General features: G+C 49.4%; 2 protein-coding genes across 3 annotated transcripts; one reads left to right on the plus strand and one right to left on the minus strand.

Annotated features, from left to right (window-relative positions):
- The first annotated feature begins 987 nt into the window (after positions 1–987).
- Positions 988–26,426, plus strand: USP16 (ubiquitin specific peptidase 16). Its single transcript, XM_066599039.1, has 18 exons — positions 988–1,181; positions 6,069–6,139; positions 7,195–7,367; positions 8,160–8,263; positions 9,681–9,790; positions 11,097–11,287; positions 11,991–12,083; positions 12,548–12,681; positions 13,473–13,560; positions 14,683–14,764; positions 15,042–15,133; positions 16,874–16,930; positions 17,295–17,453; positions 20,219–20,951; positions 22,612–22,706; positions 24,899–24,985; positions 25,690–25,846; positions 26,044–26,426. The coding sequence occupies exons 2-18, from the start codon at positions 6,088–6,090 to the stop codon at positions 26,166–26,168; spliced, it is 2,532 nt and encodes an 843-aa protein (XP_066455136.1). The 5' UTR covers positions 988–1,181; positions 6,069–6,087; the 3' UTR covers positions 26,169–26,426.
- Positions 26,427–30,201: 3,775 nt separating this feature from the next.
- On the minus strand, positions 30,202–46,537 carry CCT8 (chaperonin containing TCP1 subunit 8). 2 transcript variants are annotated; one of them, XM_066599040.1, is made up of 16 exons: positions 46,380–46,537; positions 44,143–44,233; positions 43,991–44,070; positions 42,292–42,441; positions 40,746–40,926; positions 40,606–40,667; positions 40,360–40,497; positions 39,877–40,055; positions 37,976–38,042; positions 36,123–36,210; positions 35,858–35,973; positions 35,050–35,121; positions 34,812–34,976; positions 34,602–34,721; positions 32,781–32,876; positions 30,202–30,390 (listed from the first exon to the last, which is right to left on the minus strand). In XM_066599040.1, exons 1-15 carry the CDS (start codon positions 46,437–46,439, stop codon positions 32,781–32,783), a joined length of 1,665 nt encoding a protein of 554 aa, XP_066455137.1. In that variant the 5' UTR covers positions 46,440–46,537; the 3' UTR covers positions 30,202–30,390. The 2 variants fall into 2 exon arrangements, with proteins under 2 accessions (XP_066455137.1, XP_066455138.1); XM_066599041.1 differs by lacking the exon at positions 32,781–32,876.
- Positions 46,538–71,261: the final 24,724 nt, after the last annotated feature.

The raw sequence follows: 71,261 nt of genomic DNA on the forward strand, positions 1-71,261 counted from the left end.
TCAGTGTTTAGCTAAAAATGTTTGTGTGTCTCTTGTAGCAATTCAAGCCTGATGACCTCCCCCCCTCCAACAGTAATTTAGGGACCATAAAACTTTCACTCCGCTATCAGTGCCTAGACAAAAAAAGTTTGTTTTCTGGTTTGCAGAATTCCTTTTATGTGCGAACCAATCACATCCATATCTGTGCCTTGTCATAAGTATGTATGTTATAAGTGTGTATAAATATCCATGCCTCTTCAGATCCAATCCATAAGCCAGAAGAAGTACCCTGCGTTGGTTCGGAAGCTCGCTATTATTACATCATGTATTTTTGTTAGCCATTAAAAGGCATCATATCTACAAGATTACGTCGTTTCTCTTGCTGAGAACAATCACCTTTAGCAATTATGACACTCGGCACTAATAAAGTTATTCAAAGAAGCATTTCCTGTACGTATATTACGCTCGAAGACGACACAGCGGCCATTTTTATTATGGGCAAGTCACCCACTGACTCCATAAGACCTAACAAGTCAAGCAGGCAAACCTGCCTTCATCCAAAATGGCGTTTTGGGGTTCAGTAAGAAATTTACGTCCCTTATGTGTTCATAGAAGAATGTCAGCGAGATGTCCGCAGCGGGTGAACATTTGCCAGCGGTACTTTGACTCCTTGTCGGAGGCCTACGTGACAATAATGAGGACACGGCGCTCTGACACTTGAGAGGACTCGGCTTCAGCTGGTTTACTGCAATTGGTGGGTTTAGTTGTCTGTCCAATTTCTACCCAATCAGTAAGCAGTTCAATGTTACGTCATTGGACACGTCTACCAGTTTGAGCCCTAGAGAGCGAAGTATCAACGAAACCGCGTGCCGCCATTTTGCTGTAGAGACCTTCCTAGACGGCCCATCAATGATGGTCTTCGAGTTAATGGCCGATGCTCTTATTTCTCAGCCTCAAATGGAGACAACAGTTTTATCTCAAAGTACAAGGGATTTCCTCTGGATTCCACGCTTTGCTGCTAAGCCAGACTGGGAGAGAAAGCCGGTAACGTGTAGGAACGGCGACAACCTACCGGGGACACGTGGGGAGCGGCGACAGGGTGTCCTGCACTGCGCATGCGCCGCCCGTGATCCTGCAGTAATTCATACTGGAGCTGTGTGCGAGTTGCTGGGACTGCCATATGCTGGGACATACCTGCTGAGGTAGGTGGGCGCAGTGGAATCAGAATGGCTGCAGCAGAGGGGGTGAGGGTTTCTGCACCTACTAGATCCCTATGCATGCTGGCGTTGAGGCTCCGTCTGCACGTGGCGGCGGCTGCGATTGACGCAAGCCCTTGTGGTGCTTTTTCTGAAAAACCAGCGCAAGGCTTTATAAATCGGGCGTCCGGCGCGAACGCCGCGCTCTACTTAACCCCTTCACTGCCGGTTGTTCTTTTGATGTTGTTTTTTTTATGTCCGCCGTGTGACGCCGCGTCTTGCGGGATGAGGGACGTATGCTTTATTGGCGTCATTTAATGCACTGTATGGGCAAAAAATTTACATGGGGGAAGAAAACCGCAATGGCGCCATTTTCAGAGATTTCTGCTGCACGTTGCTGTGAAAACGACATTAATTTAATTCTGCGGATCGGAGCGAACTTTATAACTTTAACACCCTTCAATGTGCCGCGCGTTTAACACCCGCTCTGCGGCCGGTCCGGTTAGGGATCTCTGCGGCGTGCGGATGAGGCTTGTCGGACGGCCGCGCCCTCCGCGACTGATCGCATTCCAGTAAACGGATGTATTCGCACGTGTGGACCGTCTGCGGACCGATGTCACAAGACCCCGCAGCGCGTTCTGTTGTGGTTCGTGTTTACGGATTAGGGTTGTCTGCGGCAGCGTCGCGTGAAAGCCGCGAACACGGAGGGGACACACCTGTGCGTTTTAGGGCGGTCTCACATCTGTGTTGGGGAAGTTCCACTTTCAGGGAATCCCCGCGGCCGAAGGGCTCCATCTCTGGGTGGAACTGGACGGCGCCGGGCGGACCCCAGTGACTATAATGGCGTCCGCCCGGCTTTTGGATGCGACTCATTCTCTTACGATTGTTCTCAGCAAGAGAAACGACGTAATCTTGTAGATATGATACCTTTTAATGGCTAACAAAAATACATGATGTAATAATAGCGAGCTTTCGTACCAACGCAGGGTACTTCTTCCGGCTTAAATGGATTGGATCTGAAGAGGCATGCATATTTATACATACTTATAACATACATACTTATGACAAGGCACAGATATGGATGTGATTGATTCGCACTTAAAAGGAGTTCTGCAAAACAGAAAACAAACTTTTTTTGTCTAGGCACTGATAGCGGAGTGAAAGTTTTATGATCCCTAAATTACTGTTGGAGGGGGGGAGGTCATCAGGCTTGAATTGCTACAAGAGACACACAAACATTTTTAGCTAAACACTGATAAGGGAGTGAAAGTTTATGGTCCCTGAATTACTGTTGATGGGGGTCTTATCTGTATAATAAATGTCTCACACCTCCCAGTCACGCATAAATCCTAGGGAATAATTTAACCCCATATCCAGCGGGTCAAAGGTTGTTATCAATTTATATTCCCAAATTCTTCTGTGGTTTTGTGACTTGAAACCACCCTTCAATATCAGAACTCTCATATCTCCTATGTCATGTCCGTGGTTAGAGAAGTGCTCGGCCACAGGTAATTCTCTTCTTCTGTGTTCAATCGTGTGGCGATGAGATCTCATCCTGGCTTTGAGTTTCTGTCCTGTTTCTCCAACATAAAGACCCCCAACAGGACATTTACTGCACATGATCAGGTACACAACATTGGACGAGGAACATGTGAATGTCCCCGGGATCTTATAGTCCTGCTGTGTGTTGGGGATCCGTATCCTGTCCGCAGTCAGTACATGTGAGCAGGTCTTACAGCTCCTTACATTACAGGGATAAGTTCCTTTTTGTGTGTCAGAGGGTAATGCACTCCTGATTATAAAGTTCCTCAAGTTAGGAGGTTGCCTGTAACACAGAAGCGGAGGGTCCGGGAATATGGTTTTCAGACGGTCACCCTTGTGTAGGTATGGTGGAGTTTTCTTGCGGTTTTCCTTAGTACCTCTAGTTGCGGATTGTAGGTCACTACTAGAGGCACACGATTGTTTCTTTCCTTCTCCTTGTATTGGAGTAGTACAATACAAGGAGAAGGAAAGAAACAATCGTGTGCCTCCAGTAGTGACCTACAATCCGCAACTAGAGGTACTAAGGAAAACCGCAAGAAAACTCCACCATACCTACACAAGGGTGACCGTCTGAAAACCATATTCCCGGACCCTCCGCTTCTGTGTTACAGGCAACCTCCTAACTTGAGGAACTTTATAATCAGGAGTGCATTACCCTCTGACACACAAAAAGGAACTTATCCCTGTAATGTAAGGAGCTGTAAGACCTGCTCACATGTACTGACTGCGGACAGGATACGGATCCCCAACACACAGCAGGACTATAAGATCCCGGGGACATTCACATGTTCCTCGTCCAATGTTGTGTACCTGATCATGTGCAGTAAATGTCCTGTTGGGGGTCTTTATGTTGGAGAAACAGGACAGAAACTGAAAGCCAGGATGAGATCTCATCGCCACACGATTGAACACAGAAAAAGAGAATTCCCTGTGGCCGAGCACTTCTCTAACCACGGACATGACATAGGAGATATGAGGGTTTTGATATTGAAGGGTGGTTTCAAGTCACAAAACCACAGAAGAATTTGGGAGTATAAATTGATAACAACCTTTGACCCGCTGGATATGGGGTTAAATTATTCCCCAGGATTTATGCGTAAATGGGAAGTGTGAGACTTGATTGCACAGATAAGACCCCCATCAACAGTAATTCAGGGGCCATTAACTTTCACTCCCTTATCAGTGTTTAGCTAAAAATGTTTGTGTATCTCTTGTAGAAAGTCAAGCCTGCTGACCTCCCCCCTCCAACAGTAATTTAGGGATCATAAAACTTTCACTCCGCTATCAGTGCCTAGACAAAAAAAGTTTGTTTGCTGTTGCAGAATTCCTTTTAAGTGCGAACCAATCACATCCATATCTGTGCCTTGTCATAAGTATGTATGTTATAAGTGTGTATAAATATGCATGCCTCTTCAGATCCCATCCATAAGCCTGAAGAAGTACCCTGCGTTGGTACGAAAGCTCGCTATTATAACATCATGTATTTTTGTTAGCCATTAAAAGGCATCATATCTACAAGATTACGTCGTTTCTCTTGCTGAGAACAATCACATTTTGCTCTACTGGCTAACACGGTACCAGATCTTTGTTTTCATTCTCTTACGGTATGTTGAGCCGGCCGGATGTAACGGCGCAGTTGTGAGACCGCCCCCCGCGCTGTCAGGAGACGCTGAAAACAAAAGGGACACCAATTGCACCAACTTGCGTTTTTTCTGTTACGCGGGTGAGCTGCTGCCCCCCAACACCAGAGGGGTCGTACCAAGATTGTCACCCCCTCCACAGCATAGCGGGTAACCTGCTGATTTGAGACCCCCCCACCCAATAATCTCCAGAACGGAGCCCCCCCCCCCCACTGCGGGGAGGAGACTGAATGGAGCGCCGGTCACATAGGCGCACTGATACTCCAGCCGGACCCCGGAGATGGTCCTCTTGGTTATTCCTGGTGGTCCTGTTAAAGGGACCGGAGTGGGGGTGCCCGCCTGCTGTGAGACTTCCCCTTTAAGTTCATGTGGATCAACTCAACCAGCAATTTTTATTTTTATTTTTTACAAAGCCGTGCTTGGGGCTCCTCCCACCGGGCGGGACTGTCCGCAGGACGCAGCGCAGAAGCAAAGTTTGCCCATTAGTGCAAATTTTGGGTTTTTGAAGCTGCGGAGCGCCATGTGACGTTTATTGCGTCGTTTCCCCCAGACGTTAACTGCAGAAATCCGTCTCCTGGATGTTAGAAATCCGCAATAATTCCGTAAGACGTCCGTGATTCTGCTGCGGAATTTATTCTTGCGGTCTTGAAGTAAAGATGCGCCGATTTTATCAGCTACGGAATGTAAGCCCCATAGAGGTAACATTGTGGCGCAGGAATGTCTGCGCCGACTGATTCCGGCTCGTATGAAAGGCCCATTGGCGCTCGTTTCATGGATGCGAAAACCATATCTGAAACAATGGAGTAACCTTGCGTGCGTTCTAAGCGGATGTTTACGTCTGGGCGCGGGATACGCGGTCGGTACAGTTTGATCGGTTTTTGGTGTGAAAACCGTAAATGTTTCAATCTTTATTAAATGTTCGGGTTGGAATTCGATGCAAGAAAAGCCGGAAATTCTGGGTCTTTTCTGCGGACAGCTCAGAAAAACGTATGCGAACGCGACCCGTGCGCCTCCATACATTTACCACTGACTGCAATGCGGAAAGAAGTCCACGTTTTTATACGCATTTTTTGTGGGACAGAACGGTGTAATGAGCGGCACTCAGATCCCGCAGAAAGGAAAAGCGCGGAACCCTTCGCTTGGCTGAGCGCCGTCACACGTGTTTGAATAATATTGTGCGGCGCTCCCTGAGCACAATGAAGGGTTGCAGTACGACACGGCGCCGCCATCAGTGTATACACAGTGACTCCTCCGTACGTACGCCTGCACCGGGGTCTGGACTGCCGTTCTGGGCGCAGCTGCTGTATGGACCAGAGACTGAATAGGAAAAAAAACAACTAAAGTTTGTCAAATGTGCTTCCAGAATAAAGGAAACGGATGGAAATCTATGCCTTATGATTGTCTTCAGTGTGTTGCTCATATTTGAGGTATTACAGTTGAAAATGTGACAATGACAAATTACAATTTTTTTTTTTTTTTAAATTTTTCCCAATTTTGGCACTTTTAATAAATATACACCAATTCTATCGGTCTATTTTTACCGAAAAAACAATGTCAGAATCACTGGGATCTGCAAAACCTTTACGGAGTTATTCTGTGTTAAAGTGACAGGTCAGATTTCCAAAATTTGGCTCCATCATTAGGTCGCAAGCAGGCGCGGTCACTAAGGGGTTAAGAAGATGATTTATTTAATTTGACTTTGTTTTTCTAGGAAGTAACAAAGCGGAGAAATGGCGAAGAAGAAAGGAAGAAACCTGCTGGTGCCGGAGTCTGCGGAGACGGGTGGGTCACATGGTCCTCAGCCAATAGAAAAGAGCCGTCAATATCGTCTCCGGATCCGGTGACCGGTCAGATTGTTGGCAACCAATCCCAGTTCAGCTTTAACCACTTAAAGGGGTTGTCTGAAGCCGATTCCATGCTTTCAGCTGAAGGGGTGGAGTCCGCTGCAGACCTGCGTCAATATATGCGCCAGCGGGACGGATTGGGATGCAGATTCTGACATGTGTTTTCCGCCGCACCGATTCCACTACATGTGAACGTACCCAGTAATGCCACGTGTCCTCAGGAAGCAGCGCAGGGTGCGTAGACCGTGGCGCGCGTCCTACGGATTTTCTGCCTTCGGTAATCTGCAGTGCATTACCAATAATAGTCATGTGATTAAGGATTTAAAGCGATCGCATCGATGCGGCGCACAGATCCGCACTGTAGGAGTGGCCAGCGGTGCGGATCATAAGTCTGCGGCATGTTGGTGGTGGAGGCTGCGGGTTTCACTGCAAACTTTGACTTTTTGCAAAATACATGCATTTTCCACAGCAGAAAGTAAATCCTGTGAGGACGACCCCTAAAGGGGTTGTAAGCAGAAGCAACTTACCACCTAACCATAGGACTGATTAGTGGGGTCTGCTGCTGAGGTGCCTGCTCACTGTAGGGTCGAAGCACGCACGAGCAGTGTTGTGGAGATTAAGTGGAGCTGCAGTTGAGCGTGCGCAGTGCGGCTCCATTGGTTTAAGTATATGATGGAAATAGAGGAGTACACGCTCTTCGCCATCTCCGGCAGTCCCATTGTAGATGGAAGGACGTCACACGTGTGAACGCCACTACAAGTGCCATGTTGGTGAGGGTGCAGTGAGCCCACCTCGAGGAGAGCGGTCCCCTGTTCTCGGGATCAGCGGTGGTCCTAGTGATGAGACCCCACCAGTCAGACCTTTGTCTCCTCCTCCATGGATAGATAAGTCCCCTTTGAAGTGGCAGCAGGATATTTTCCGGTTATTTTACCACCCGCTGGCGGGTGAATAAATGCCCAGGCGGGCGGTACTTATTAATGGTTTATCTTTCAGAACCGATGTGTAAACACGTCCGAAAAGGCGTGGAGGACGGAGCGGTGAAGAGGGCGCTGGTCAATGTGGAGTGGGACGTCTGCCAGGACTGCCACACGGATGGCAAGGAGAAGGCGAGCTGCGAGGAGGAGGAGGCCGACGCCGTCTGGATCTGCCTGAAGTGCGGCCACAGGGTGAGTCTGCTCCTTACGGGGTCTCCAGCTGCAGGGTGGGCTTCACTTGCATGTCTGTGAATTGGTGAGTGCTGTTAGTCGGTGACTGTTTAACCCCTTGATCATCATCTGACAGGAATCTGTGCGGGTGGGGGGGGGGGGGGGGGTTCACAAACGGCCGAGTCTTTTAGCACATACTGCCGTCTTTAGAAGACATTTTGTCTGAAGATGGCCGCCCCAGCGATCAGCTGCCACCAGCGACCAGTTTTGTTCTACAGCTTATTATGTTGCAGTGCTGCGTACAACCGTTTCTGTGGACGGGACGCCACGTAAGACACAGACAGCCACATCTGCTTTTAGTGTTTTGCTTTGGCGTATAAAGGAGGGTCTTGTATAGGTGACCCCCCCCACCCCCTCCTTCCATCCCTATGGCGTCTATCCGCCCTCTTGGTGCACCTTGACGTACTGATATATGGAGCGACGGTGTGTGATCTGCCACGGCGGACTCTCTCACGCTGTCACGGTGGTTGTGTCTGTCATGTGCAGCACCTACTTAATACTGGTGCAATTTTTTTTTTCTTCTGCACGAACAATCCCGTCTGTGTCTTTGCGTAACCGGTCGCGCCAGCGGTGTGCCATGTGGGGTATATGCCGGATCTGCCAGAATAGAGGACATGTATAGAGAACAAATGCCCTATTCTGGCAGCGCCTTGATTGGCCGCTATGAGCGCTCCTGGGTTTGCGCTCGGGTGACTTGTGACCGATGTAACACTGATCAGTAAGGTGTTCAGTAACCACATCTCTGTCTTGCAGGGCTGCGGCCGATACTCGGAGCAGAAGCATGCGCTAAACCATTATAACACCCCGCGATCAGAACCGCACTGCCTGGTGCTCAGCGTTGGAGACTGGAACGTATGGTAGGAACTCCACACCGAGGGCATCCTGCAGAGCTGCTGTTTAACCCCTTAATGACAGGATTTCCCCCCCCATATTTTTTTTCTCCCCACCTTCAAAAGAATCATAACTTTATTTTTCCTTCGCTGTCTGCGGGTGATTGTTGTTTTTTTGCGGGACGAATTGTATTTTTCAGCGATACTATTAAAGGGGTTTTGTCATAAATACTTGCCTATTCCCTCCCCGTCAGTCTCCTTAGCACATCTTCTCCAGTGCTCCGGGTCAGCTCACCGCACACGGGCCGGCTTGTTATGAAGGCTGCATTCCTTGCATTCTTCTTCCGGCCGGACAGTGAGGGTCAGGTCCCTGTGACATAGCGGTCACTGGCTAGGAAGGAATGCTGATCTATTGCAGAGACCGCACACATGGACAGTCTCTGCAGTAGATCGGCACTCCCCCTGCTGGCTTGTGAACTGTGAGGTAACGTACATTGGCTGGCAGGAAGAAGACTGCTAGCAATGGTACGTAATGTCACAGGAAGGAGAGGAATCGGCCAGCTGGAGGTGAGGGGACAGCGGGCTTGGCGAATGGCTAATTGGAGGGATCCTGGGCAGCGAAAACCCAGTGGTCAACTATTCCTGAAAATAGGTTACCAATAGTTAAGGTCCCAGAGTCCCGGGTTAGGAAGGGCAGTGAGTGTTGGGGAGGCCACCTGATGGCACGATTACCATATGAGTTGTGCTGATGTTAGAGTATGTGTGGAACCTCGCTGACCGCAGTAATCAATGGGAACAAGCAGAGTTGCAGTGTAAAGCACAGCGGAGGGATAGAGCAGCAGCCTGAGCCTCTGATGTGACAGTCAACTTAGAACAACTCGGAACTAAAAAAGCAACATAATCAGTGAATTCCATGTTTTTAAAAGGGGTTGTCCTTGGCTTTACTATTGAGGACCTGTCCTTGGGTTAGGCCCATTAATGGGTGATCAACGGGAGTGCGCCGCACAGGAACCCCATTGATCAGCTGATATTGGGCCAGTGTCTTTATGGACAGTGACAGAAGCATATAGCGCTGTCAGTATTGCAGAGGCCGGGATTGGTATTGCATTGAATTCAATAGGAGCTGTCCCTGCAGTACCAAACCTGGCCACTGCACTACAGACGGCGCTGTCTGCTTTTGGCTCTGTCTACAGTGGCAACTGGCCCGATATCTGATCGGCAGGGATCTCGAGCGAAGAAACTCCAACGATCCACTAGTGTTGACCCTTCCCCGTGGGCGCTCAGGAGTAGTAATGTCTGATGGGCCCTTTAAACCTCTGGACATGGACTTGAAGTAATCTACGGTGCCGGACGGCTCGCGCCTGTGTGTCAGATCTGTTACAATCTGATTGGCTTGTATGGCTTTATTTTTGGACTTATTCCATTGTGTTCCCTTCTGCTGAAGGTGCTACCTGTGTGACAACCAGGTCGACTACAGCGGCTCCGGGCGGCTGCGGCAGCTGGTGGAGTACATCCAGAAGAAGGCCAAGTGTAACGTCCGAGCGGGCGACAAAGGTGCGTAGATCCCTCAGGATTGTAATTGTAAGACCGCACAGTGAGTGCTCGTTCGCAGCGGTTTAAGCACGCCATTTTTGCGTGCGTCGTACGCAGTGAATAGAACGCATTGATTTCAGTGGGTTCAGTGAATGGTCTGGCGTGAATACGCAATAAACCTGTGTATTTGCGCAAAAAAAAAGAAAACCCAACGGGGCAGCTGAAAGACACGGGCAGAAGCGATGTCTGGTCCTGCTAATCTGCAGCACTTGCACCCATGTGAATAAGCACTAATGGTGACCCCCTCTACCCCTAATGGCACAGCGGCAGGGCGGCATCCTTACATTACTCGCCCAGCCTGCAGCTCTGATGCCGCTGCTGTGTCTGAGACTGCAGCGTACAGGATGGCACATGCAGACGCTGGGGGGTGTTGAGAGATCAGCGGTCACAGACTGCACTACTGCCGCCGCCGCATCAGAGCTGCAAACGGGGTGAATAGAATGCTTGTTCGATTTGCGGCACGGCCGGCGGGGCTATGTTTGACGTGCGTTGTGGGACCTCCGTTATCTCTGGATGATGTATAATCGTTATTGTATTACAGCTGTTTAATGGCAGAGCATGCTGGGAGTTGTAGTTTTGAACTAGACTCACAGATTAGTGATAACTGTCTGACCGATGAGGGTCTGACCACCGAGGACGAGACCAGGGGTCTAATGTGCCCTTAGATTAGTGGAGGGGCGCTTGAACGTTCGCTGACACTCCAGTCATTTGAGAAGGACCGATGGAATTCAAGAGCTCAAATATTCGTTTCCAGCCGTCCCACCGAGATGACTGAGCGCAGGACTTGTGCTCGACCGCCGCTGTATTCGTTCAGGGTCTGGCGGTCAGTGGCGGTTTCTGCATGGAGACCCCCATCCATCAGGCAGTTGCTGCCTATCCTGCAGATTGGAGCAAAACTCTCCTTATTGGGAAAATCCCCTGAAAGTCCAGTAATAAGTAACATTTGTGCTTCGTGTCAGCAGGAGGTGCAGCGCAGTGTAGCAGCGATCAGTGAGGTTGTCACATCTGGGTGCACCGATGTAATTCATGTGATTTCCATATTGAATTCCGCAAGAGATGCGGACAGAGAACTCGCCATGTGAGGATGAGCCCCCGGGGTTCACAGCAGGGAATCTGATCTATTCTGTGATACTAACGTCTCTCTCTCTGCGTCCCGCTCGTCTCAGCAGGTTTTTTGGGGTTCTTTCTGCTCAGTTCCTCTCTGTTCCATCAGGTTTTTTTTTTTCTGTGTTTTTCAGAAATATATATATTTTTTGTTGTATTGCAGGTGAAGCGGACGAAGTAATGAGCAACACTGAAAACGCGCAGGAGAAGAAAACGCCGGAAATGGGAGACGACGACGCGAGGTCCACAACGAGAATGGACAAAACCGTCAACACGCCTAATGATGGCAAGGAAGTCGCCGTGAAGGGGCTCAGTAACTTGGGGAACACCTGCTTCTTCAATGCTGTCATGCAGGTGGGAATCCACTGAAGTATTGTCCGAGGCGGCCGCCATTACAGAAGCAGCAGAGTGGGCGGGTCTACGCGGTTTCCGTAAATTCCATAGACATGAATGGGAGTTACCTGTTTCCATCGTCCCGCCACCTCTGGCTGCCGCATACAGATGGGTATTCCCAACTCGGCCGTGATTGACTGGGGGTGACCTCTTAACCCCTTCATGACTCGGGCCGTACATTGACATCCTGGACATGCAGGGTTTGTATGGAGCAGAATCGAGAGCCGATCCCATACCAGGCTGGCGTATATCGAAAGATAGTTGTTTTTTAGAAGCCGTACAGCAAGAAAAAAAACTATATAAATGTCATTGTAGTAATCGCACCGACCCCCCCGAATACATTTATGGTACACACCGTAAAGACCCCACAAGAAGGCAGAATTGTGTTTTTTGGGGTTTTTTTTCCCCTCTATTTCGCTCCACTTAGAAATCTTTACGTTTTTCGGTACATTATCTAGTATCATTGACAGATACAACTCGTCCCACAAACGCCAACAACCCTCCGACCGCGACATTGGGGAATCAATACAAGGGCTATAATTTTTTTAAAAAGTGGGGAGGAAATCTGAAAATGAAGAAAAGGGGGAAAAAAGGGGGGGGGGAAGGGGCATCATTAAGTGGTTAATTGCAGAAAGAATAAGAACACTCTCCCCTCTTACTGCAGAACCTGTCCCAGACGCCGGCGTTACGAGAGCTGCTCGATGAAGTGAAGCATCCCGGAAGAACCGTAACGGTACAAGTGCCTGATCATCCACCGGTGAGGCTTTCAGCTCATAGTTTCTAAATCTGCGTCCTTCCCCCTCCGAGCTGGGACTTGTGGTGTTAGGCGCCCATTGCTGTTGACCTGCCCCCTCCCCCCCCTCCACCTTCCATGCCTGACACCGTGCTCAGGCCATTCGGAGGTCCCGTGTCACAGACTGCAAGTTGTGCTGACCCACTAGGTTTGGGCACGGTGGCCCCTTGTAATCCTTGGAGTCCATCTTATAGGCACCAAGTGGATTATTTGGGGTCCATTATGCTTTAGCAAGTCTCCTCCTCACTGCTGGGAAGACGGGGGACATCTTCCTATACTTTAAATACCCTAAATGATGGCACTGTCTCCAGTACTATGGATAGGGGTCACAGGGGTCCCATTAGTTCCACCCTTGGACATAGTTGCATACAGAAGTCTATATAAGGTTTTGTATTTGAGTCTCTGATGTGATAATCTTGTCTCCTCAGTCGCACCGAGAAGTGAAGCCGGAGCCGCAGCCGGGACCCCTGACGTCGGCCATGTGGCAGTTTCTAACTGAGATGCAGGAGTCTAAAAAAGGGGTTGTGACCCCTAAAGAGCTCTTCACTCAGGTCTGTAAAAAGTGAGTATGTGCCAGGAATGAGATTTAAAGGGCCGGTCCCGCTAAAGTATAAAGTGACCTGAAGACACAAATATCTTAGAGAGTTTGTCCAGCACTGATGGACTCCTCAGGATAGATCATCAGTAGGCGATAGGTGGGGGTCTGCTGCCCGGGACCCCGACTGTTGGCACTGGGAGCTCTGTACTTTGTGCGGTAGCCCGGCATGGTATTGGGGGCATATCTTCCATTGAAGTGAATGGAGCTGTGCCTGCAGTACCAGCTATGAAGCTCCCTGCTTTATGCACTAAAACGGCGTCCTTGTGAAGAGCTGATTGGCCGCTCGGCTGTTTGTTTTGTCCTGAGGTCATCCTATAATGTATTGACAAACCCTTTTAAGTTTAGTCGTCTATTCAGCTGTTTTGAGAGATTTGGGATTAAAAGTTGCTGATTGGGAACCTGTTATCGCAGCGCGGCTTCCAGAGACCCGGAGGGGCTAAAGGACTGTTGGGCCCCGTTCACATCTGCAGTTTGATGCTTCACCCACATTCTGTTCTGCTGTTTACACCTGTAGCTCCTCTTTGGTGTCACATTAGTTCTCGAATATTCATGTTTCAGCAAGTGCAGAATTAAGTGAGAGCGCAGCTGGGAATCGCGATAATGGTACCCGCAGTGAAGAAGGTGGGGTGGGGGGGTTAGGGGGGGTCGGCAGAGATTTTCTTTTGTGTTGAATATGCCTTTAAGAAAAATAAGGCTAACCTAAAGCCAGACTGCTGGACGTTTCTTGTAGCTCCCCTCCTTCTCTCTACTTCCAGGGCCGTGCGGTTCAGGGGCTACCAGCAGCAGGACAGCCAGGAGCTGCTCCGATATCTCCTGGACGGGATGAGAGGCGAGGAGATCCAGGTATTTATCAGCAGGAAGCTAATGGAGTCACATGGGGGCAGAGAAAGCCTGTCAGTAAGACCGGGGAAAGGCTTCCTCCATTGTAGTAACTGTATACGCTGAATGACCCTTTATTAGAGCCCCCAACTCTCCCATGATTGGCGCCCCCTGTATGGTGATTCACTCCGTGACCCCGAAGTGCGGCATAAAATCAGGTAACAAGTTTTCCGTGGATCAGTTTCTGTGAATCCACATTAGATGGGAAAATCCAGCGATCGGAGCGACTTCCAAGGAGGCCGGTCATCGGTGCTGGACTAGCCGGGGTCTCGCCACCAACCGCGCGGGGGTTTTCTCGTGTAACAATGTGGAGAGTATACAGAAAATGGCGCGATCGGGGAAAGAATCCAGCGAAAGGGGATCCTGTGGACGGAAACAACTCCTCACTGAAAGGGGTCGGAGGAGGATGTCAGGAATCGTTCTGACCAACAGGCTGCACAGTCAGCTGAATACAACGCTGGAGCTCCAACTAACGTGTCCGAACGCACAACTCGCCGTTCCTCCGCAGGGATGGTAGAGCAGCAGACAACCAGTTTTGAAGCCATTGTGTCAAACAGAAAGACTCCAGCGGGGAAAAGGGCGCAAAACTTGTATCATTGAGCAGCGGAAAAACATCCCCTGGTCAGATGGAGCCAGATTTCTGTTGCTGATGGGAGGTCAGAATTTGGCACAAGCAGCATGAATCGCTGAGCCCTTCCTGTCAGCTGGTGGAAATGGAGTAACTGTGTGGGACCGCTGTTCTTGTCACGCCTGGGGTCCTCTGATAGCCGTGGTCGGATGCCATGATGAATTACTGTGGCCCTGAAAGTCAAAGGATGCCCAATGTGTTACCAGATGGGGGTCTGTAATAAAGTGGCCGCTCGGTGTAGTAGTGCACACTTAGTGGACGGACAGCCGGTTCTCTTCTCTCCCGGTCACCATCCGAGAAGGGTTTGTATTTGCCTCCTTGTTTTGGGGTCTTCCCAGGCCGGTGGTATGAGGCACCGGAGAGTGCAAGCGGATGGGCTGCAGGTATAAGGTACGGGATCTGCTATGTGAATGGTTTGGAGGAGTCTTTTATATCTGGCGGTTTCTTTGTATCTACAGAGAGTCACTTTGGCGCTTTCCAAGACGTTACAAGAGGCCTCCGATAAGATGGATGAGGAGCAAGTTAAAAAGCTTGTTAAAGGTACATCCAGGCACTGGCGTAACTATGGGGGCTGCGGCTGCACCCGGGAGCCTTCAGCTACGCCCCTACAACCAGCGGTTTGTGTCCGCTAAAGAACACCTGATATGGCGGACAGCGGAGCGGGGAGTGCAGGCAGGAAGCTAAAATAATGACAGGAACACTTTAAGGGGTTGTCTGGGACTTGTAGTGCTGCTGATCGCCCGGGGCCTCCGCTCCGCCTCGCTCCTCGTCTGTAGCTCCACTCATACGAACATTTCTCTCCTCTCTTTGGTTTCAGAATGTGAGAAGAGAAGATCCGTCCCCAACTTTGTGGATCGCTTGTTTGGCGGCCAGTTAACGAGTACAATAATGTGTGAGACGTGCTGCACGGTAGGTCCCTCGCGCCGCCGTACAGACATCTCTTCCAAACGGAATGAAAGCCGACATCAGCGGAGCGATTACCGTATTCTCTGCGTCTTATAAAAGTGAATGGGCCGAAATTTGTCGCATCGCCATTTGTTTGCACAATGCAACTGCTGTTGCGGAAACTAACTCGCGATCGCACAAACAAATTGTTTGTGCGATCGGTTACCAGTTCTCTCTCCTCCCCACTGCCACCAATACGTGCCGCTGATTGCAGGTGAGTGCCAGCGGGAACTGTCTGACTATTGGGTCGGCCATCTGACCTGAGCTGCAGTTAGAAGTATTTAGTCAGATATTTTCCAGCAGGCTAATGGGTCATAGACACAATGGAGAGGAGGGGTGGCATGGACTTATATGGAGTGTTGTGGGCATGCTCTGTGGCCTGTGCAGGGAGGGAAGGAGGTGAGCTGTGACATCACCTATTGTGAATGGTGGATCCTATGTTATCTATATATAGGTGTCTCCTCTCAGTGTAATCCTGCCTGTACAGGGAGGGGAGGAGGTGAGCTGTGACTATTATGAATGGTGGATCCTATGTTCTCTATATATAGGTGTCTCCTCTCAGTGTAATCCTGCCTGTACAGGGAGGGGAGGAGGTGAGCTGTGACATCACCTATTGTGAATGGTGGATCCCATGTTATCTATATATAGGTGTCTCCTCTCAGTGTAATCCTGCCTGTACAGGGAGGGGAGGAGGTGAGCTGTGACTATTGTGAATGGTGGGTCCTGTGTTATCTATATATAGGTGTCCCCTCTCAGTGTAATCCTGTCTGTACAGGGAGGTGAGGAGGTGAGCTGTGACTATTGTGAATGGTGGATCCTGTGTTATCTACATATAGGTGTCTCCTCTCAGTGTAATCCTGCCTGTACAGGGAGGGGAGGAGGTGAGCTGTGACATCACCTATTGTGAATGGTGGATCCTGTGTTATCTACATATAGGTGTCTCCTCTCGGTGTAATCGTGCCTGTAATAAGATGACGGCTAGGAAGCTTCCTCTACAGAACAGGAAGTGTCAGACTATTATTAAGCTTAGTGCTCAGTGTGCAGGGAGGGGAGGAGGTGAGCTGATTTTAGAATTTTATTTATATATATATATATTAAAAGAAAACAAACAACCAAGAATTCTTAAATATGTTTAAAGCAGCATTCCAGGTTTTCTCTATTTTGAAGAGAGGGGAGCAGTCGGCCTCTGGACCGGCTGTACTGTGAGTTACGGAGACACTTGTGCCGCTGACTGAACGCTTGGGCATCGCCTGGTGAGTCAGCGGTGGGAAAGGAGGCCATTCCTTCTTGGACCCCCTTGTCTCATGGACTCTGCAGCGGTCGCATGGTCGGCCTACATTGCAGCACACCGCTGGTTACAAGGGGAACTAGCCGGCCCTCTGGGTGATGAGATGACAACCCTGTAATAAAGGAGTAGCTGCACTGTATGCCCGCTCTGTGCATCCTGTGGGGTCCGCCCCGACGCTGCGCTTCCACCCAGCAGAGATGGTAACTGTTAAAGTGATGGGATTTAACAGAATCCTCACAAGTCGAGGAAAAACCCGCTGCAGATTTTCTGCAGTTTTGCTGCGGAACCGCTGAGGAAATTCTGCAACGAATCTGCAGCGTTCCCGCAACGTATAAACAACCCAGAATGTTTTCTGGTCCGAAGTTGATGACCGGCGCTCCGTAAATGTACTAATATGAAGGCTTCTTGTCATCCAGGTCTCCCTGGTCCACGAGCCGTTCCTTGACCTCTCGCTTCCGGTACTGGACGATATGGTGAGAAAAGCTTTTGCTTTGCAATGAAGCAGCGAGGGATAGCATGCGGGTCTGATGACGGGCGGTGCGCTCAAGCTGCATTGTGATTGGGCAATCAGGAAGCGGGGAGGTAGTGATGTTCTGCAGTGTTTCGGTCCCCGGGGATGGAGGGTGACCTGTATACTGGGAGAGCCATGGGAATACCCAGGTCATAGACATGACGCGCAGAGCACCATGGGCCACTATTACTAGTATGGGCCACCAGTGGGAGGGGCCACATAAAAGGGGAAGGGGGGGGGGAGGCGAATCTTCTGGGTGTTGCTTTATGGAGACTTTTACACTTTGCTTGGAATTCGACTTCCGTTATTTTCTTTGTGCATTTCAGCCGGTAAAGAAAAACAACGCAAAAACCTTCAAGAACGTCTGCGAACAGAAGAACGAGGAGGACGACGACAGCTACGTCAAAGAGCGGGATGACGCGGCTTCAGGAACAAGCAAACACCTTCAGAAGAAAGCGAAGAAGCAAGCGAAAAAACAAGCAAAGGCGAGTGATGTCATCAATGGATGTGCGATAAACATTTCTATCGCCCGACTCCAGCTGTTCGCTCCAATGTAGAGTCGGGATTGGAACACCTTTACACGGGGCGACTGCTGGGTGCCGTCACACATGAGCAGTGGTCACTCAGTGGATGGAGGTGGAGCGTCGGAGGAGGTCTCTTCCAGCCGCCGCCTCCATTCACTGTGAACAGGCAGCCGTTCAAAGATGGATGACTGCCTGTTTATACTGAAAGAGAACTAAGCAGTTTCCCGCTCCGCATCCAGTCGGTTCCCATTTTACATGGAGCAACTATTGCTGAAAATTGCTCTTTTGGGCAATTTCCTTTATTTTTGGCTCATAGTTGTCCATATAAAGTCACTTGTAGCCATGCCGGTAAATTCTCTTGTGTCTGTCCTCGATTGTCCCCTCCAGTGATACACGTGGGTGGCGGAGGAAGAAGGATCAGCCATATTTGGATTTCAACATCTCAAGTGTATTGGAAGACTTAGTGGTTCTCCGAGGCTACAAAACAGATGATTGGTCTGTAGGACCGGCCAATAATGGGGTATTGCCAGCGGAGACTTCCATGGCATAGAAGGTCCCACCTCTGGAACCTGTACCCCTCTCTAGTTCCGGCTCCCACCACCTCCGGGTGATTGCACTGGTAGGGACTTACGGTAACAGCCGAGCGGGCATTGCTACACTTTTTCCATAATTTTCATAGAAGTGCATGTAATTGACACAAACGTCGTATCACAGCGAGCTACTTGGGTTCCATAAGTGAAACATTTGCTGTACTGCACTGTCTGACTGACATTTCTTTCTATTGGAGTTATGAGGAGATGGAACATTGCCTCTACACTGCCACCTGGTGGAGTTATGGAAACTACCTAACAATGTCCAGCCAATGCTTTCAGCTATCTGGGGGCAGTGGGGTCAAAACTAGAGAGATGTGTGGATCTCATAAGTGCAACCCACATCTACACCATCCTACCAAAAGTGATTGGACCCCTGAGTAGTAGTTATATCCATATGATAATACTTAGTGGGGCTCCTTTGATCCTAATGATATTGAATTCTCTTTGTATACTTTCTACTAACGTTTAATGCACTTCAGCTGGTATTTCCCTCCATTCATCCTGCAAACATTTGGTGAGTTCTCTCAAAGAAGCAGCACGCTGTTCATATTTCCTGACGCAATGTTCCAGTTCATCCCATAGATGTTCCCTAGGTTCAGGTGGGATCTCTGCAGCCGGTCCAATCGTGGAACATCCATATCCTCAAACCAGCATAAAACGTTATTGAATTTGTGACCAGGTGCGTTGCCTTGCTGGAAGTATGGCCGACCATTCCCAGAGTATTGCCACCTTGTCAGCAGCACATTAATGTCTAGAATCTCAGGGTCACCTCCGTGTTCATGGTTCTTGTCACTACAACCAACGGACCAAGACCAGCCATGTAACGCATCCCCAGACCATAAGGGAACCTCCGCCGTACTTAACTGTTGGCATAACGCACTTAGGTGAAAGGGTTTCCCCAGGAGCCAGGTACCTCCATCCGATCTGAAGATGGACTAGTGTGATTCATCACTCCATAGGTTGTTCTTCCATTGTTCAACTGTCCAAAATTAATGCTCCTTGTAGCATTGTAGACGGGACAATGCATCTTCTTTGAGAGAACTTGCCAGATGTTTGCAGGCTGAATGGAGGGAAATACCAGCTGTAGTGTATCAGAAGTTAGTAGAAAGTATACCAAGGAGAGTGTCCGATGTCATGAGGGCCAAAGGAGCCCCACTAACTATTAATATGGGGAAATAATGACTACTTTTCACTCTAGCTCAGGGGTCCAAGTACTTGAGGCAGGATAGCGTATCATGAAAGCCTGACCTGGGAGTACCGGTTTTATATTAACTGGTGGGGAGATGACTTTCGGCACACTTGCAGATCAGCTGATTGAAGGGGTTGCAGCAATACTACGGTGAGTGCTGCATCCCCTTTTACATGGACCGACAATCGTTCGGATTCCTGCGATCCAGCGAGAATCTGAATTATTAGGTAAATGTGCGCAGACTGAACGACTAACGGGAATTCCTTTGTCCAGTTTTTCTGCATGCATGACCCGGACGATCGAGCCTTGTTAAATACGCAGCCGTTCATCTATCAACGACTGACTGCTTCTTGTGAATGGAGGCATGCAAGCTGGAACGATTCCCGGCCGCCGCACCTCCATTCCCTCAGCAATGACCGCTCCTGTGTAAGAGCATAGGGACAATCATCGCTAGGACGGCATGTCGGGTATCTGCGCAGGGCAGGTCGCCCCGTGTAACGCGACCCCTACTTATCAGCACTGTATGTTTGGTAGTGGCTGTTCCTGGTATTGCAGCTCAGCCCTGTTCACTTGATTAGGACTGCGCTTGTCTTAGTTGTGGTATTGCGCAGCCGTTACTTAATGTACAGAGTGGTGCTGGAAAAAAACGAAGCGATGCATCAAGCGCAAAAATGCGGGAACCCCTTCAATCAGCTGATCTGCAGTCGCGCCAAGTTGGACCCTTGTCGAAATTACGTTAACTTTGTAGACTTGGAAGGGCCATTATATTATGTCTATGGCCACCACTGACCCCATACAGGCCGTGCAGCGTCCCTCTAGTGAGTGATGTCACACTGGTGCTTCATCACCGCCGCCTGCACATACAGTCCGCTCCTCGCACCCGTTTACCGCGTGGTGTTGCTATTTTCTGTAGTTGACCATAGAATTGTATTACAATCCCGCAGAATCAACGGCGACAACAGAAACTGCAGGGGAAGACGGTGCAGCTTAGTGACCTCCACGCCGGCCAGCAGGAGGAGGAGCCCGTCTCCGATAATAACACGTTGGACAATAACGCCGGACAACCGGGAGAGCGCACGGGTGAAGATGGCGCAGACGTGAAGGATGATACAGATGTGGAAAAGCCCAAGGAACCTTCAGAAGGCAACCATGAAAAATCCGAGAACCTGGAGGACCGCGTGGAGGACCAGAAGGACGGCCACGATTGTAGGTCGCAAAACGCAGAGGACACCCGGTCAAACTCCAGGAGTCCGGAAGATAATGGTGACTCCAGCAGTGAAACCACCGAGGTCCAGGAGAATGGAGAGGTTGCTCAAGTGATCGTAGACAACACTAAGAATCTAGATGTGACCCCGAGCCCCCAACATGAAGAAGACCCCGACCAACTAACAGAAAGCATAAACAGGCTTAATCTGAACTCGGGCCTGGAGCCCAACGACATAGAGATTGAAATAATAGATGACTCTCCGAGCCCACAAGTCTACGAAGTGGTGAACAAGGACCCTAAAGCGGCGTTTTCCACCCTCTCGGACAGAAAGGAGCTGCAGCTGGACGACTGGTCTGTCCTCGGGTGCCTCGACCAGTTCACACGCAAGGAGAGCTTGGTGGGCAGCAACCAGCTGCTGTGTCACACTTGTACGCAGCGACAGGTCAAGGCGGTGAAGAATAATAGTAAAGGTGAGAAAAGTAGCGCGGCCTCACTTCAGTGATCGTCTTACATGGTACGGGTTTCAGATTGTGATGCACCCCATGTTGCAGGTTACACCTTTATTTAAGTACGTAGGTTACGGAGTACATCTTGAAATTCCTTTAATCCCACACTGAAGGGGTTTTCCCACTTCCAGTTGTGGTGGTGCAGGAAGCAGACAGCTCCATACATTGCACAGTGGCCCGGATTGGTACTGTAGGCGGACTTCTATTCACTTCAATACGCCTCAGCCTGCAGTACCAATATGGTCCACTACGCAATGTATGATGCTGTTTGTTTCTTGCAGCAAAACAGAAGTGAGACAATTCCTTTAGGCCGCCTGCGCACGGGCGGGTCGGACCCTGCATGCGGGATTTCCACAGCGGAGTTCGACCCGCTGCCTGGCCGGTGACCCCAGATTACCTGTTCGGCATCTTCTCTGCGAATCATGCTGCGCCTTCGCTATGGCGATAATGCGGCCTACTCTGCTGCAAATGTGCCAGCTGGAGCGCTGGCCAGCACATGCGCAGTTGAGAGGACGCCGTCGCTATGTAATGACGCGGCCATTCTACAATGATGATTGCATAATGGCCGCGGGATGGACGGCTGTGCGTAGCCTGCACAAAATCGCAGCATGCTGCGATTTCTTCTCCGTGAGTGGAAAATCGCTATCTATTTTCCCTCGTGGGCGGGAAATCGTGTTTTCTCATTGCATGCTATGGGATGGATTTGCTGCAAAATCTGGAGGCGGAATCCTGCTCCGGATTTTGCAATGCAAATCCGCCCGTGTGCAGGAGGCCGTAATCATGAAAGTCTGATACTCCATTTTAAAGGTATTTTCAAATGGGGTGGATCTAGTCCTGAAATCCTGCAGTTTTCACAATGACCACTGAGCCTCATAATGATCAGCTGAGAAGTTTTCTCTACAAAACAGGAAGTGTCAGTCATCTTATCATCACAGGCAGGATTACACAGAGAGGAGACACCTATATATAGAGAACACAGGGTCCATCATTCACAGTAGGTCATGTCACAGCTCACCTCCTCCCCTCCCCGCACAGACAGGATTACACAGAGAGGAGACACCTATATATAGATAACACAGGGTCCATCATTCACAGTAGTCACAGCTCACCTCCTCCCCTTCCTGCACAGGTGGCAGCATGCCCATAGAAGTCAATGAACATTTTTTTTGTCTTCTATGAGCATCTATTGCTTCTATGGTCCACGTGGCTGCAGTAAAGCAAATCTCTAGATGCTGTTAACTTCCGCTCTGGCAATATGGCCGCCCCCCCCCATAGTAATGTACAACCAGAAAATAAAAGCAGATTACAAAAACGGAAGATGTTTCTCTCTGGTTTTAATTGGTGAACAATATAGTTGACGCGTCCCTTTAAGGGAATTTCACTGTTAATACTCTGCAATGAGCGACGGATGTGTGATAAGTTTCCATCGCGGTCCTGTTGTACTGTTCATCCATCGTGTCAGCAGCATTAACCCTTGCAGTGGAGTGTCTGTACGGAGCGCTCTGCTGTCTGGCGTTGTTGGAGATGTAGTGTTCAGGCCGGCCGCTCACACAATGCAGACTTCCTCTCGGTGATTCTTACTGTTTTGCGGAGTTCACAGCAGTTTGTGGATTGTCATTTTCAGGTGATAAGAGGTTTGTGTACACGGATGCCAAGAAGCAGATGCTGGTGTCGGCGCCGCCGCCCATCCTGACGCTGCACCTAAAGAGATTCCAGCAGGTACAAACGTCCTTTCACGGCTTCTTCTAACAGCGATGGATTGAAAATAACCCAGCCGATAAGAGCCCTCCTGGGCCAACTTAAGGGAAGCGTGTCGCCGGCAGTGCAGTTGTGCCACACGGGCGACGGCGCATGATGCCAGTCCGCCCCCAAAAGGAGTCGCAGCGCATGCGTCTAATTGCTCGGTGCGGCAAAAGTGCATTATCGCAGAATGCATGAGGTCTCCAGCCGACGAAACCGGAAACCTCACTAAACACGGGAGTGGGTGGTTCTTACAACAATCGGCAGGGCGAGCGCAGACCGCAGGCGGAGGCGGACCACCCATTGTTGCAAATGGCAAACTTTAAAGGGGTTGTTGTGGAATTTCATGTTATCCCCTATTCACAGGATAGGAAATGACTTGCTGATTTGGGGGATCTCACTGTTGAGACCCTCGCTGATCTTGAGAATGGGGTCCTGTGTCCCCTCTTGTCGTCGCTGGGGGCTTACTGCACCAACCGCAGTGAAGAGGAGACTGAATGAAGCGCTAGTCGTGCAGGAACACTAGCGCTCCACTTACTTGCAATGGAACTGCCAGGATACGGGAGCGGCGCCCACTCGGATGTTTCCTTCACTCCCATTGATATGAATGCAGCGCTGACCGCACATGATGCTCGACCGGACATCCATCCGGAGCGACGTCACTGTGGAGGGAGAACGGGACAAGGGAGTGCATGGGGTCTCGGGTTATAGCACAACTGACCTGTCTATAGGATAGGTGATAGAATCAGTGGGTGGTCTCACCACTAAGGACCCTACTAATGCCAAGAGCAGGGGTGCCCTGTCCCCCTCTTCTCATCACTGCAGGCCTGCAGCACCCACCCGCAGTGTTGTGGAGATTGTCCCCGACACCGCTGCGCAATTCATTTCAGAAGGGCTGATGGAAATAATTGAATACCAGCGCTCTATCTCCGGCAGTCCCACTGAAGATGAATGGATCGGTGTTGTGCGGGCCTGACTGCCACTCCTTCAGTCTCTTCCTCACTGGGGGGGGGTGCAGTGAGGAGAACAAGGGGAAAAATACGATAATGGTGATCAAAAAAGCCGTATGTACGCCAAAATGGTAGCAGTAAAACGTCCCGCCCTCGCAGAACCGCGGCCACGGAGAATGTTCATGTTACGGGACTTAGAATGCAACGATGTAAAAAAAGAAAACAATTTCAAAATTGTGCAAAAGTGGAAAAACCTAAAAATATATATAATTTTGGTATTGTCTTAATCGTACCGACCCGCAGAAAAAATGCATCCTGTCGGTTATAGTGCATGGTTAACGCTGGAAACAAACAATGACAGAACTGACTGATGCCGGCTTTATCCTCCCTGCCCTCCTTTAAAAAAAAAAAGTATGCAATACATTATATGTAACCCATAAAAACTACAACTCAAAAAGCAATCCCTCGCACGGCCGCGTCAACGGAAAAATAAAGTGGCGGCTTTTGAAAAGTGGAGATGAAAATTCCCCCCCAAAAATGTCATCGTGTCCTCATGACCAAAATAGGCCGCGTCACCAAGGGGTTAAAGGGGTTGTCTTGCGCCGAAACTTTTTTTTTTTTTCCCATAGGCCCCCCGTTCGGCGCAGGACAACCACAAGGGATGTGTTAAAAAAAAATACATATTACTTACCCGAATCCCCCCTCTGCGACGTCTTCCTTCTTCTTCCTTCACCAAGATGGCCGCCGGGATCTTCACCCACGATGCACTGCGGGTCTTCTCCCATGGTGCACCGTGGGCTCTGTGCGGTCCATTGCCGATTCCAGCCTCCTGATTGGCTGGAATCGGCACACGTGACAGGGCGGAGCTACGATGACCAGCTCTCCGGCACGAGCGGCCCCATTCAGAAGGGAGAAGACCGGACTGCGCAAGCGCGTCTAAAAAAGCAAGAAGACATCAGAATTAGACGGCACCATGGAGACGAGGACGCCAGCAACGGAGCAGGTAAGTGAATAACTTCTGTATGGCTCATAATTAATGCACAATGTACATTACAAAGTGCATTAATATGGCCATACAGAAGTGCTGAACCCCACTTGCTGCCGCGGGACAACCCCTTTAAGATAATGGCGGTGTGCGGAGGGGAGCTGGTCTATTTTGGGCTATAAATCGATTTGTTGGCCTTTATTGGTAAAGTGTAAACTTTGTATTTTCTTCCCCAGAACGGCTTTAATCTCCATAAGCTGAATAAACACATCAAGTTTCCGGAGGTGATTGATTTGGCGCCATTCTGTACCGTCAATTGTAAGGTAAGGGATTCGGGCTGCGGCAGTACTACACAGCACATTAATCCTGTAGGAACCATTATGGACGCTGCAATAGCCTGATGCCCAATACTTTTTCTTACCCCCCCCCCCCCCCCCTCTTCAACAATAAAACCTCTAATTTGGAATTTTTAGTTGCTCTTTTATGTCAAGTAGGAGACTTGAGCATTCAGTTATTCATATAATACACTGCAGTACTCCTGTATTGCAGTGTATGCCTTTTATTGTATATGTTGCAGTCATGGCAGACCTGAAGCCATTGTTGGGCCTCCAGCTGTCATGGAAACCCATCAGCCCCTGACTATCACCTTGTGGGGGAAGATGGGGTCTGATGGACTGACAAAGGGAGCTCCCTTCTTCTAAGGGGTGTACTGGACGGGATTAGAGTTGCCTTCCCATTGCCATCACTGTGTGGTTATAATACAGCGGTTCGCCGCTGGGCAGGAAGGAGGTTAAATGCGTTTTAAACCATTTATTACGTCCGGTGTCCACAGTCTGTACGGCGCTGTGGTTGAGCACACTGCTGCTCCATAAAGTCTATGGGGGATTCAGAAGCGGCCGGCCCTTGGACCCCATTTAGCAGAGCCACAGCACAAACCGAAGAAATGGCGCATTTTACCGTGTTGCAGCTCGCTAATCCTGGTCCGTGCCGATAGGAGGCGCTAACGGACGTTCATTTTCCCTTCTAGAACATTCGTGATGACGACTGCAGGGTCCTGTACTCGCTCTACGGGGTGATTGAGCACAGCGGCACCATGCGCTCCGGACACTACACCGCTTACGTGAAATGGCGAACCCCAAATCCTAACCTGTCCGAGCTGGTACTCCGTGGGGTACTTCCTGAGGGTAAGAGGGATGATGGGACCCCCTTTATAAATGAGGTGATAGCAGGACCGGCCGCTCCTCAAACTGTGGCATTAATGGATTTGTTTCTGTTTTGCTGTTTTCGGTAGTTAGACTTCTCCCCTCGTGTCACATTGGCGCCACGGATGTCCGGCTAAGTATTTTTACTAATCAAAAAAATTTTTTTTTTGCATTTGCAGCATGTAACGCAGAACCCAGTAAAGGCCGCTGGTACCATGTCAGCGACAGCCACGTGCAAGCGGTGCCACTCGCCAAAGTGCTGACCTCCCAGGCCTACCTCCTGTTCTACGAGCGGATACTGTGACCGGAGCCGCCGACTCGTCTCTCATGTTGCCAAGGAATATTTATTTTAATGAACACTTGAGGTGATGCTGAGTGGGGAGCGCCAACCGTCTGCTGCGCCCGCTGCCGCGGGCGACTGCTGCTTTCTGCTATGAAATACGGTTTTTCATAACGTGTTAAATATGTATATAAGAGCATAACTATATAGCGGTTTTATTTTGACATGGAGGCAGTAGGGGCGCCAGTACTTATGCAATAAATATACGGTTGCTACTATAAACTGAGTGACGGTGGCGTCTCCGATCCGCCCTGTATACGATTGTATGTGGTTACATCAAGGAAAAGCCCCGGAGAACTTTTCTCTGGGCATCTTGGCTGCAGCGCTGGGTGGGGAGCCGCTGGATTAGGGGAGCCGCTGGATTAGGGGAGCGTCTTTGTTTACCTTTAATTTCACACAATTTTAATTTCTTTTTATATCCTGGAATCCCCCTTTTACTCCTGGCACAACGCTTTTAGCTGTAAGTCAACCAAACCCACCAATTTGCAGTGGTGTTATGCCATTCTGGACGGGGGGCGCTCTGACTTGGCGGTCAACGCTCCATTCAGTTTAGTGGGACTGATGGGAACGGCCAGGCGCTTCCAACTCGGCTATCTCCACAGTTCTATTGAACATGAAGAATGGCGCCGCACTTGTATGACCTGCACTCCATTCAATCTCCTCCCTGTGGAGGTGCAATAATCCTGCAGAAGGGAGGCGGGGCGGCATGGGACTGCTAATTCTCAGAAGCAATGGGGGTCTTGAGAGTGAGACCCCCTACAATCAGAAAGGGGAGTAACTTGTGATCCTGGTACAACCCCTTCACGAGAGCTGTGCCTACACCCTCCAGGAGCCTAGGAAAGCATGCATGCGGCCCTTCATCCTGTTCAGCGCCCCCTAGCCTGTGGGGCACCGTGTATTTCTTTTCCGGAGGCTCTACTGATAGAGGTGCTGGATGACGGCTCACGGGCCCAAGTTGAGGTTGTCTTCTCCCTTTTATTTCCAAGGTCAAACAATGTGCATTAAGATTTGTTAGACTAGTACATGGGAATACAAGATACCGTGTTTTCCCAAAAATAGGCCCTTCCTTTTTTTTTTTTATTAGCTCTAGCCCAAAAGTAAGGCCTAGCTACACCACATTAAAAAAAAAAAGCGCATTACCTAGCAGGCATGTTCTAGGTCCCTCACGCCGCTCTAGCTACTCGTATATCACCACTTCCCGGTGAGGAGATTCATAAATCCCGCCTCCAGGAAGCGATGGCTGAAATTGGCTGAGTGCAATGCTTGAGAACCAATCACAGCCATTGCTTCCTGGAGGCGGGATTTATAAACCCAGTCAGCAGGAAGTGATATGAGCGGCTAGGACTGAAGAACAGCACAGACCTCCAGAGCGCGGCGTGAGGGACATGGATCACACCGGCTAGGAAAGGGAAATAAGACATTCCTGAAGATCAGACCTGGCGCCTCTTTTGGGGCAAAAATTTAATATAAGACAGGGTCTTATTTCAAAGAAACATGGTAGTAAGCCCTAAATATGACTTTCAAGGCAAATAGCGGTAGAGTAAGGGTGCTATTACACAAGTGTTCGCACTGGCCAGCCTGAATGGACACCAGACTCCTTCTGCCGGTGCTTGGGTTATGGCGCATTAAGGCTCATGTACATGGGTTTCCTGTGTGCATTATGTCCAATTACAGCCTGGACAGAACTCCCACGGATTAAAATGGGTTAATTTACATCAATAGTGTGAGATTGAAGAGTCAACCTGTCCTATTTTGGGGTGATAGTCCATTATTTTTATAGGTGCAAAAAATATAACTAGAGATGAGCGAACGTACTCGGATAAGCACTACTCGTCCTGAAAGATTCGGGGCGCTCCGCTGCTGACAGGTGAGTCGCAGCGGGGAGCGGGGCAGAGCGGGCGGGAGAGAAGGAGAGAAAGATCTCCGTTCCTCCCCGCTCTCCCCTGCAGCTCCCCGCTCCGCGGCGCTCCCCGAATCTTTCAGGACGAGCGGGGAGGTACTCGGATAAAGCACATTACTCGGACGAGTAGTGCTTTACTGAGTACGTTCGCTCATCTCTAATAATTACCCTTCACGCCCTGAAGATGCATTTTTCCCATTGACATGGGACTTTTGCCATACAATCTCATCTTGGGTATCGGGAGACACAGCTTTGAGCAAGGTATAACTATTGCCACTTCAAGGCGGACACCAAGCCGAAGCAGCTTTAGCTCCTCCCACAGGCACCAAGCTAACCAGTTTGTATGCAAGTAGGAGCAGCCGGAGGCGCACAAATATACAACTATAAAACGTAGGAGGGCACCGTGTGCGGCAGCAAAGGGAACAACTAGGAGCAAGAAATGCAAAGAAAACTAGATGGGTGCCCTCACCCCCCTCACACACATTCTGAAAATGTGTGCTATGAAGACCGTGTAGCTGAGACCCCACTCTGTACTGCCCACAAGGCACCCAGTGCCTGAGTAAGATGTGCCGTGACACTATGCCCTTAGCATATGCTTATACCACTGTGGGATGTATCCAGTGGGAAACGACCACCTTGGAAGACGTAAGGCCACGTCTCGGGCCGTCCGGGATTATATATAGGGAATCGGCGTGCCTAAAGGGGGCCATTTGTGATAGATCCATAAAGCTCACACCAGGTCCGGTGTTATGAAGGGCACGTTCTCTCGGATGAACGGCGTTGGGACAGAAGGAAGCAGAACGGTGCCCTCCTTCATTCAAGCGCTATTGTGCAGGTTTTTACACGCAGAAACACCAACCACTGAAACTCATTGGTTTCAATGGGTTCACTAACAGCAAAATATGCAACATGCTCACATTTGCGCACCCGAGGCCCCATAGTCTATGGTGTGTGCGCAAATGCGCCCTTGCCCCAAATGAAATTGCGCTATTCACAGTGCAGTTTTGCTGTGTTAACCGATAACACCGGGGACTGGTTAGGCTGGCCTGCCTGTTCCAAGATGGTGTCTCCTGCGCTGATGTGAACAGGGCCGGCCGTGAGCAAAGATCAGGAAGGAGCGTCGATCCACTCACCTAAGGACGGGATTGGACTCCATTCAGAGCAGAATCACATCCTCCACTGACAAGCATGATTACGCCTATACTCGTGTGAAGGACTTAAGATAGTGTCAGCTTTTCACCTTAAGAAGAAAACAAGATGCAACACCACCTTATCTTGGTGGAGAGGTTGGGCTGATAAGGCTGCGAGCAGAGAAGCGCTCCAGGCAGCAAAAACTATTCCTGGGCTGCCACTAAGAACAGGAGGAGTCTGGGCACGGCAGCGGCAAATGCCTCTAGGGAAGATACCCATTTAGGGAGACTCCCTAAATTCAGCATCCATGGTGGCAAGGTCACTAACTCCAGCAGCATCTTTCCCCGGCGCCTGCCTACCTTACAAGGAAGGGAATGCTCCAATGCCGATAAATGAAATAGAAGACGCTTGCTGGTGGGCAGCATAATGGTTAAAATACCAGAACACGCCACCTTTACATCTGAGGTCAGGTCAGCAAACTGTACGGTTACATCTGTTCGCCCCCCCCCTCCTCAATGAGGGCTGCCTCCCCGTAACACCCAGAGTCCGAATGGTAGCAAACAAAGAGAGGTCTGCCTCCTACAGATACTAAGCTAAAACTGATTAGCTTGGTGCCTGCAGGAGGGGTAGAGCTGCGGAGGAGCAGCAGCTATGTGCCATCATCAATGCTGTGTTCCCCAATGACATGGACCAACTGAAACCTGCATGTGCAACAAAAATGCAATGTGAGAAAAGCGTATTTCACTTGCAAGCAAAGTTTGTCAGTGCGACATCAGTCCGAGCTTCTTCTCTATCGCACTCTGTAAATACGGCCGAACGCCTAGACCTCTATGGGTAACACACAGCATGGGGCCCAGTATTTTAGGAGATCACATATGTTCCGCGCAGGCGGCCGACTACTTTCAGGTCGGTTTGTGCCTCGGATACAGAAGTTCCATCACTTGTACAGAAAGACAAATCTAGACGTTTTAGGAACTCAAGATTTTATTTTACAGTAATAAGTGAACAAAAATCTGCAGGGGGCGACCGGCGGGATGTGACGGAGCGTCCGCAGGGCGAAGAGATAAATAATGCCGGCGCTCAGTCTTGGTCTTCGTCCCAGTCCTTCTTCCCGCTTGGTGCTTTGGGGCCACCTGATGGTTTTGCCATAATTATCTGATGAGGGAAAGAACATTCAGTCAATTTTTTTTCCCCCATGTGACCCTTCCTAAAACTTCCTCATAACCTACTGACCATCCAACCATCCCGGGACCGGTGGTCAGAGGAGGACCTACTGAGATCAGACATCCTGAATCTACGAGGGGCAGCAACCACATGGGAATATACAAAGTGATGGCCAGCGGCTGCATTCATTGTACAATCAGCTCTCCATCATCATCGCCACACGAGACTGCGACCAGGACTGTCCATTCTCCAAAAACAAAGGCCAGGCCACAAAAGTTTTGGAAAAGGTTTTCATTCCTTCCGAGGCTGGTAAAGGGGCAGCTGGAGCCTCTTCCAACACTTTTCTGTCCCTCACTGACTGCTATAAGTAGCGGTGACACTAAGACAGTGTTGTACCCCTTTAGCTCTTCTCAGGAGGCCACATGGTCAACGGGCAGCAAAGGAGGAACGATCTGGGGCTAGAAAGACATTCTGCCAATCTGTGGAGTCACAGCTCAGACCTCAATGATAAAGTATGGCTGACATCCAATGTCTTTGAAGGGAACCCGTCACCAGGTTTGTGCTGCCTAAACCCAGGACAGGAATGCCCACCGCCCGTGTATACGGGTTATTCTCACACTTTGGAGTTTGACTCTGGAACGGAGCTCTGAGTCGCGGAGGAGGCTGCACCGGTTTCTCCCCGGCCACAGCATTTTGTTTCAGAAAACAAAATTAGACCAACCTGTCCGGGTTTGGGCAAATGTCATACTTGGTGACAAGAAGAGAATAAGCCTTAACGGAGTTCTCCCACAAAAACAAGTTATCCTCTATCCACAGGAGATAAAACTGGCGGGGACCCCACAGATCGTAAGACCGGGGGTCTCCCAGACGCAGTAATGAGCGGCGGTCACACATTTACTCCAATAGGATTGCTAAGGGCCCGGACTGCGGCCTCGGCTGCCCCACTGCACATGTGCGACTGCTGCTCTGTTCATTCCCGGACACAGAGGATCCCTCTTCTCAGGATTTGGGGAAGAAGGGGGGAAATAAGCTACTTTTGTGGGATGAGGAGGTTGTCACAGGACCTACACGAAAGAACTGAACCTGCCCGAGGGGTGATGTGCCCCACCGTACCACAGCTGACCAGAGTCTCATACAGCGTGCGGTCAGGACTACAACTCCCAGCTACAGAACGCGATCATTGGCAACAGTGAAACAGAACTTCTCATCAGATACCAATATTATACATTTACAGAACAATCACGATGCCAAACCAGGCGGGACTCACAACATGATCATCAATGGTTAATATCTACACTGGACCATCAGGGCTTCATAGGGTAACGATCGCATTGTGATTGTTTTGTTGCTGTTCTTACACTTCTACACTTTACCGTTAATCACCAGTTCCGCACACGGTTGGACCCGGCTGGTGGGTTATTGTGGAGAGACGACTGAACCGACTTCTCTCCATTTGGTGCTACAGCTCTCAGCAAAGGTGCAGGAGTACAAGAAAGACGAACTTCAATGGGTTAAAACCCACGGTAGCCATCTTCCAGAAACAGCGCTACTTCGCCCACAGGCTGAGCTGCAGTACCAGATGGTGCCCGTGGATAAGAGCGGCGCTGTTCCTGGAAGAAAGCAGCCATGTTTCTTTCCACACAACCCCTTTCCAGGTTCTTGCAGTGACCCGTCACCATTCGTACACCTATTAGATCTTTTATACGTGATAACGGACATTTATAGAGGTAGTTTTCCAAGCAGGCGGGGCTGAAAATACCTGCAAAAAAAATCAGATATTTGAATGTTTTCATACCACATACAAAAGATGAGCAGTTAGTCCAGCGGTCGTGCAGGACAGTCATCAGCGAGCGGCCCTGACCGGCTCGGGGGCCTGCGCGATTCCCCAAACATCACCCCACTCTGCTAGCGACGCCAGACATTCATATCATCACCGCAACAAGCTACATTTTGTGGATAGACAGCGAGCAACGTCATCGGCGTATGTGCGGTTCGTGTCTGTTCTGGGCAGCTGCATGCGCCGATGATGTTGCTCGCGGAACTTGCACAATATTTAGACGGCGGCAGCAATGACGTGCACAGAGTGGGGCGGTGTTTGGGGAGACACAAAGGCCTTCTGATTTGGTCAGGATCGCCCACCGCTAACGGTCTGAGACACCCATTGGACCGATCACCCACCATTTGCATGATTTTCCAGGTCCGCTCGGCCCTGCAGGGTTAGAGAACTACCTGAGTAACTGCCCATTTTATCACTTTACCGTCAATAGGTCTACAACAGGTGAGGGTTAACGATCATGTTGGTGGTTAGGTTAGGCGGCACACCAGGCGGTTAGTAACGTGACGTCATGCAGCGTGTAGTCCATGCGTTGCACACAGGGCACCTAGCATTGCTCCGGCTCGTCCTGCCAGTCATCTTTGTCCCAGTGTCCTTGCTGCTTCGGGGCTCTCGGTCCGCCCGCTGCTTTGGCCATAATAATCTATAAGGTTTTACACAGATCAGTATGAAATAGACGGCACAACGCCTGCGTGCGAAAACCGGAGAAAGGGTCAGGCAGGAGCTGCAGCGCCTTACACCACAAGGAAGCGACGGAATGCGGAAAACGTCTGGAGGGCTTCGCGCACATCAGCGGGCGGGGGCGGGCAGGGGTTATGCTCTCCTGCTCTGTTCAGGAAGCAGCAGGACGACACCCCGCGGGCGAACGGTTCAGTCTTACGATAGACGCCGTTCGCTTCCAACAGGCAGTCATTGACTATAATGGGGTCTGTTGGATTTCTGGTCAGCAGTCTGGTATTCTGCTGGAATAGCGCAGATGTGAACAAGCCCCTCCACAACCGCTGCGGGATCGCCTCTTACTCCAGGACAAAACGAAGAGTGTAAACCACAAGAGAAGGAAGGAATAAAGGACAGCGCCACCCTGGCTCATGGACAGAGTCTGGCACTGCAACGCGTGTTGTCTGATGCGAGCTGCGCCTAAGTCTCTCAGGCACAACTCGTAGCTGTAGCTAGTCTGCACCTCGCTCACGTTCCTCTTTTAACATGTTCTATACTGGCGCCCTCACCAGACAACTCACTCAAGGGAACCCGTCACCTCAGAAAGGCAACATAACACTAAATTATTGTGATGTTCCAGGTGGTGACGGGGAAGCGGGGGGGGGGGGGGGGGAGATGCTTTATTTAATACTCACTCGCTCCCCCGCGTCACCCGTTGACAATTGAGTCTAAACATCGGACTCTTCTCAGACCGCTGTCCGCACACTCTCCTATAGAAGTCTATGGAAGTGCCTGCACACAACAGCCTGATAAAGAATCTGATTTTTGCATGCGACCCAACCTTCACAAGGGAAATGCCACGAAAACCAGGGAGCAGGTAACTAATATCAGACAACATGCCCCCTATAGCTGTAGCCACTGGAAGTCAGGTGACCGCTGCAGCCAATCAGAGGCTGCAATGTCAGCATTCAAAAGTTTGGCATCATGGCGCCCAGGATGAGAACCCAGTGCGCACTATAGGAGAGATGAAGTCTGACAACTGGTCACCCCCTTTAAACTTATCCCCTATCCAGGGTGTGACTGGTGGTGGTCCAACCATTGATCACAAAAATGGAGGTGCCATGTCTCTCCTGAGTGATTAAAGTGACAGTCAACCAGACGCGGCTCCGCTCATCTCTGGGGAACTGCTGAAGATAGCGAATTACAGCGCTCCACCATCTCCAGCCGTGCCACAGAAGTGAATGGAACAGTCATTGGGAGGAAATGGGGACCCACCATACCCATGACTGGTGGGAATCTGACCACTGGGACCGCCAATCATGTTGATAGGGTCCAAGTTTAAAACGTGGCAAAACCCCTTTAATCAGCACTTCCCCACCGGTCTTACTCCAAAGCCTGCTGCTGGAAGATGCATCAAATGTAAAGGAGCTCTGAATGAATTGGGCACATTCTGGGTCATCCATGCGACTCGGAGCAGGCGTAGATGTCTGCTATAGTTTACACCAGCGTCTGGCTAAAATGATAGTACATTGATGGGCTGCGGGCGGCTCGGCACAATTTAAAAAAAGTAGCAGGGACAGCATTTAAAAGGAGAAAAAAAACAAAAACAAACAAACAAACAAAAAAACAACAACTTTTGAGACTTTTTTCCCACCATTAATCTGGCAGAAAGCTTATATTATTTCCTGAGGTCCCTCCTGGCTCCACTTACTTGATCCACCCGCAGGACGGTCACGGCAGCATTTGTGGCCAGCTTGACTCCCCAGTATTTCACGAGGTAGGTGTCCATGACGTTACTCTCCAGCATGTCCTTCACTGCAGCGCTCTCAGCCTTCGGGGACGATCAGATAGTAATTGGTAAAGCGCATCGTAGGTCCGGACTTGTGCGGTCATTACTAGACGCTCTGCAATGTTCACTCACCTCTAGGTCGAAGCCCACGTTCTTGTTCCCCTCTTGATGCATCGCATACAGCTTAGAGATCACTTCATTTGCCTTCACTCCAGAGTTTTCGGCAAGAGCTCTTGGAATGGCCTCGAAAGCCTCTGCAAACTTCTTAATTGCATATTGGTCGAGTCCCGGACACGTCTAGAAGCAAAGAGCACGTCAGTCAGTATGTAGATGCAAAGAACAGGCCTGCTGAAGAGCAGCGGCGCCTTACCTCTCCAAAGGAAGTAATCTGCTTCGCCAATTCAATTTCAGTGGCTCCACCGCCCGGGACGAGCCGCTTATCCTTCATTAGGAAAGAGACAAGTAATTACATCTGAGAGGGTCAGAGAGGTGTACAATCAATCACTAATGTATTACAGGAATCACTCCCAATATATGTCAGGGGCTTCCAGTTTCTAGTGGCACCCAGTCCAGCCCTCAGGCTACTGACCACTGTAAACCCCCAGCAATCCCCAAATCTGCGCACCCTGACTGCCCCACGTGAATGGAGCAATGGGTGTGCATGCCACTTCTAGGGGATGGAAGAGGATTGCCAAGCACATCGATCTCTACCTGTCCCATAGAAGCGACTAGAGAGGTGGTCACACATGTACACCGACCACCTGGGGCATTCAAGATGGATAAATCTTAAGATCACTGGGGACCCCAGCGACCAGACATTTGTGCCCCATCGTGTGGATAGGGGAATGTCATTAGTGGGCATAACTCCTTTAAAGGGTTTGTCTGGTTACTGGACAGTTTCCCTTTAATAGGCCTGCCTTTATTAAAATAGTAAACAGACCAATACTTGGCTTCCCGCTGGGATCCAGCACTGCAGCCCCACTGTGGTCCCGTCATTCGTTGTCACATGTGATGTCACCAGAAGTCAGGTGATCACGCAGCCGAACACCAGGACGGCAGCGCTGGATCCCGACAGAGAGGTAAGATTAGGTCTGTTTAGTATTTTAATACAGACAGGTCTATTAAACCAAAAGTTCTTAGAATGTTTGTTTCTACTCGTCTATTTTGTTCCAATTCACCCTTGAGAGAACTTTGAAGGTGTTGACGGCGTCGTCCACGGCACGCTCCACGTCATCCATCAGGTTGTCTGTGGAGCCGCGGATCAGGATGGTTGCAATGGCCCCATCTTCTTTTTCTGCAAAAGAACAGACAGTCCTATAATTACTACAGAAAGTCCCAAGACGTAAACAATGCGGTTTCGTTTATTGGGTTGTTAACCCCCTTTATAGAGTAGTCAGGCCTGCAGTATGTGCAGACCCCAGAAGGCACGCGTGTAATACATACCGTGTTTAAATACAACGACCTGCGTGTCCCCAACCTCAGAGAGGTAGACGCTGTCACAGTGCCCCAGTTCCTCCGGTGTGGGCGCCGTCTAGAGGGAGAAACACATAAGACGACTCGTTACAGCCGGTTGTACAAGCAGCACGGTCCCACCAGACAGAACGGGGTATAATATGCAAACAATGTAGTCATAGAAAGACGTCACACATCATCTTCACAACAGGTCAGTCGTTACCGGTGGGTCGGCCTCTCAGCATCCCTGCCAGTCAGCTGACTGAAGTGATGGTGGCCCTCCGGTGAGCTGTCACTTCAGTCCATACTAGGCACAGCATCATACAGCAGCTGGCACCACAGACCAGCCCCATTCACTTTAGCCACTTTCAAGCCATGTGATGATGAACATGATGTCACACGGCTGAGAAGATGCCACAGAGCCCATCCAAGCACCATGGCCTCTTCAATCAGCTGATTAGCTATTGATCAGCTATTGATGAGCTAGCCTATCAGCAGTTCCACCTCTGGGAACTCCCAGCGCCCAGCTGATAGGGGGCCAGTTGTCAGTGTTGACAGCGCCGTCCACATTGCAGTGGCCGGGTCAGTAATTGCAGACACGGCCCCCATTGAATTCACTAACCGATGGCACTTCGTTTTATGATCAATGAGATGATATCTGGGACCCCCATGAAAGGGACTTTGTGAACAGGACTGCCACTGTGCATGAAACACACTGAAGCAAATGTGGCACTATGGGAGCATCAGCGGGGGTCCCAAGGATACCCACCCTAGTGATACGCCGGCACTTTACAAGATGGGAACACTTTAAAAAGTTTAAAGGCAATAACTATGACAGAAAAACATCCATGCAGCTGTGAGTTCCTTCTAATTCCTGCTCTCTGGACTGCCTTACGGTTCTTCACATACTATATAATATACACCATCCTACCAGAAGTCATTGGGCCCCCGAGCAAGAGTCAGCAGTAGTAATTATTTCCATATGTTAGTACTTTGTGGGGCTCCTTTTGCCCTCATGACATCGGATACTCTGTGGCATACCTTCTACCAACATCTGATGCACTTCAGCTGGAATTTCCCTCCATTCATCCTGCAAAGGTCTGCGAGTTCTCTCAAAGAAGATGGATGCTGTTCATATTTCCTGACCCGAAGCTCCAGTTCGTTCCAAAGATGTTCAGGTCGCACTCTGTGCAGCCGGTCCAATCATGGAACGTTCATATCCTCAAACCAGTGTAAAACAGCGTTGGATTTGTTTGACACCCCTAGTCTAGGATGTCAGGGTACACTTCCATGTTCATGGTTCTTGTCACTACAACCAACGGACCAAGACCAGCCATGTAACACATCCTCATACCATAATGGATCCTCTGCTACGTATAAGCGTTGACAACACACTCAGGCGTTCCCCAGGATCCTCCACACCCGGGTACAGACATCTGATGTGAAGATGGAGTAACGCGATTTGTAACTCTATAGAACGTTCTTCAATTGCTCTACTGTCCAATGACGACGCTCCCTGCACCATTGTAGATGCACCGATGCATGTACTTTGAGAGATCTCGCCAGACGTTTGCAGGATGAATGGAGGGAAATACCAGCTGAAGTGCATCAGATGATAGTAGAAAGTATACAACGGAGAGTCTGCAATGTCATTAGGGCCAAAGGAGCCCCACTAAGTATTAACTTACGGAAATAAATACAACTTGTGATTCTTGCTCAGGGGTTCACATACTTTTGGTAGGATAGTGCAAATAATAATGACAGTCTCTGTATTCCTGCAAAGCAATCACCAACGTAGGGGACAGAAAGCAGATGTAGTGTGTAACATATAGCAGTAGTCTCACCAGCCTGGGCAGAGCAGTCGCACACACCGTCTTGCACAGCCTCCTCAGATCCCACTTAGAATTTAACCTAAGAACACATGAGAAGAAGAAGTGCATCAGCTGCATGAAAGTTAAAAGAAAAAAGTATCCAAAGTAGCGCTTCACGGGATGAAGTTTGTTATTCTACACCTGGAAGGTGTAGGTTTTATTGCAACGCGTTTCAACCCACTCACGGGTCTTTTTCAAGCATATATAAATACAGTATACAGTGTTATAAATAGTCTAAAAGAAATGACTCACATTTGGCAGTCACAGCAATGCTCACGGCCCCCGCCATCCTGTGGGCGGAGTCACCACGTCAGCACGGTAACGTCATCATTCAGAGCCATATGATGTTCTGAAGTTGCACAATAACAAATCAATATTAAAAATAGCTGTAGAACCGGGTTGGTAGAGAAGCCAACCCTTGTTAAAACCTTAGGTTCTTTCTAAATCTCATTCGTGGCATGCCGGTGGATATCCCGGTCATGTGAGGGATGCGTGATGACGTCATTCCGTCATGCGGGCGTTACCTTGGTAACGAGGAACGCCGAGGTTCCCCGGGATCGCAGCTAACCATGCGAAGGGTACGTAGTGACGTCATTACGTCATACGTCCGTTGCCTTGGCAACGAGGAACACCGTGGTTCCCTGATATCGCAATTAACCTCCAGACCGTATGTATTCTGATGTGTTTGTACTATGACATCTCTGCATGATACATTAGCTGCCAAATCTTGCCCTATGGTTTATGTGGGCTATATGGCACTATCATGAGGTGCAAAAATAACATACAAATTTAAAAATGATAAAAAATGAAAGGTACCTTTCATTTTTTATCATTTTTATCATTTTTATCATTTTTAAATTTGTATGTTATTTTTGCACCTCATGATAGTGCCATATAGCCCACATAAACCATAGGGCAAGATTTGGCAGCTAATGTATCATGCAGAGATGTCATAGTACAAACACATCAGAATACATACGGTCTGGAGGTTAATTGCGATATCAGGGAACCACGGTGTTCCTCGTTGCCAAGGCAACGGACGTATGACGTAATGACGTCACTACGTACCCTTCGCATGGTTAGCTGCGATCCCGGGGAACCTCGGCGTTCCTCGTTACCAAGGTAACGCCCGCATGACGGAATGACGTCATCACGCATCCCTCACATGACCGGGATATCCACCGGCATGCCACGAATGAGATTTAGAAAGAACCTAAGGTTTTAACAAGGGTTGGCTTCTCTACCAACCCGGTTCTACAGCTATTTTTAATATTGATTTGTTATTGTGCAACTTCAGAACATCATATGGCTCTGAATGATGACGTTACCGTGCTGACGTGGTGACTCCGCCCACAGGATGGCGGGGGCCGTGAGCATTGCTGTGACTGCCAAATGTGAGTCATTTCTTTTAGACTATTTATAACACTGTATACTGTATTTATATATGCTTGAAAAAGACCCGTGAGTGGGTTGAAACGCGTTGCAATAAAACCTACACCTTCCAGGTGTAGAATAACAAACTTCATCCCGTGAAGCGCTACTTTGGATACTTTTTTCTTTTAACTTCTGTGTACACTGGGCTCCCTGTAATTGGGGACCCCAGACATCCAAGCGGCTCTCCGGACAGGATAGGGAAGGAAGTTTTTCTACAGGCTATCCCGGATATGGAGGCACTAGTGAGTTAACCCTTCACAGGGTTACTCACACAGTGCCGGGTAAGTCCTTTTTTCCTTATAACTTCATACAATCATATATTGATAAAGTCATTTGGTACTGTTGGAGCGCTCCCACTGATCCCGATACTATTGTTATTCTTATCAGCTGCATGAAGCAGGAGGACCTCCTCCCGGCCGGACCCCGGCCCCAGGGCTCACCTCACCACCATCAGGTTGTATTTGTTTGCATAATGTAGCGCCATGTCTGCCACTTTACCACCAGTGACTATAATGTTGGCCCCGGTGGCGGCGATCGCCTTCACTTGATCTTCCATGAGGTTCTCTTCTCCTTTGCTGAAGTTCATCAGTTCCTGCGCGTTATTTATGAGCACCGTACCCTGGAAACGGAACAAATATGGGTAGAGTTACAGGACTGTCCAATCTCAACTGTTTAACCCTTGGATAGCTGCGGTAAAGAGTGACGGTGCCGTGAGCAAAGGAGGCTTCATGCTCTGATTCTGCTTCCTGGTGATGCAGTTGGAAGCTGTGGATCGCCTCTACAGGCAGCCGTGGGGACCTAGAAAGGACTTCAGGACTGTCTGCAAACTAAGCCTGCTGCCTGGACACTCAGTTTGGTGCCTAAGAGCAGCCCGAGTCATATCACCCCCCCCAATCCTCGCACCAGACGCTCACACCACATACCTTTGTTTCGGGGACCATGCCATCAAACGGGCAGGAATAAACTGCAATTTTGGCATCCTTCACAGATGTGATGTCGCCTTCGGTCTCCTTCTTGAACACCATCCCGTGCAAAACGGACGACGCACCGACACCAGATCCCTGGAAGGAAGACACCGGCTTACTGCACAGTATATAGTATATACACCGGGAGGTCACTGAACGTTCTCTACACATCAGCCTATAGGGGGACGACTAGGAGAGACTCACCAGGATTTTGCAGACTCGGATGTTATCAACATTGAAATGTCCGGATTTGGGGAGGATGGAGACTAGAAATGGAGGAAGCAATGAGTTATAAGACGCTCTTACAGCGGCGATCAGCTGAAGACATCGGTGTGTCGTCTTACCGCAGGCCTGGGCTATAAGCTTAGACAGGAAGACTTCGTTGCCGTACTGCTTGCTCATGATGGAGGTCTGCAGGAGGGCGGCCGCTTCATCCAGGTCACGCAGGTTCTTGGCGGAGCTGCACACCAGATCAGGGAGGATCTCCAGAGCTTTCTTACAGGCCTTCTCATAACCCTCAATAACCTGGAGATACACAAGACTGAGGAAGACTGCGGGGGGCAAAACAGGCAGGAAGAAGGCTAGCTGGCGCAAACATTTTGGGACTGTCACATATGCCAATTTCCTGAAAAAAAGGGCAATGGCGGTACGGAGGGGCCTCTGTCACCCCTGCCGGACACATGTATAATTTACCCCAGAAGTCTACTCTGGCTCACGCTGGCGTAGCTTTCTGCGTAGCCGAATGGAGGCCATTACATTAAGACCGGCGTTTGAAATGTCAGTCTTAGTAAGTCTCCCCCCATATCTGAGCACAAGAACTGCCATGAGCTGGAGGGACCGGAGGCGCCTGATCCTTCACATCTCTTATTAAAGGGGTTTTTCGTGAAAAATACTATGGATGACCCATCATCAGGATAGTTGATTGGCCGGGGTCCGTCGCTCGGGATCCTGACCGATCAGCTGAGCGGGCACATGCTGTCAGCACTGCAAATACACAGAGGTCGGAGCGGACGCAGTGGAAGTCTCCATGCCGACCTCTGTGTAGTGGCCGGCGCTTGTAACTGCAGGCTGGGCTCATTGAAATTAACGCAAGCCGTACCTGCAGTTACAAGCGCCGGCCACTACACAGAGGTCGGCATGGAGACTTCCACTGCTTCTGCTCCAACCTCTGCATTTACGGCACTGACAGCATACGCCCGCTCAGGTGATCAGTCATGGTCCCGAGCGACGGACCCCAGCCGATTAGCTATTGATGACTTATACTGATGATAGGTGATCAATAGTATTTTCCATGGAAAACCCTCTTAACTTCATGCTAAAGACCTTCTGGCTCATCGATCGTTGTGGAACTACAACTCCTAGCAGGCCCTCCAACGACGGACCTGTTGGCTCACACTGAAGCACATCAAGGAACGCCTTTAGCTAAAGGGTCTCCGCCAGCTCCTACGAGTCCCATAGACTAAAGTCCTGGGCTGATTGGGGCGCTCAGTCTAGGGGTGTCACTCTTTAACGCACCTTCCTCTTTGTGTCCCCCCCCCCGCAGAGCCGCTGCTCCTTGTCTACAGTGGACTAATTACGTGCGTGTCATTATGAAGGAGACTAGTCCGGTCATTACGAGCACACCCATAAGTAGTCCACTGTGTACAAGGAGCGGCGGCTCTGCAGACGAGGATGACGGCAACCTAGGACTCCATGTCGTACATTTACCGAACATTTCTGCCCCAGCTTCTCTCTCCACAGGACCTCCATTCCTGTGATCAGTGGGAGATCCTACAGTTAGAGCGCCACCTATCAGACGTTTACAGCATTACATCTTTACTATTCCGTAACATGAAATACAAGGAACGTTCAAACGATTCCCAGCGCAGAAGAACAGAAGTGAAGCCGAACCTCCGACACCGAGAGCCCCATCCTCAGCAGCTCCTCCGCCAGCTCCAGGAGAGCACCGGCGAACACCAGCACGAAGTTAGTCCCATCTCCCACTTCTTGCTCCTGCATGTGCGACGCCATCACTATCATCTTAGCAGCCGGATGCTGAACCTGATGATCAGGGAAGAAGAAAAGTATTATTTAACATTGCCAACATTTTAATGCATCAGACCAACGTAAGTGCCGAGCAGCGGGCAGGCGGCATCTCCTGCGATCCGCCTGCAGGGCACAGCTGCTGGGTCTTACATTCAAATCGGCTCTGCCAGTGACCAAAGTCATAACCGAAGATTGCTGCCCCACGACGCCCTCCTGTGGGGAAGTGATGAAGTGCTTAAAGGGGACCATACAAGTCTATGGACGGGCGCATGCGGCACTGGGAAGAGTCAGATTTGCAGTGCCGTGCGCGATCGTCAGCGGCGGGAGATCATAAAATATACCTCACCCGGCTCCCCGACACTATAACTTAGTTTAGGGTGCTGTAGGGACGTGACCGCTTCCCTTTAAAACGGTGCCGCTGCCAACAGGTACCCTCACCGCAGAAGGCGGGTATGAAGTACGAAGACAACGAACAAAACTGTCATTTGGCAAACTGAAATGAAGAAGTAGAGCAGCGTTTCTTAAGCGAGCGGCGTGGCGGCGGCGCGGACTGCGTACGGGGCAGACGGCTGACAGCGGTGCATCCTCCACAGACGGGTTTTGTCTGCGCACGAGGCACAGAGCATCAGATGCTGAAGAACAAACGCCGGCTCCACAGCTTACACCAAGTCACTGGGATGAGTCTCCTCCGGATGGGGTGTCAGTATCAGATTGCTGGGGCCGCTACTTGGAACCTCTGCCAATCAGCTGACTGAAGTGGCCGTTCCAGTCCATGGCGGGCACAGAGCTGTACATCGTATAGTGGCCGTACCGGGTATTGCAGTTTAGTCCCACTGATCTGAATGGGACGAAGCTGCTCTTGGGTCATGTGACTGATGAACGTGATGTCACTGGCCTGATGCGAGTGCTGCTGCCATGTCTGACAGCTGATCGATGGGGTCCTGAGAGGCGGACCACCACCAAATGGATATTGATGACATATCCTAATGGTAGGTCATTAATATTTTATTCCCAGAAAACCCCTTTAACATCTTATACCCCACTGGGACCCCCTTTATATAATCCCCCTCTGCACTAATAGGACGTGAGGGTCTCCTGAGCGCCTGCCCTTAAATAACTAAGGATACAAGTTACTGAGGGATGAAGACCCTCCTTATCACCTGCGTACAGGAGAGGCAATAAGCTCTGAATGGTAAGGGGCTTCACCTCTGGGACCCGCACCAATCTCAAAAACAGGGGTACCGCGTCCTCCCCACTGCACCCCCAGCAGCGGCAATCAAGCATGAGCGCAGCCACTCCATTCATTTCAATGGTACGACTTGAGAAAATGAAGTACAAGCACTCTGGTATCTCCAGCAGTCCCATGTAAATGAGTGGAGTGGCACCGTGCTGTCAATCCATGTCACTGAGGGGGTGCAGCGAAGAGGAGGGACACGGGACCCCCAACTCTCAGGATCACTGGGGATCCCAGCAGCGAGACCCCCGCCCATTAGACTTTATCGCCTCTCCTGCAGGTAAGGCATAGGCGCCCCCTGTAACTCCGCTGCGTGACATTGTGGCTCACCTCCAGCTCGCGGATGATGGTCGCAGCGTCGTTCGTTACAAACAGCTTCTCCAGGTGATTAATAACCATCTTGTTCATTCCTGCAACGAGAAGAATCGGATTAGCGGTCGGTCAGCGAGCCACCAGCATGGAGGGGGGGAGGGGGGACGTACCGTTGGGGCCGTACGCGGTGCGCGTCGTCTGGGCGAGCTCCTTACAGGCCTGGATGTTCCTGAAGACGGCCTCTTCTAACCCGGAGTAATGCTGCAAACACAGAAGTCAGGAAAACCCATCAGGGCAAAGCGATACAGACTGGGCGGACCCCCGTGTGGCCGGACGGCAGTACTGCGGGGCTATATGAGGGGCACGTCCGGTCAGATTTATGCAGAAGCTTATGTATGTGCGCAGTAAATCCCCCACAACTAGAGCAGCGGGACCCCCGACTGCAGTCATACACGTATAAGAGCGTGAGCCCGGGGACCCCCAGCCGTCCTGAGACCACCCTGAATGTCCCTGTGCATGGAGTGGTGGTTCACGTTTGTAGGATGGAGAGGACAGCCGGCGGCACGGATCAAAGCATGGTGGAGTTGGAAGGGACCCCGGGGCCACACGTGTGCAGGGGTCTTGGCAGGATTGCTGGGGTCTTGGCAGTTGGACCCCCAGAGATCAGACGATTATCCCGTATTCTGCAGATGGAGGGTAACAGGTGGGATGTGAGACCCCCATCACCTGAGCTCGGCGCCCCGTATAACATCCGCCCCGCCGCAGCAGCCAATAGAGGCGCCGTCTCGCCAGTGAGGTCGGCTGTTGGCGGCTGCGAATGGGCGGAGTCTCAGCTGCAGGCGGTTTTTGTTATGTGGGAAGGCACCCTTAAAGGGCACTAACATGTTATAATAGTCACTCTGCCCGCTCTGGGTACTTTTTCCCATTTTCTATGTCACATGACCCTCCGCCGAATTTTTTTTTTTTGACCGAAGGAGAATGAACACAAAAAAAGTATTCCCCTTTCTGTCCCTGTGGGGGACTTGAACCTGCGATACGGCGATCACACGGATGATACTGCAATGCGTTATCGCTTATCATAGCGTTCCCTGGCCACGCAGACCCGGACGCCATTGTTTACACGGTGGAGGGCCGATGACATCATAGAAGCAGCACCCCCTCTGAGAACTCTTTACAATACTGATTCTAGCATTTAAGGGGTTAACCGCAGGGATCGGTGTTCAGCGGGAGGCTGGCGGTTAGTTAGATGGTTGCCGATGGTGCAAGCTCAGCTTCTGAGTTGGCGCCATCCGTAGTATGTAAGAGTCCGGGGGAGGGAAGAGAGCTGGGAGGAACCGGGCCGTCCCTGGAAGCCCCAGGACCTACACTACGGGGCTCACGTCTGACGGACCGGGGAGGCGGGGCATCGGGGCTGCGGACTTACCGCTCCCCTCGCTCCAGCACCGTCCACCACAAGGCTGCCGGCTCTCTGCACACGCTCACCCATTCATCTCTATGGCGGAGCGCAGACGGCCGGCTGACGAGTCTCACTGCGTGCGCCAAATGTGGGGGACAACGCCGGAACGGAGCGACCAGCGAGTATCAGCCCCCCCCTCTGAGCCCCACAGTGTAGTTCAGGGGTCTCACACTCGCTGTCAGGATCCCTTTAACTCAATGAGCCCTAACCGCCAGCAGCGGGGAAACCTCAGCTGCTGGCAGTTTAACCCCTTACATGCCACAGCCAATAGTAACTGCAGCCTGTAAGCAGATGACCGGGGGAGGGGCTCCTGTCACCCATCGGCACCCCGCGGTGCGATCACAAGGTACCATGAGGTTCCCATGGCAGCCGCAAGCCTCCATGTCTGCCATGTGACTCCGCCTGCTAGGCCCCGCCTTCCACAGGGTGTAACAGGCTGCTGTCACAGGCTCAGTAGGATGCAGTACATAAGTATTGCAGTGCAGTATTGTAGCCAACGGCCACTTTCACATAAAAAGAAAACCTTTTCTAAATGGATAAATTAATCCCCCCCTTTTTTTATAAGATCCGCCCATAACCGCGTTTATAACGACCGGACGGTGATAATATTCCGCCCCCAGAGTGGTGCCAGTGAAAACCACACCGCGTTATACGTCCCCGGAGGGCGGCCAGTAGACTATACAAGCCGTCCCCCAGGAGCCCCTGGGCACAGGACAGGCCGGCCACTAAGGGGTTAATGATAACCTGTGATCGGTTACTGATTACTCCGGTCTGGGGGCCCCTGACTCCCCAGCGCCGAGCAGACATGACTAATCACCGGCCGCCCCGCACACCTACAACACGGCGGCAGCCCCCAGCCCTGCGCTGTCATCCCCGGATGTTCTGGAAGCTTCCACGTGCCGCACATGTCTCCTCCGTCGCCGCTCCCCCCGGCACTCCGCCTCTCCTTACCTTGGCTCCATCTTTCAGCATCTGGGCGAAGCCCGGCGCCTTGGGGACGTGCATCGCCATGTGTGCGGGGAGACGGACGACGGGCAACCGGCGAGAAGAAGACAAGGAGGAGGACGTTACCCACAACGCCCCGCGGCCCAGACCTGAGCAGCTGCAGCGATGGATCAGAGCAGCACAAGGGGAGCAGAGCGCTGATCGATGTTATCGGGGTGCCGCTGTGTGTCCTGGTTACTAATGCGGCCGCGTGCTGAGGGCGGGAGCGGCACAAAGCGGTGCTGAGGGGAGGAGCGGGGTTAGCTGGGGGTCCAGAAGTAGTCAGTGTCACAGTGTGATCCCTATGGGGCCCTCACACCAACAGAAGTAGTCCGTGTCACAGTGTTATCCCAATGGGGCCCTCACACCAACAGAAGTAGTCCGTGTCACAGTGTTATCCCTATGGGGCCCTCACACGGACAGAAGTAGTCCTTGTCACAGTGTTATTCCTATGGGGCCCTCACACGGACAGAAGTAGTCCTTGTCACAGTGTTATTCCTATGGGGCCCTCACACCGACGGAAGTAGTCCGTGTCACAGTGTTATTCCTATGGGGTCCCTCACACCGACGGAAGTAGTCCGTGTCACAGTGTTATCCCTATGGGGCCCTCACACCGACAGAAGTAGTCCTTGTCACAGTGTTATTCCTATGGGGCCCTCAAACCGACGGAAGTAGTCCGTGTCACAGTGTTATTCCTATGGGGTCCCTCACACCGACGGAAGTAGTCCGTGTCACAGTGTTATCCCTATGGGGCCCTCACACCGACAGAAGTAGTCCTTGTCACAGTGTTATTCCTATGGGGCCCTCAAACCGACGGAAGTAGTCCGTGTGACAGTGTTATTCCTATGGGGTCCCTCACACCGACGGAAGTAGTCAGTGTCACAGTGTTATCCCTATGGGGCCCTCACACCGACGGAAGTAGTCCGTGTCACAGTGTTATCCCTATGGGGCCCTCACACCAACAGAAGTAGTCCATGTCACAGTGTTATTCCTATGGGGCCCTCAAACCGACGGATGTAGTCCGTGTCACAGTGTTATCCCTATGGGGCCCTCAAACCGACGGAAGTAGTCCGTGTCACAGTGTTATCCCTATGGGGCCCTCAAACCGACGGAAGTAGTCCGTGTCACAGTGTTATTCCTATGGGGCCCTCAAACCGACGGAAGTAGTCTGTGTCACAGTGTTATTCCTATGGGGCCCTCACAACGACGGAAGTAGTCCGTGTCACAGTGTTATCACTATGGGGCCCTCAAACCGACGGAAGTAGTCCGTGTCACAGTGTTATCCCTATGGGGCCCTCACACCAACAGAAGTAGTCCGTGTCACAGTGTTATTCCTATGGGGCCCTCAAACTGACGGATGTAGTCCGTGTCACAGTGTTATCCCTATGTGGCCCTCAAACTGACGGATGTAGTCCGTGTCACAGTGTTATCCCTATGGGGCCCTCAAACCGACGGAAGTAGTCCGTGTCACAGTATTATCCTTATGGGGCTCCTCTGCAAATATGCCCGTGTGCCGCTACCCTTCGGCCGCTCTCACACTGGCTGCTTTTTACGATGATTAGCACTGTTCCCCAAGCGCCGCGCCAATCACGGTACAACGCTTCCATTGATTTCATTGGGGCCTCACAGACCGGCACTCGAGCGCAGTGGTGGGAGCATTCAAAAACGCCGCTCTCACACCTGCCACTTTTTACCACAATTAGCGTGGCGTCCCGAGTGCCGTGCTATCTCCAGTACAACGCCGCCATTGATTTCAATGGGGCTTCGCAGACCTGTGCTGAAGCGCAGCGTTTCTAACACCGATTTTCGAGCGCTGTCTACTATTTTTGTGTATTTTAGCGCACCTTATCACCCATCATGAACGGGTCCGATTTCGCATGGGGAGGCCCGCAGTGGATTCCTGCTGTGAGCCCGGCCGGTGACCCTGCGTGCGGCAAGTAACTATTGTGGATGATCACAGAGGCTCGCCGGCGTCACGCGCAGTAAAGTCTTTGTCCCGGACGCCTCCATTGGCTGAGATCCGTCTTCTGCTCACGAAATACGCAATTCGTATCCACATCTGAAGGAAAACTAAAACATGTCTGTCTTTCAATGCCCGCACTTTACCGCAGATCGCCCTGGCGGATGGCGGTTGTGGAGTCCGCAATACAAATCTGGTCGTGTGAGCCCCGCCTTACAGTGAGCCCATGCCATCCTGCAGTGGGAGCCCGCTGTGACAGATAACCGGCCTCCTGCTACAACAGTGGGGATCGATGAGAACACTGATGCCCGCTGTTAACTCCCTACATGCTGTGATCTGTGTAAGTGGACCTCCGCGATGGCTGCCATGGCAACAGGACGCCAGATACTGGCATCCCAGCTTGTCATCGCCGCTGATCGCTATTGTAAGCAATACTGCACTGCAGTACAGAAGTCCTGCAGTGCATTATCATGGCTTTTATGGTTCAAGTCCCCGAAAGGGACATAAAAAATATTTTTAAAAACTTTTTTGCGCACTTTCCCCTTTTTGTATAAACATTTTTAAAGACTCCCACATATTTTGTATCATCGTATCTGTAACCATCATTCCCATAAATTGAGCACAGTATCGATGCCGCAGGTGAAAACTAAAACAAAACAAAAAATGGAGGTAAAATATTTGTTTTATTCATTTTGCCTCCCAAAAAATTCACCAAGGCGTCCTGCCTGCGGCCGAGCGCAACTACGTGCAGTATACCTGCGGGCACTTCTGTGCCGGCCCCATTGTTTTTAATGGGATCGCCACAGTATCGCACGGCGGGCAAAGTGCACATGAGTGCCATGCCATGCCTCCCCATTGACAACAATGGGAGACACTCCGCGATCCTCCGCTGTGGCGTTTTCATCAATTCCATCCTGTGTGAAGGGACCCGAACAATGGCGCGTACCGCATTTATGTATCGCACTACGCCTGCGTGTTACTATATCAGTACTGAGTTTAGGTGGGGCTACACATGACATTGGTCATACTACCGAAACGTGCAGCTGTCGCAGACGGGCCGCGGTCATGTGACTCGCATCGCAGTCTATGATGGCAAAGTCTCAAGCGACTGAACTTCCTACGGGTTTGGGGTTTTGTGAATGGCGCCAGCACAATGAGATCCGGTTGCCAATCGTTAGATGCCAGTTGTGACCCTCCTGTAGAATTTGGGGTGCGTTCACATGGGTGATCTTGTCATGCAAGTTTTGCGTGTTGCGAGATGCACGAGGCTCACAGAACTAGAAGCCATTATTTTACCGTCTCTGTTTACACTGGCGACTTTTCTCTGACAGCGATAAAGCCAGATAGAAGAACTGCAGCGCCTCCTATTGGACAATATCACCAAGTACACTGGTCAACAAATCAAAAAAAATGTCTGTATCTGGTTTGGAAACAGGTTGGTTTAACTAATTCTGGGGTGCTGAATTCAGCGGGAGAATTAGATTCTGTCCATCACGTCACATTTCTGATATACATTATTACATAGACAATAATACAGGATTGGCAAATATTGTCTCATCTTAACCCTCTCCAATCCACTGTCTGACCTCTGAAGACATTATGATTTAAGGCTGTACAGCTCCGATGTTGGAAGACGTCCGTCGGGGTTCTCTTACTGTATATTGCCAGCCTCTCTGATGTCGGAGCCTATCCAACGTGTCACCTCATGCAGTACTGGCTTTAGCCAGCAGATAGCGCTGTTGTATAACAGCAGGAAAAGAGTAAGCCCCCTAGGAAAACCAGGATACAAATTGCATTGGAAAGGGTTAAATGCAAAAAAAATTAAAAACACTCAGAACTCAATCATGTTTTTCTGGTGATGTATTGGTTAGTAAACTCAAAAAATCCCAATCTGCTGAGGTAAGAATGAAGAGAAGGGCTTCATGCAGGTTACAACAAACACCAATCAGCAGCACAGATAGGCTCATGTCGGTAACCTTCCTGCTCAACTACATAGTTCTGCCATCTAGTGACCATTTTTAGAACTTCACCCACTTTGTATTACATTCACATAAAGTTTAGCTGAGTCACTGATTTATTTTATATAACTAATTCACCAGAAAATGAGCAAAACACAAAAACCTTTTAAAAAAAATCTAAATTACATAAAAACCTTACGTGATGCATCATTTATAAAGGCAAATTCGGATTCTACACCCAAAAATCCATAAGAATTGATATATCGCACACCAGATGCAGGAATGCCGTGGAGCCGTGTTATGGCCTATGGACCTGCAAGAAGCATCACCTGTATCTAAAAACTTCATCAGGCGACTGTGATATCCCGCTGTGATTCCCGGCCATATATCGCGCTGCGATTCCCGGCCATATATCGCGCTCGCCAACATGCTGTATCCCTGCGGATGTGAAGCGTTGTTGTGCCAAAACCGCGGCACATCACTGCGGGGAAGTAGCGAATCGCCATCAAAGACTGACAGTATCTTCAATGGGGAGACCACCGGCCGCCGGCCCCACCGAAAACAATGGGAGATGCAATGTGGGGGCGTGGCCAAAGATAAGACGCGCCGCGATTTGTGGGAAAACATCGCTCATGTGTACGACTCTATTCAAACGAATTCATATTCGCAACGGACAAATCTTGCGCGATTTTCGCCTGCTGCGGGAGTCAAAAAGCAGATTATAAAACCAACGACTTACAACGGCTTCCTTCCTATCTGCGATGTTGAGAAAACCGCGGCTGCTCCATCTTTGTGTGATTTTTATTAATTTTTCTAATCTCCCCCGTTTCCCTATGGAGCCTCCTTTTATCACAGCGCAACAAATTTGTGTTGCGAAGCGATTTTAACATTAAAAAGTCCCATTGACTTTTGTGTTAAAAAAATGTGCAATTTACTTGAACGATTTTATTGCAGTCGGCAGCGATGCGAGATTAGTCTAAAAAAAACAAAAAACAGCGCTGACGCTCAGAAATCACAGGAGCAAAGTCGCGACTTCTGGTGTGAAGGAGCCCTTCGGCTGGTTTGACACGAGCGATCGCGATTTGAGAGTGAATGAAAACGCAGAATTGTGAAACCGGTGATTTTCATTGTTTTCCTTCACATTTGCGCTGTTTTCACTCCTGCGATGTTGTGAGGAGAAAAAAAAGCTCCCATGTTTCCCTATGGGGCCTCCTTATTGCACCGCCATGCACAAACCTGCGTTTTTGGAAGATGCTTTTTTAACATTAGAAAGTCCTATTGACTTTTGCGATAAAACATTGTGGCAAAATTGCGTTAAAAACCGTGCGATAAAGTCACAAGTGGCAGCGAAGTTTTTGCAAGAAACAGCATCGCCAATGCTGAAGCATCTCCTCAACTAAATTGAGATTTTGCGGCGATTATGCGATCACCAGTGTGAAGGCTCCCTTGGCCGCTACAGGCGGTTCCTTCTGACCCACAGGTATGCAAGGCTGTTTCCAAGTGAAAACGCCTCGCATCCATGAATCGCGGCACAATCTCGCCCCCGCCTGTGTGAAACCGCCTAAGGACATTATCACAGAGTTGAGAAAATTGCGCAAGATTTGTGCATTGCGAGATGCGCAAATATGAACGCCATTCTTTTGTAATGGGTTTATACACAACGTGGCATGTTCTATCTAGCTGCAAGATCACAGACAGCAGCGCCGCCACATTGAAAACAATAGAACTGCGCAATCCTCTGCCGCAGCTGTGAGAGCCGTGGCGGGGATTCCCTGCACCCCTGTGGATGCGGGGCTTTCACACAGATTTTGAGGGCGATATGGCCCCCGCCAGTGTGAAACTACCATTACAGAGATGTCCAGAGCTGCTTTAGAGGCGCGAGAAGGGAACTTCATATATAACATCTATATATAAAGACGAAAGCACTCACTCACTGACTCGATAATAGTTCTCCAACTTCCCGATGTCGTAGAAACATGAATTTTGGCACAAGCATAGATTATCTCCAAAATAGGAAAAGTAATTGGTTCCCAACTCGATTATTCAATTCTAGCGCAAAAGAATTGGCGTCGAAATTTAACGTACATAATCTAAATCTCTCACTTCCCAATGTCATAGAAACGTGAAATTTGGCAGGAGCATTGATTATGTCATAAATAGGAAAAGATAATGGGTCCCAACTCGATTATTCGATTTTATGCGCAAAAGAATTAGCGTCCAAATTTTACGTGCGGAATGTAATTTCTTCACTTTCCGGTGTCATAAAAACAGGAAATTTGGCACAAGCATTGATTATGTCATAAATAGGAAAAGTTCATAGGTCCCAACTCGATTATTCAATTCTATGCGCAAAAGAATTAGCGTCCAAATTTTACGTACGAAAACTAATTTTCTCACTTTCCGGTGTCATAGAAACTCGAAATTTGGCACGAGCATTGATTATGTCATAAATAGGAAAAGCTAATGGGTCCCAACTCCATTATTCGATTTTATGCGCAAAAGAATTAGCGTCCAAATTTTACGTGCGGAATGTAATTTCTTCACTTTCCGGTGTCATAAAAACAGGAAATTTGGCACAAGCATTGATTATGTCATAAATAGGAAAAGTTCATAGGTCCCAACTCGATTATTCAATTCTATGCGCAAAAGAATTAGCGTCCAAATTTTACGTACGAAAACTAATTTTCTCACTTTCCGGTGTCATAGAAACGTGAAATTTGGCAAAAGCATTGATTATGTCATAAATAGGAAAAGCTAATGGATCCCAACTCGATTATTTAATTCTAAGCGCAAAAGAATTAGTTTCCAAATTTTATGTACGGAATCTAATTCTCTCACTTCCTGATGTCATTTTATATAAAGTAAACGTCGCATGGTTACCTCCACGTGGTGTTTCCTGGGTAACGCAGAGAACTATGCAAAATGGTGAACATATGTTTTTCCTCAGTATCTCTAAAGTAACCACGACTTCATAAGATTTTCCGTGTGAACACCAGATAAACACCAGTACCAAATTAACTCGGGCGAAGCCGGGTATATCAGCTAGTAGTGTATAAAGCTGGACCGCTGATGTTCCTGTGGATTCAGTAATAATTTTCCTGAAACACTTTATTTTTGTGGAGCGAGGTTTTTTTTCAGATTTACAGTCTTTTTTTAGATTATATTAAAAATTTTAGGAATCAATACAAGAAAATAATAAAAACTATAGAAAAAACACCAGAACAAAAACAAATTACATTCTACAAAAATTATTGTGAACTTCATAAAAACAAAGAATAACGGACAGCAGAGCGAGTATAAACTAAACACGCCTCGAAAGTGTACGGTGGGGTGCGGATAATAATAATAATCTTTATTTGTATAGCGCCAACTTATTCCGCAGCACTTTCAAGCACTACAGCACAGACAATACAACAATTACATGGGATATACAATCAGTTTGAAGCCAACAGGGTGAGGGTGATACAGGAGGTGCAAGAAGGGGGGAGCGAAGGCACAGGGGAACACAGGCAGTATGGGAATTACATGTGGAGATCAGTTATTAGGAAGCAAACGGGGTGGGGAGGTAAGGAGGTGCAGGGGTAGAGGTCATATGTGATAGGCAGGATGGAAGGTGTGGGGAGCCGTAGAGAGGGGCAGGAGATTTGGTATGCCTCCCTAAAGAGGTGCATTTTTAGTTTGCATCTGAAGTTTCGTGCATCGGGAACTGTCCGGATGCCTTGGGGTAGAGCGTTCCAGAGGATGGGTGCTGCTCTGGTGAAGTCCTTGAGGCGAGCATGAGAGGTTCGTATTACAGGGGTGTTTAGTCTGAGTGTGTTAGCGGATTTGGAGTGTGCGGGCTGGGTGGTGTACAGACAAGAGGCGATGTACAGTGGTGCCATGGAGAGCATTGTGGGTGAGGGTGAGGAGTTTGAATTGAGTTCTGTAGTGGATGGGCAGCTAGTGCAGTGACTGGCATAGTGCGGAGGCGTCTGAGAAGCGACTGGATGGGAAAATGAGTCTAGTTGCTGTATTTAATATGGATTGGAGAGGAGAGAGTCTGGTGGGGGGAAACCAATGAGCAGCGCGTTGCAGTAGTCAAGTCTGGAATGGATGAGGGCGATAACGAGTGTCTTTAGCATGTCCGGGGTGAGGAATGGATGGATTTTAGCAATATTCCAGGTGGCATATTAAGGCCAGAGATTGGATGTGGGGGTTAAAGGAGAGGTCAGAGTTCAGTGTGACCCCAAGGCATCGGGCATGCCGTCTGGGGGTTATGATGGTGCCAGACACTGGAATAGAGATGTTGGGGGGGGGGGGGGGTCGTCTGGTTGCTGGCTGAAAGATGAGGAGGTCAGTTTTTGAGAGGTTAAGTTTGAGAAAAAGGGAGGACATGGTGTTCAGCATGACAGCAGACAGACAGTCGGTGATGTTTTGGAGGAAAGGTGCAGAGATGTCCCAGGAAGAGGTGTATAGCTGCGTGTCATGAGTAAACCAATCAGATAATAGCGATAGTTTTGCAATCTGCATCGGACCCAGAGACCCAGGTAACTACAGGCCTGTGAGCCTTACTTCTATATCAGGAAAGATCTTTAATAATTTGTTTAAACAGCATGTATGTATTGATGTGGATGGAGTAAATTTAGAATATGTTGACTTTAGTAAAGCATTTGACAAAGTAACTCATACCATACTTATAGACATAAATGGCTGCACATCCAAGTGGAAGAATATGTCAAGATTGCAAAACTATAACTCTAATCCGATTAGTTTACTAAGCCTGGCATTTCCGACACTGAGCATAGTATGATTTGTCCAGGTGCCCCATACACTGAATACATGATGATATGCAGGCCTCTCCATGTACTTGGTGCATCCACAAGACTCTGTCCTAGACGCAGTGTCGTTCAACATTTTTATAAATGACCTGGAGGAGGGAATCGAGGGAAACTGATCAAATTTGCTGACAACACAAAGCTTGGAGGGATAGCTAACACTAGAGAAGAGAGAGAGGATTCAAAAAGATCTGGTCAAGTTTGCACAGTGGGCAGCGACTAACAGAATGGTATTTAACAAGGAAAAAAGCAAAGTCCCACATCTGGGCAAGAAAAATTTAAAAAGTACATACAGAATGGGAGGAATTGGGCTAAGCAGCCTTCACAGAATAGACTTGCTAAAAGATACTCTTTATTAATTCAATTTAAAACCATATAGACGTGGGGCACATGTAATGCCAGAGGGGGAGATATACGTCACATGTGAAAAAGACTTGGGTATTAAATAGATCACAGACTGAACATGAGTCAACAATGTGATGCAGCAGCAAAAAATGCAAACACAATTCTGGGATTTATTAGGAGAAGCACAGAGTCTAGATGAGGTGAGGTCATTATCCCCCTCTACTCTTCCTTAGTCAGACCTCATCTGGAATACTGTGTCCAGTTCTGGGCACCCCACTTTATAAAAGACATAGACAAACTGGAGCAAGCTCAGAGAAGAGTTACCAAGATGGTGAGCGGTCTGCAAATCATGTCCTATGAGGAACGGTTAAAGGATCTGGGAAGGTTTAGCTTGCAAAAGAGAAGGTTGAGAGGAGACTTAATAGCTGTCTACAAATATCTGAAGGGCTGTCACAGTGCAGAGGGATCAGCCCTCTTCTCATCTGTACAAGGAAAGACTAGAAGCAATGGGATGAAACTGAAAGGAAGGAAATACAGATTAGATATTAGACAGTGAGGGGGATCAATGAGTGGGACAGGTTGCCACGGGAGGTGGTGAGTTGTCCTTCAATGGAAGTCTTCAGAGGCCGGACAGACTTCTGTCTGGGGTAATTTAGTGAATTCTGCATTGAGTAGGGGGTTGGGCCCGGTGACTGGGTCTGGGGGGATGGCAAAAAGAGAAATGGCGTAGACAGCGACCTGGGACCAAGTAATGGGAAATCGGGTCGAGTAGGGGGTGGGGTTAGTACAGTTAGAACTGACAGAACAGCCAATAGTACCATTAGTAGCAAAATGAATATAAAGATCAACAACAACCGTATAAATTGTATGGCAACAAATGCTGATCGGTAAATTGGGTGAGCTTGAAGTGAGAATGTCTGATGAAAATTATGACATAGTAGGAATAATGAAAACATGGCTCGATGATAAGTGTGATTTGGCGGTGAATTTACAGGGTTACAATCTCTTCAGATGAGACCGTGGGAAACAGAAAGGGGGAGGGGTTTGTATGTTAAATCATACCTAATGCCAAGGCTACGAGAAGATATAGGTGAGGGAGATAAAAGCATGGAATCTCTGTGGGTAGAAATACAGGGAGGGAAACATAACAAAATCCTGAGAGGGGTTTTCTATAGGCCACCAAAAGTAGCAGAAGAAGCGCAAACTTTATTATTAAGACAAATAGAAGAGGTGTCAAACCGCAATGAAGTATTATTATATCCGGATGGCAAATTAAGTTCAATGTTGATAAATGTAAGGTTCTGCACATGGGCAGCAAGAATGGATGTCACCAATATACACTAAATGAGGTACAGATAGGGACAAGTCATATGTTAAAAGACCTGGGGCTACTAGTGGATTGTAGACTTAACTGGAGCAATCAACGCCAGTCAGCTGCTGCAAAAGCTAATAGAGTCTTGGGGTGCATTAAAAGAGGTATAGGGGTGAGGGGCGAGAACATTATCCTCCCATTATATAAGGCACTTGTCAGGCCCCACATGCAATACTGCGCACAGTTCTGGTCACCGGTGTTCAGGAAAGATGTTACAGTACTGGAGGGGGTTCAAAGAAGGACAACTAAACTAATACATGGAATGACGGGACTGGAATACCCAGAGAGGCACCAAAACTGGGATTATTCACCCCGGAAAAAAGACAACTAAGGGGCGACCAAATAACTCTGTAAAAATACATGAGGGGGCGATACAAGGATCTCTGCAGGACTGCGACTGTAACAAGAGGGCATCCGCTACGTCTAGAAGAAAGCAGGTTTCATCAGCAACACAGAAGGGGGTTCTTTACTGTAAGAGCAGTGAGACTGTGGAACTCTCTGCCTGAGGACGTGGTGATGGCAAAATCCATAGAGGAGTTTAAGAAGAGACTAGATGCCTTCCTAGAGCGCTCTGATATTACAGGATATAGACATTAGGTGACCAGCAGGGGTTGTTGATCTCAAATGTTAGTCCAGGGATTACTCTGGTTGCCATTATGGAGTCAGGAAGGTTGCCTTCCTCTGGACCAACAAGTAAGGGGTTGTAGCAGGCTGAACTAGATGGAAATTGTCTTCATTCAGCCTCACATACTATGTTCCTATGACCCTGGAGGTCCCTTCCAACTCTACCATTCCCAGTAATGATACCCCTTTATGCCTCCATCAGTGATAATTCCTCCTTATCCCACCATCAGTAGTAATGCTCCCACCAGTAATAGTGCTGCCTTTACCCCATTAGTGAGAATGCCCCCATCAGTAGTAATGTCCCCTTTTCTTCTTTCCCTGCACAGTAATTATGTCCCCATCCATCATAATACTCCCTTTTCTGCCCCATCAATAGTAATGCCCACTTAAGCTCCCATTAGTAAAAATGCCCCCTTTTATTCTGTCCCCCCCCCCCCCCCAATATACTCACCTGTTTTGCTCCATTCGGCGCTCCAGTTCTTCCTTCCTTACATATCTAACCATAAGGAGAATAACGGCAGTAGAGTGTCAGAGGGAGCAACAGGGGTGATTATGTGTGTATACCCGTATACTCCGCCTGCGGTGGCCGCATTCTCAGGGGCTGCTGTAACGCCAGCTATGGCTGCTGCACCGATAGCCCCCCCTGTTGTATTCAGTCTCCTGCACAGAAATCCCCATGAAGCTGTTTTCACAACATAAACTTACCTGCACAAGTATTACTGCGACCTGAGATCAGCAACATTGTATCACCAAGCAGCATCTTCATAGAAAGCATTAAGAGTCTGAGCGGCTGCAAAACTACAACTCCCAGCATGCTTTGACAACCACATTTTGGGAATTCTATCTGTTGGGGAGTCAGATTTGTCACCAGATTCTCATCTCCAGTCACAGAGCTGAAAGCTGTAAAGAAGCCTATAAGCTGGGCAGTAACGGCGCGGCCCCCTAGGTGGCGCTCTTGCACTGTAACAAGTTTTTAAAAATTATTTTTAGATTTACTTTATTGAGAAAAAGATATCCATAAAGGCGTCTTGTTTCATAAACGTCAATAAACTGCAAAATATATAAAGGTAGCAGTCAGAGCGGCTGCTGCCTTCATAAAATGATGCCCAAAACTGGCAGCAGCTGCCGACATAATGCAGCAAATGAAGCTGGGAGTTACATTGCGCGCCCCTCAGGTACGCTTCCCTGACCCTCGTTACCGCGGAGCTCTCCCTTGTTCTGCAGGAAATGCCGAGAGCTCGTCCCGCGTCGTCCACCACCCGGTGGGATCTGCTTATTCACATGTTCCTTCCTATAGGGGGCAGTATTATTAGGGGCTCAAAGTTCCTGTCCAGGTGCCGATGTTTTTACCGTAGGTGCAGCTCTGTTGAAACACTAAAAGCCGCCGTACTCGTCCTTCATTCCCCCAGCGCTGCCCCTCTGGCGGTCTTCCTGGTCTTTATTTACGGATGGCCCCCACCTGACCGCTGCAGCCAATCAGTGGTCTCAGAAGTCACGTGCCGTTCTCCAAGCATCATGGCTCTCAGCATCTGAACTGTGATACCAAGAGGCCGGCATGCGAGCTCTGTGGCAGCTGATTGGCTGCAGTGGTCAGGTGGTGATCGTTTGTAAATAAGGACCAAGAGGAGCGGCAGCGCCGCCTCGTTGGAGGAATGAACACGTGAGTGCCGGTGAGTCCATGTTTAAAATCATTGCCCTCACCCAGACAACCATTTTAGGGTACGTTCATATGTAGCAGAATTGGTTGGGATGTTCCGCAGCGGATTCGTAGCAGAGTGGAACTCCTTCAATTGAAAGGGTGAAATCTGCGGATCTGCGTCAAAATCCACGCCAAATGGTACATATTTTAACGAGGATTTTGGTGGAGATCCGCAGCCATATCCACCACTTGTGAAGATGTACAGGATTAGGAACACGTGACTATATTCTTACAAACACAGCACCACACCTGTCTGCAGGTTGTGCGCGGTATTGCAGCTTTGCTCCATTCACTTCAATCTAATCTTGTACAACCTAGGCCCCCAGTCCATGGCAGTGATTTCGCCAGCGGTTAACCACCGGCGAATCACTCCGGCTGACACTTTCGATAGCATTGCTATGGAAAGCGCCGGCCCCTGTCCACGAGCGGAGAATCATTGCGATTCTTTGCTCACGGTTCATGAATTCATGAATGGGTGAGTGAGAGCTGCCTCTGATTGGTGAGGGCTGTGACCAATCTGAAGCAGCTCATTCAGCAGGCGGGGATTTTAAATTCCCGGCTACTGAATACTATTCACAGCAGGAGAACTGCCGGCCGGCCGCGGCTGAACTCCGTCTGCCGGGACAAGGTGAGTGTATATTTTTTTTTACTTTTTACACATTTCTGGATGATTTTCAGGGAAGGGCTTATATTTTTAAGCCCTTCCCGAAAATTCATCCTGCGATCGCCGGCAGCCCATTGCTTTCAGTGGAACCTGCTGTATTGCCGGCTCCATTGAATTCATTGGGCAAACATCATTCTTCTCTGCCACAGCTGTAACAGCTGTGGTAGAGGAGAATGATTTGTCTAGTATATGTTCTCAATGGGGTCAGCGCTGCTGCCGCCAGCCCCATTGAGCGCATATAGAGAAGAACAGGAATCGCAGATCGCAGATAGGCGCGATCTGCGATTTCTGTTCTATAATAAATCGGACGAGCGCATAAAAAGCGCTCATGTGTCCGATACCATTGCAAAGCAATGGTTCAATAAAAACGGCGATCGCATGCGCAGATCGCATCAAAAATCGCCCCTCTGACCGAGGCCTAAAAGGGATTTTAACACTGACAGTCCATCAATGTTTGATTGGTGGGAGCCCAACCCCTGGCGCTCCAAGGATGCTGTAGATGAGGGTCATTTAGGGATTATTGGGCACAAACATTCGCCTGATCATTAGTTGGTGTAGAAAGGGCAAAAAATCAGCTGACGAACAAGCAAATACTCGATTGTGCCTTTTCAGCTCGCCTCCCTGGACAGATGGATGTGCAGCTGACCAGAGACGGCTTTATAGGGGGTGAGCGATCATATTAATGACCACCCTTCCCCATACAAGCAGTCCATGTGTGAATGGCCGTGATCGGGCACGGATCGACATGCTATGCTAATTGGCGCTCATTACAAGTTGCCAATTCTCTGTCCATTTAAAAGGACCGTTACACCGACGCTGCGGCTTTTCCCTATGAGCGGCGATGCCCGCTACTGTAGTTCGTCCCAGTCAAACCTCCTTCACTGTGAACAACTGATTGCTGGAAGTAACAGCGATCAGAAACCCAGAGATCATCTTGATTGGAAACCCCTTTAAGGGGGTGTACCAGAATAGACTGTTATCACCAATCCATATGGCAGGCAATAAAGTCTGATTGGGGGGGTTTCACCGCTGAGACCCCTATTGATCCAGAAAACGTGATTCTCGTGTCCCCCTCCTTTCATCACTGCGGGTTCACAGCCCGCCCACAAGGACATCAGACTGAATGCAGTGGTGGCCGTGCGTGTGCCAACGCCGCCGCTCCATTCATTTCAATGGGGATGATGGAAATAGCCGAGCGCTTGTATGCGGCTATCTCCAGCAGTCTCATTGAAAGTGAATGGAGCTGCACCGTGCATGCGCTACCTCCTCCTAACTGCAGGGGGTGCATCCTCAGGATCGGGCTGGATTGGTGAGACCCCACCAATCAGACTTTTATTACCGGTACTATGAATAGGTTATAAAAGTCAATCTTAGTATAACCCTGTAAGCCGATCACAGGGATCAGCTCTAATCAGTGCGGGAACCCAGCAGTATGCAGCAGCGCCGCACAGGAGATAAACCACAATTATCATTAAATGGGTTTTCTGAAATAAAAAAAAAATGATCTGGGCATGGACATGAGAAATCATCCGCGCGGAGGGCGATCGCGGGATCCGCAATTCAAATCTGGTCGTGTGAGACCGGCCTTTCCCGGTGAGTGGGAGGAGCCAGGACTCACAGGCGCTCCTTATGATTACAAGAACCCTGAGTTTAGCGCCCCCTTCATCCTCGGCTTTAAGTGACCCCCGTGGGTCTAACTTACAAAGTGAACTTGTCTTTGTCTCCTCTGTCAGTGGTCAGCTTTGCATTGACCGCAGTGCCGGGGAGGCCGTGACAACCTCTCAGTAATGTGATGGGTAAGAGATGGTTGTCAGATGAGTGGATGGACCATTATAACGCTTCCCTGAGTGTAATACTGGATCATTATATATGAAGCCCGTGTTATTTCTCTCCATTATCTCCCGGCTGTTTCAGCGCTGCGCTGTTATATTATATAATGAGAGATTGTATTTGTGGAGGAATCGTCGCACATCTCTGCTGTCAGCTTTTATTACACGCACTTTACAAGCCGAGGTAACAGAATGAACATGAATGGCAGCCGGGCTGCGAGCGTCTCGCGGGGAGAATCTGTATGCACCACTCAACGGTGAAACCTATGAAAGTGCTGCGGTGTCAGTCTACACTGATATATGGAAGCCGTGTTGTGGCGGTTGTAGTCCCACACGCAGGCTACAGCTGTCAGGACATTGTGCGTTCTGAAAGGACCGTTCTGGGGGGAGTTCAACGCAGCGAGAGCGATGGGAAAAGTGTGCTTTGAAGATTCTTTTATATTTACCCTTTAAAGAAATAGGACGAAAGGAAACATTTTACAAGCTGCGGAGTCTCCACATCATTCATGGGGCCCGGCAGCGGCATCAATACTGATTATATATTAGGCTATTCTCACACGTGGCGGAAAAATGGCAGATTTTCTGCAGCGAAATTGGCCGTGAAAAATCCACAGCATTTTACAGGAAAGGTGGATGAGATTCAAGAAATCCCCATTAATCCTGTGGATTTTCAGCTCTTCAGGGGTGATGTCTGCATCAAAATCCACTGCGGAAATTGCTCTACATGTGATCATGCCCTGAAGAAGAACCTGACTAGAGTTGAGCAAACTGAAACAACTTTGTTTCAGGTTCAACTACAAAAGTAAAGTAGTTAGTGCTGGGATCCCTAGTGGTGTATGGCAGTAAAGGGCTTAGTGTCAGCATCCCTGGTGGTGTACGTCAGTAAAGGGGTTACTGCCAGGATTCCTGGTGGTGTAGGGCAGTAAAGGGGTTAGTGCCAGGATCCCTAGTGGTGCATGGCAGTAAAGGGGTTAGTGTGAGCATCCCTGGTGGTGTACGGCAGTAAAGGGGTTGGAGCCAGGATCCCTGGTGTTGTATGGCAGTAAAGGAGATAGTATCAGCATCCCTGGTGGTGTATGGCAGTAAAGCGGTTAGTGCCAGGATCCCTAGTGGTGCATGGCAGTAAAGGGGTTAGTGTGAGCATTCCTGGTGTTGTATGGCAGTAAAGGGGTTAGTGTTAGCATCCCTGGTGGTGTAGGGTAGTAAAGAGGTTTGTGTCAGAATCCCTGCTGGTGTAGGGCAGTAAAAAGGTTAGTGCCAGGATCCCTGGTGATGTAGGGCAGTAAAGGGGTTATTGCCGGGATCCCTATTGGTGTATGGCAGTAAAGGGGTTAGTGTCAGCATCTTTGGTGGTGTACGGCAGTAAAGGGGTTAGTATCAGGATTCCTGGTGGTGTAGGACAGTAAAGGGGTTAGTGGCAGGATCCCTAGTGGTGCATGGCAGTAAAGAGGTTAGTGTCAGCATCCCTAGTGGTGTAGGGCAGTAAAGAGGTTAGTGCCAGGATCCCTGGTGGTGCATGGCAGTAAAGGGGTTAGTGTGAGCATCCCTGGTGTTGTATGGCAGTAAAGGGGTTAGTGTTAGCTTCCCTGGTGGTGTAGGGTAGTAAAGAGGTTAGTGCCAGGATCCCTGGTGGTGTAGGGCAGTAAAGGGGTTAGTGCCAGGATCCCTGGTGGTGTAGAGCAGTAAAGGGGTTAGTGCCGGGATGTCTAGTGGTGCATGGCAGTAAAGGGGTTTGTGTCAGAATCCCTGGTAGTGTAGGCCAGTAAAGGGGTTAGTTCCAGGATCCCTGGTGATGTAGGGCAGTAAAGGGGTTATTGCCGGGATCCCTATTGGTGTATGGCAGTAAAGGAGTTAGTGTCAGCATCTTTGGTGGTGTACGGCAGTAAAGGGGTTAGTATCAGGATTCCTGGTGGTGTAGGGCAGTAAAGGGGTTAGTAGCAGGATCCCTAGTGGTGCATGGCAGTAAAGGGGTTAGTGTCAGCATCCCTAGTGGTGTAGGGCAGTAAAGAGGTTAGTGCCAGGATCCCTGGTGGTGTATGGCAGTAAAGGGGATAGTATCAGCATCCCTGGTGGTGTATGGCAGTAAAGGGGTTAGTGTGAGCATCCCTGGTGTTGTATGGCAGTAAAGGGGTTAGTGTCAGCATCCCTAGTGGTGTAGGGCAGTAAAGAGGTTAGTGTCAGGATCCCTGGTGGTGTATGGCAGTAAAGCGGTTAGTGCCAGGGTCCCTAGTGGTGCATGGCAGTAAAGGGGTTAGTGTGAGCATCCCTGGTGTTGTATGGCAGTAAAGGGGTTAGTGTTAGCATCCCTGGTGGTGTAGAGTAGTAAAGAGGTTAGTGCCAGGATCCCTTGTGGTGTAGGGCAGTAAAGGGGTTAGTGCCAGGATCCCTGGTGGTGTAGAGCAGTAAAGGGGTTAGTGCCTGGATCCCTGGTAATGTATGGCAGTAAACAGGTCAGTTTCAGCATCCCTGGTGGGCTAAGGCAGTAAAACGGTTAGTGTCATTATCCCTAGTGGTCTAGGGCATTAAAATGAATAGTCTCGACATCACTTGTAGTCTAGGGCATTGAAGGGAATAGTCTCGACATCACTTGTAGTCTAGAGCCATACAGGGGCTAGTGTCAGCAAACCTGGTGGTTTAGGGCAGTGAAAGGGTTTATATCAGCATCTCTTTTGGTCTAGGGCAGTAAAAGGGTTAGTGTTAGTATCCCTGGTAGTCTAGGGCAGTAAAAAGGTTAGAGCCCTGGTGGTCTAGGGCAATAGAGGAGTTAGTGTCAGTATTCCTCATGATCTAGGGCAGTAAAGATGTTAGTTTCAGCAATCCTGGTGGTCTAAGGCAGTAAAAGGGTGTATGTCAGCATAATAGTTGGTAAAAGGTAAGAAAAACGGTTAATGTAAATTGTGAAACAAGCATAGCGGCACAAGGACCTTCTGTCATTGGTGGTTAGGAGTGAATGGTGTCAAGCAGCTCCTGAAAGGGGTGTCATTTTTATCATCACACAGATGTAGATATGGAAATGTCAATGGCTGTTTTTTTGACTGAAGAGGACGCCTGGAGGACCGCTAATGGTGGCGATTAGTTCTTAGATGGAAATGCTCTTCAGGACGGCTTCACACAAGCCTAATTAGCTACGTGCCCCCTGCATTAGACAGTGGCGCGGCATACAGCAAGTACACAATGACGTTGCGTGTTTGATGCGGGCCGCTGATCGCCATGCACTATTTTGGTGTATGATGTGTGTAATAAGATAGAACAAGCTGCAATCTTTACTTCATGCAATATGTGTGACCGGCAGCAGCGGATCCCACGGCAGATTGCTACAGCGTAATCTGTGCGCAAAACCCATGCGCTGAATGTGCCGTCACCACGCGTTCGTGTGAAGGAGCCCTCATGGTATATTTATGTGGCTGGAGATGTTGGAGAATCCAATCACCGTGTTAGCAGACCGTCTGCGGTGACGGAACAAAGACACAAGAAGCATTTCAGCGGCCGTTGGGTGCGTATTTTCTAGGTCAATAGAAGCAGCAATGTATTACACGGAGACGTAAGGGGCTTCTCCGGTCACATCTGACAATGTCCCTGCCGCGTCACATCCATACGGGGGCGATATCACCGTGCTCAGTGCTGATATAGTAGACACACTCCGCCTGTTATGTCATGCATCAAAATACATTGACAACCAGAAATGTTTACAGAGTAGTTGTCGCCTCCAGAGGCGAACAGAGGAGGCCGCCCGCGGGCCCGCAATATTAACCCCTTGAGGGCGCAGCTCTTTTGTAGCCTATGTCTTTTTTTCCAACTCTGCATTGCCAGGACTCTTACTTTATCATCATCGTAGCTGTAGAAGGGCTTGGTTTTTGCTGGATGAGTCGTCAATTACAACGCCACCATTTTGGGGTACAAAAAATGTATTGATTAAAAGGACTCTCCAATTTTGAGAGAAAATTTTGTGGCGGGACGAAAGGATGGAGAGAAACGGATGTCCCAAACCCTTACACTGCCTGAGGCGGAGTGTGAAAAGGCATCCCTCTTACAAAAAAGACACTCATTTTACAGGCAATGAGAGCGCCAATCCACAAAATACCCAACACATATTTGAACCATTTAAACTTGTCTGAAGTGATAATAGTGGCCCCAATAGTAATAGTGATCCCATTAGTGGCCCCAATAGTAATAGTGATCCCGTTAGTGGCCCCAATAGTAATAGTGATCCCATTAGTGGCCCCAATAGTAATAGTGATCCCATTAGTCGCCCCAATAGTAATAGTGATCCCATTAGTGGCCCCAATAGTAATAGTGATCCCATTAGTGGCCCCAATAGTAATAGTGATCCCGTTAGTGGTTCTGGGACTAATAGTGACCTCCCAATAGCCCCGTAGTAATAGTATCACCAGTAGTAATAGTGACAACCTTAGTGCCCCCAGTAGTAATAGTGTTCCTTTTAGTGGTCCCAATAATAATAGTGCCCCCCCTTAATGGCCCCAGTAGTAATAGTTGCAGCATCCTACAAGCCTGGGAAACAGCGGGGTGGAGTTTGGGCCTCGTCACGGTGGCACTACCTTCTCCCACCCGGAGGATAACCAGGGACACGTCCAAGGAGCTGAGGTCAGGCTATTAAATAGGTTAACCCACTAATGGTTTACCTTAATCCTCTTGTCACTCATGACGCCACTGTTCCATCCTCTGCGGTGAATCCAGTTGGTAGCAGTAAAGAGTCCACACACCGGGATTTAACTTTCAGAGCCAAACTGGGAACGGTCGGTGAAGCTCGTTTACTTGAAATAACTTTGTACAGTTCAGCAATACACACCAGCAGGAAAGCAGTACAAGGCACAAAAATGGTGTGACAGGGAGGATTCACGGGTAACAGGAGAAATCACAGTCCTGTTATCTGTGAGACTTGATCCCAGCAACACTCTTCCTTTTCTCTACAGCTCTCTACCGGTCATCCCTCACATTTGGAAAGTGGGTACACTGCATGGCGGCTCCTCATTCTCTCTCTCTCCTTCCCGTCCATTAACACAAAGGTCTGGGTACATTGGGCCCAGGGCATTCACAAGGCATCCGCTCGGCTTCTTCCATCCTGGTGCTCCTCTAGGGACTAAAGGGAGTAAAGTCTCTCCTACTCACTTCTCTCTGGAGTAGCCCAAGCACAAGGCTGATAGCAAAAGACCTGAAAGCTCCAAAAGACCACACTCATACACATTGTAAACACATTTATATCACAAGGTCACATGACATACAAAAGATTTTTCAGACATAACCCAGACAGTAACCAATTCAGTGCTGCAGCTATACAATACACATCATATTCACACACATAGAAGACACTGACAATCCAGTAAGCACAAGACAAATACATTCACACTTATGGAGGGGCCCTGTTCATTCTGGGTCATTACAGTCCCCCCTACATAGAACAAGCCGACCCCGGCGCCTCTGTAAACAGAGTAAGTATCCAGAGTAGGTCAGTCCCAGTGCTCTGCTCACTAGCCATTTTGAAAGATCATCTGCGCAGTCATGGAGTGTGCAAAGCAGAACCATAACACTAATTTCCTCTTTGGTCACTACTTAGAGCTCACCCATCCCGGGGATACTGACTACCTAGGACATCACTTTCCATGTAAAGTATTCATTTATCACAGCGTGTAGAGAAGTGGTATGGCCATACCTATTTCAGACAAGGGTTGCTAGGCTGGACATAATCCAGGATGCACTATCATTAGCAATGGGGCACCTACATAACTCTTCTCCCCAGACAAAAAGAGAATATATCACTGTAACTATACAATAGAATAGGAGAGAACGACTGGCAGGTTTAAAAAAGACTCAGGATAAGTGGAATTACCATCTTTTTCCTGGAAAAAAAAACATGAAGGGCAGTAGCCAAAAGCCAATACCCCTAACTGAATTGAAGAGAAAAATGACAATGAGTCTGGATCCCCTGAGACAGTTGAGACCACAGATGGCGCTGGCACATTAGTAGGGACATGTAAATAGGAACCTCCGAGTGCATTTGCATACAATCACACAGCCTAAAACATTCTCTGAATAGACAAGCAAACTTTTACTTAAACTCTCATCATCCTCCTGCGCATTGTCTTAAACAATAACGTTTCTAAACATTGGCAGTATAAATGCAGTGAACTCTTTGTATTTGTAAAATGTTTTTTCTTATGCTATTAAAAAGGGAACATAATCTTTTTAGTTCTTTTTGGCTTAAACTTGGGGAAACAGCATAAAGTCTTTGCAACATAAAGTCTATAGTGTCTATTGGCTTTCAGCACCACGTAGTTACTCAATGAGTGGCAGTGGGTTCTTCAGACTCTGAGCTAGTGCTGAACTTATGGGGTGTTGCATTACTGCTCCATGAGCATATGCCAACAGAGGAACCAAGGGATGGGCTTTGGCATAAGAGAGCCCTTACCTCACTGTCCTCAGATTGTTTAGGGTCTGCGGTCGGCTCAAAATGGTCACAGTCTGACTGCCGCCATGATGAACACAGTTCTGAAGGCGGTTCACTGTCTTTATCCACTGCTTGCGGGCGATTAAAGGGTCCACCCCCGAGGGAGTTCAGAAGGAACAAAGTAGGGCGGTGGTGGAACCCGGATCCTCCGATCATCTACAAATATAGAATTGAAGTTCTGGTCTCCAAACTCCCGCACAAAAGGCTGTTGCTGTAGAGGCAATAAGTCTTGATTGTCCTTGTGAATAAGTATCCAGGGTGGATACTGGCTTTCCACATAACTGTCTCCAGAGCGGTAACACTGTAAACTCTGTAGTGGTTTCCTCACAGGAGGAGCAGAGATGGATACAGTATAAGACGTAGAAGCAAAAGGGGCACCCTCCGGCAGGATAGGGTTTCGTCTTGAAGGCTCCTGTGGAAGTGATGGGACAGGTGGAGCACCAGGCATTGGTAATGGCATGACCAACCCCTGGAGATCCAGCTTGTCGCCCCAATAGAAGCGGGTTGAGCGGGAGGATATCCAGATGGAACTCCTCGTATCACTTTGGTGGACATATTGCCTGGGTGAGGGCTAGTGTTGAGCTGGAAGGAAAGATCCAGTGGCTCACTCACCAATGAAGTCTCCTCCTCTGGGCAGTCCTCTGTCTCTGGTAGTGGGAACTTGGTGGAAGGAACTTATTGCGGGCTATAGAGCCTTACTTGGGGAAGAAGGCTGGGTGCGCTCTTTTGTTGGTCCATGTCCGTTTCTTCTATTACAGTCAAACAGTGCAAACTGGGCAACATGATAGAGTCCAACAATTCAACATGTTTCCGTCTCAGGGCGTAGCGCATCCTAGCAACATACAAATGGGACTTGGGTTCTGCTTTTTCTTTTCTGCTGTGCATCTCTTTGCAGGAACTCAGCCTTGTCCCTCCTCAGAGGCTCAGAGGGCTGGAAACAACAGGAATCAACATATACATGGACGCGAGCAATATAGCTTTTCTCTGGGTCTGGGAAAATGGCGGAGACACTTCTTCTCTGCATCTCTAGAACAGGCGCGGAGGAACTTATCCTGTTTGTGACACCAAGATAGTTCCGCCCTGCAGTGTCTGAGGAGCGGACCCCAGCCTAGGAGACAGCGGGGTAGAGTTTGGGCCTTGTCACTGTGACTCTACCGTCTCCCACCCCGAGGGTAGCCATGGACATGTCCAAGGGGCCAAGGGCGGGCTATTAAATAGGTTTCCAGACAGAACCCAGACAGTAACCCATTCAGTACTGCAGCTATACAATAAACATAATATTCACACAGATAGAAGACACTGACAATCCAGTAAGCACAAGACAAATATATTCACACTTATGGAGGAGCCCTGCTCATTCTGGGCCACTACATAGTGTCTCCAGTAGTAAAAGTTCCCCTGTTAGTGGTCCCAATAGCAATAGTAACCCTATTAGTGACCCCAGTAGTAGTGTCCCCAATAGTGACCTTAGTAGTAATAGTGGACCTAGTAGTAATACTATCCCTCATAGTGGCCCCAGTATTAACAGTTCCCCCTGTAGTGGAGCTTTAGCCAGGCAGCAACTCAACAAGCATTGAACTCACTCTGTAAGCAGCTCCCATCTGGCAGCCACCAGTCCATGACCCCTGTCCTGTCTCCACAGCTTCCAAACTGTGTGCAATAATGCAGATGCTGATGGGAGATGTTAGGGGTCACAGACTGATTACAAGAGCGAGCGGCATCCGCCAGTTGTGGACGGAGCGTGTGAAATGCTTGTCGGGCTCCTGCCACCCATTAGTATGGCCGGTAAGAAATAAATGCAAGCCAAGCCAGTGAGTCACCAGCCAGGTGGCAACCCTAGTGCCACCCCTCTGAGGTCCTGCAGACAGCCACACGAGGTGGCAGTCCCAGGTCGCCTCATGGTAGGGCTGCCCCTGGGTGGAGGGGGTGTATTAGCTGTACTTGATCTTCTCGGCGATTCCTGCATTCCAGTTCTCATTTTCGGGTGGCCAAGATTTATAAATACACTGCACTGTGATGGGCCAGCATTGATAACATGAGCAGTGCTGGCCAATCACAATGGAGGTACGGTGCATTGGTACTCCTGACGTTTCCAATGTACTATAGGTAAATAGTCTGAAGATGGTCATCTTGGCTGCCCAAAAAAGGAATCTGGTGGAAAGGAGAGATGGGTGAGAAAATCAGGGAAGGTAATACCCCCTTTACCCTCTGATCCCAGGACAGGATTTTGATTCAAAACCAGAGGGTTACTTTAACTTTCAACTCCTTTGGGGGTCGGGTGGGAGAGAGAAAAAAAATCTGTCTTTTTTTTTAAGCTTAAACTTTTGTGCCATTTACTGTGCGATAGATTATTCTGCGGGTCGCTATGATTAAGGCGATACCAAATTCCTACAGCTTTGTATATTATGTATTACTATACACAATAGTCCCGATACAAAATCTCTGCAGGAACTGGAGGACGGGGGTGGAGTTATACTTCCTGCCGCCGTCCCGATTCCACAGCTGATCTGTTTGCTTCTGCGGCTTCTCTTCATACATCCAACACGCTCCTGTCACAACACTATGAATTGGTAGTCAGACAGCAGAAGCTGCTTCCTGATTGGCTCATATGAGAAACACTGGCCAATCAGAGCAATGTGTAGTACAGACTTAAGACTACCGGTGCACCGCCAGTGCTCAGTGTGCATCGGGTAGTATGAGAATGGCCATAGCCCTGTTGGGCACATGAAGAGAGTCCCCAGGAATAGGTAGATCGCTGTCTGAACAGGGAAGAGGACGGCAACAGGTAATATAACTCCAGCGTCTTGGAGCTCTGCTGTCGGGGCTCTCCCGGCGGCGTGGAGCAGCCAGCGTGCAGTGGCGTGGGCGTGTCCGCCCATAGGGTGCCGCCCGCTCTCCTCCACCTTCCATATGCAACAGTGGGAGAGTCGGCTCCTCCCACTCTCCGCCCCTGGGCGGAGGCTTTAAGTTAAAAGGCTGGCAGTGACCTGAGCTCACTACCAATTATTGGTTCTGTTAGCCTCTAGTCAGGTCTGTCTCAATCTGCTCTAGTTGCTAGTCAGTGTCCTTCCAGTTTGCCTGTGAGCTCCATCTCCAGCCTTACTCTGCCTTGTAAGTTCTG

This window comes from Eleutherodactylus coqui, chromosome 4 (assembly GCF_035609145.1).
Source record: "Eleutherodactylus coqui strain aEleCoq1 chromosome 4, aEleCoq1.hap1, whole genome shotgun sequence".
Lineage (NCBI taxonomy): Eukaryota > Metazoa > Chordata > Amphibia > Anura > Eleutherodactylidae > Eleutherodactylus > Eleutherodactylus coqui.

What these genes read in the sequence shown, in the direction of transcription:
- USP16 (XM_066599039.1), top strand. Translation starts at nt 6,088, where the DNA reads ATGGCGAAGAAGAAAGGAAGAAACCTGCTGGTGCCGGAGTCTGCGGAG. An exon ending in GTTGGAGACTGGAACGTATG is followed by an intron (nt 8,264 to 9,680) that starts GTAGGAACTCCA and finishes CTTCTGCTGAAG; the next exon opens with GTGCTACCTGTGTGACAACC. An exon ending in TCTGTACCGTCAATTGTAAG is followed by an intron (nt 24,986 to 25,689) that starts GTAAGGGATTCG and finishes TTTCCCTTCTAG; the next exon opens with AACATTCGTGATGACGACTG.
- CCT8 (XM_066599040.1), bottom strand. Translation starts at nt 46,439, where the DNA reads ATGGCGATGCACGTCCCCAAGGCGCCGGGCTTCGCCCAGATGCTGAAA. An exon ending in TACAACCTGATGGTGGTGAG is followed by an intron (nt 38,043 to 39,876) that starts GTGAGCCCTGGG and finishes ATGTGTTCTTAG; the next exon opens with GTTAAATTCTAAGTGGGATC. An exon ending in GGTCGTTGTATTTAAACACG is followed by an intron (nt 35,974 to 36,122) that starts GTATGTATTACA and finishes GTTCTTTTGCAG; the next exon opens with AAAAAGAAGATGGGGCCATT.